The following is a 71,633-nucleotide window of genomic DNA, read 5'->3' as shown; positions in this document are numbered from 1 at the left end:
GCAACCATTAGAAGCACCATTCTTCAGGTGACTCACAGCTTTTTATACCTGAAATACCCCTTTTTCTGTGTCAAAATACTCATATTCAAGGGTCTTTTTTATCAACACACCTCTTACCAAGCAGAGGTGTGAAAAGACATGAAGTAGTGTATCATTGCTGCTAAGGTAAATCGCATGTATTTCATAATATCGAGGGGGTTTCTACTGCTCTGCTCACTGCCATCTTGCCCCAATTCACCATGGTTCCTGCACTGCAAGCACCCAAGAGCAGTACAAAATCCCATACCCAGAGAGAGTTAAGGAAAATACAAACCCAGAAGCCTCAAATTTAATAGAAGGAATGGGGAAAAGGCCCATGAATTCTGTGTTTGCTGGATTTGAGGTATCCGTTTTCTTCACGCCAGACGGCCAGTCAGTGCTGTTTTTTCTGTGCAGCTTGTCATACCTGGGACAGCTCCTGCAAACACTTCAGGTGCTCCAGGGAAGGTTTCATAAGCTCTTTCCAAACATGTTTCTCTCTATGGAATTAGACCTACTACTCATGTACTTGATCAGTCTCTGACCACAGATCAGGTGCCAATTTTGACATTCAGGAGTCAGAGGTGCCTTGGAAACGGCAGCTCTGTGTCCCTAGAGAGCTCCTAATGTCAGTGCTACCACGCAGCATTGCACTTCTGCCATTCAGAGCTGAGTACTGGGAAAGGACTGTTGCAGGAGAGGGCTCTTCTCATGGTCTGATGAGGCTCTCTTGGACTCGACTTCAAGGCAAGCCAAAACTGTCTGTGTATGAGGCTTATGACAGGAGGGAAGTTTGAGTGATGGGATGTTATTGTGGAGAACAGAAGACATTTATTTTGGCTGGCATTTATTATGCTATTTTTGTAAGTGGACATTAACTAATTTAATGTTTTTTATAAATCATATTTCTAACTGAATATGTAACTCTGTCAGCTAGAAACAGATGCCTTTCCAGTATTCCAGTAAGCTTGTTTCCTTTGGAAACAATTTATTTCTGACTATCAGTGAGTCACAGTGATACAGGGAATTAAAAGGAACAGGGATATACAAAACCCTTATCAAGAAGAGCTCAATAGTCAGGCAAAATTGATGAGAAAATGGGTAAAGATCACAGTTATCAAACAAGATCCCCATTAAAAAGCCAGTGCAGCTTTGAAAGATGGTCTGTCAGAGCATTTCTTGAACTCACTAGCTAAGTCATTAACCAGAAGTACACAGCGACCTGACAAAGTAAGCCAGGGGAGTCCACTGAGCTTCCCCTAAGACAAAAAATGTTGGGAAGGGGGAAGCAGATAGAGACTCTGACTCAAGTGTTCAAGGCCAGGTTGGACACTCTTGGGCAGCATGGTCTAGTGTGAGGTGTCCCTGCCCATGTCACAGGGGTTAGAACTTGATGATCTTAAGGTCCTTTCCAACCCAAACCATTCTATGATTCTAAAATGAATAGAGAAGGGAACAGGGACCATCAAATCTCCAGCCTCTTCAAATCCTTTGGTTTGCCACACAGGAACCCCCTGTTCAGCATCAGGACTGACCCCTACTTGTGCCTTCCAATTTTTGAGGAACTGTGTGTAACAAAAGCCAACAGGGACACTGTGCTATATACTGCAAACTGCACTTTGCTTACATGCAGGCATTTATGACCCAAGCTTCCACAAGCTTATAGACAACATCAGATGAGATCTGGCATTTTTCTGTTCCCTCTGCCCAAGGGCTTGACTTCATGTCACCTCTCCATTTTATTTCTGCAGATTTCAACTCAATGGTTTTGAATCTATGATTCTATGAATCAATGAATTATAATAAAGACAGCTGTTCTGACTGATTTCTTTTGTCGGAGAGCAGACACCTCTGCAACCATAGCAGGACACCAGCTCCACAGGACAAATAATTATATCCCCACTGTCCTTCTTGCCCACCTCGGGACCAGCTTGTTCCTCTGACCCAGAAGCAAATACTAGCTTTGCAACTGCCTAGGACAAAGTCACGTAATTCCTATTCAGTCCCATCTCAGAGCGACCTTGTCATGGCCCTGCTTCACTGGACAACATGCTTCCCTGCCCTTGAGGCCCCCACAGCAACACTGAACATTAACTGAGGCTCAGGCCAGTTGAAAGCAAGGGCAAGGTCACCGTACCACTGCACTGGGAAGCCATCCTGGGTTAATTTCACCCTGCCTGCAAGATTCCAGCAACACTTTGCACAGCTGGGAACTCTCTCCCTGAAGGTGATCAAAGGGCAGCAGTAGCTTGTGCCCTGCTTACAGCACCTTTAATGAAAAGCGGCATTTTAGAGCAGGGCTGGGGACCAGCAACATGAACAGTGAAGGAGAGCCACAACACTGCTATGCTTTTTAACTCTGCAACTCCAGGTCTGTTAGTGCTGCTTAATGGGATGGACTAGGAAATTTGTGAAAGGTGTTGGCTGTTTCCTGGCAGACCCAGTTCTGTCCCCAATGCTCCCTGAAGTGCAGAACCAGAAAAAAAAAAAGAAAAAGATTATCCACTATGACAATCCTGTTTAACAAGACAAGTTCTTTGGGGATGGATTCCAGTATCCCCAAGCTGCTAATATCTGTCCCCATGCTGAGGTCCACATAGAGCCAGTCCAGAAATTTCCCAGTCCTAAACAATATTTATCAGAGAGGGAAGCAGCTATGCAGTAATAGGGACAATCCCATCAGAAACCCCTAAACCTTGTATAATAAAGAATAAACAGGGAGGGGGGACACAAAAATGAGGCAAGACATTTTAGAGAGCATTTATATTGCAATTTGCCTTTCTATGCTAGTGCCCTAAAGCAGCCTGCCCAGGAAGAGTTAAGCCTTCTTCAGTCGTCTGCTACTTCTGACGTTTGGACATGGAGATAGATTTTTTTGGCCTTTGGAGCACTTTGCCTGAAAGAATAACAAGACATGAGCAGCAAACCAGGAATGCAGGTGTTCAGTAAGCACCTAACTTCAATGCTTCACTTACACTGCCTCTGCCCCAGAGAAAATGAGCACCTAATGTTCTAGGTTTGCTCTGGCTCCTCAGTAGATAGTGGTGTTTCAACCACCACACAAGTAAGCTGCTATCAAAACTGCCCTTTTTCTGTTCCACTATTAGTTTTTTTTAAATACAAATAAAGTTGTCCTTAATAGTGTTGCAGCAGGTTTGAGAGACTAGTGCTGTTGCTGTTATTCACAGGCCAGTAAAGCGTACCCTGCTTGTTTTCAAATGCCTAGGTAGAGAAATGATCAAGAGTCCAAAACCACTCCAAGAAGAGTCCGGGAACTAACTAGCAGCTTCTTGGAAACACAGGAGGCAGCCAAGTAACCCTGGGTTTCCCCAGAGAGCTCTGGGCAGGGATTTTTCACCATTTCAAGTGAAATCTGCTAGGAGTTTATCATCCTGACTCACCTGTGAAAGTTTTCAACATCTTCAACGGTCTCAGGCAAAACTCTTCCTTTAGTTTCAGGTAGAAGCAACACCAATCCACCAGCAATCAAACCAAGCACAGCTTCAAATCAAACAGATACACAAAGAGCTTGTTAACATATACGAATTTCCAACATATACAACACTTTCTACTGTCTGACACAAAGGACTTGTGAATAGAATTTTATTTCCTCCTTCTACAAGACATGCACCTCAAGGCTCTATATGCAAAACTGCCATTCCACCTCTGAAGGAAGAGGCTGCCACATGGAAATAGCAATAAGCCAAGTTCAGTTTCGAGTTATGCACTGAACTAGGGCATCTCAGACTGGACAGATGAGCCTTCCTTTATAGAGAAAAGGACCTTTTCTAGTGTGAGAGTGTTCCAGGAAATGGATTCAGTGTTTCTGCCATTCACAAGAGATTAGAAAATAATGGAAAATGTATTATCTCCTACACAATGTGATTAACTTTCCCACTGATAATTTTTTACCCACTTTGTACATGTTTGGCACCTATATTTTAAATCTACTAAGCACCCTCCTAGGTGTCCTGTCTGTTAAAAACTGCATATTGCCATTGAAGACATTTCTCTATAAATAGTGTGCTGATCTAAAGATTCAGAACAGTTCTGCAGACCCTGACCAGAGAGTTCAAGCCACTAGCCTGACAACACTTATCTTCCATCTATTTACCAACCTCTTTCCTAAAAGCTCAAGAATAGCCAGCTAACAGACTGTCAGAAAAGCAGGAGAATAAAAGCCACACTTGTACACCATTAAACAGGCAGTGATGTGAAATTCTAGGTTTTGGCTCCTGGACTGAAACCTCACAGAAGAGCTGTAACTCATCACATTTGAATCCATCAAATATTAATCTCATCAAAATGCTTCTCAACTCTTTGCCATCTGTCCCACCACTATTCGCTTCTAATTTCCCTTAAAATGCAAGGAAAAATAATAAGGGCAAAGGAGACATGAATGCATAAACAAGATTCAGGTTGTTATGAACTGAGACTGTGGCTTGTGCAGACAGCAAGGAGCTTCTGCTGAACTTGGAGCAACTGCCTTAAGTGGTTTCTTCCTCCCTTTGAAATTTGGGACCCACTGTGGCACCCCAGAAGTGGCCAGCAAGGAGGTAAGGTGACACTTACAAAAGACTATGAGTGGCAGATCGTGCCACACTTCCACCAGTCTGTACACAATGAATGGGACGATGACTCCACCAATATCACACAAGGAGGAGCAGACCATCACCCCAAGGTTCCTGGTTCAACAGCAAAGGGATCATGTTAGTATCAGAGTACTGCAGACGGAATGGGGTGGACGACAACTCTGACCCCTGCACAGGGTAAATCCAAACACTATGTGGGACTTCATCCACTCTTATTTTCTCTACTTTTTCAGAGCAAATGCCAATGGGGAGGAGGATGCACCTACCTGATGTATGTTGGATACAGTTCGGTGTTTACAAAGCAAACCATTTCAAAAGCCATTGTGATTCCCATTCTCCCGATGCAAGCAGCAATCACTTTTAGCCAATGTATGTCTGCAGAGAAAATGCACTCAGCACACCTAAAAGTATCCCAACATAGGGTATCAATACACCAATGTTATTTTAAGGGGACCTCTGATCCCATGTCACTTTATATTTTTAAGGGGCCTTGTTTCACCTGTGTGAATGCAGGAATGGGAACCCTCACATGGCCTCACACAGGTGACTCACCCTCTGGGATCAGGGCTGTGACAAGGCAGGCGACCCCAGCCACAATGTTGGCCACAGCCCAGGGGTAACGTCGCCCAATGCGGTCAATGGTGATGATGATGATGAAGGCAGCTGGGAACTCAACAAGCGCAGAATAGAGGAAATCCAGGTACATGTTCCCAGCAGCTACTCCCATGTGCATGATAAGCCCCTGGTAGAGGACGGAGCTTGTGAACCTGGGTGGAGAAGAACATCCTGGCTTTGTTAGTGTCCTGGTTTCAGCTACAGCAATTATTTTTTTCTTCTTAGTAGCTGGTGCAGTGTTGTGTTTTGGCTTTAGCCTGAGAATAGTGCTGACAACACATCAGTGTTTTAGTTATTGCTAAGTAATGCTTACTCCAATGAAGGACATTTCAGTCTCATGCTCTGCCAGTGAGGAGGGGCACAGGAAGCCAGGAGGAAGCAGAGACAGGACACCTAACACAAACATATTGGTCAGCGAGAGGTGAGCAATTGTATTGTGCATCACTTGTGTTTATTGTTTTTTTTTTCCCTTTTCCCAGTTAGTTTTATATTCTTTCCCCTTGTTATTTCCCTTATCAGTAGTAGTAGTAGTAGTCATAGCAGCAGTATATTGTACTTTAGTTATTAAACTGTTCTTATCTCAATCCCTGGGGTTTACATTCTTCTGATTCTCCTCCCCATCGACCTGGGGTAGGGGGAAGGGAGAGGGGTGAGCAAATGGCTGTGTGGTGTTGAGTTACCAGCAGGGCTTAAACCACAATTGAAGCTTAGTCAACTGAAGAGGTCTGTATCCTGCTGGAGCCCTCAAAACCACTGCTTCAAAAACAGTTCTCCATCATTATCACCTTACCAGTTGTACATCAAAATGAATGTGTTTTTTCTCATCTGTGGTGTCCTGATAAGATCAAAGAAGGAAGGACTCTGCTTTCCACCATCATCCTCTTCAAATTTAATATCCTGTAGAAGAGTCAGCACAAAGTACTGTAAGCGTCTACTGCAAGGAACTACAGTGATGCTTACTTACATGCACAAGCTAATCCAGAGCTCACCACAAAATGGGAAGGCATCTTTTTCTGATTTGTTTTAGCCATATCACTGACAATTTTCATGGCTTTGTCATTTTTTCCTTGAGATATCAGCCACCTGGGAGACTCTGGGAGGCACCTACAATGGAAGTGGATGATATAAACATAAAAAGCCCACAGAGTGCTCCCATGTATGGAGATTGGAGAGAGTGCTTTGGATGAAGAGAGACAGGTGGATTTTTGGTTGGTTGTTTTTTTTTGTGTTTCTGCCCCCTGCACCCCATCAGGAAAAGTTGTACATCCCACTGTTGAAGTGGGAAGAGGCGCAGTTGGGGTAGTGGGTTGAGATACGAGTTTACTAAAGATAGGGAAGAGCTTTAAGTGAGAGTAGCAGTATCGTTTTATTCAGCATGTTTACCACAGACTGGCTCCTCTTAGGGAGCCATTTTCCAGTTGTGCCAGCACAAGTTAAGAAGAAGCAAGCAAGCTAGAACTGGCTTACCAATTCACAAATACAGAGAAAGGAAAACAACAAATCTCTTTCTACTATTCCTCACCTCTCAACCCAGCCAGACAATTTCTCAAATTCAAAGCAATTAAACTGAAAAATATCAATTAGAGGAAAGAATCCAAAATAAAAGTGAACCCATGTGTCTTCTTTTGGTCAGACCACAAAAATCTTCAAGTTTTTTTCTTAAAAGAACATGTAAACATAACCTCCTACAGTTATGTCAGCATTCAATAATCTCTCAATAACCATTTTTTTAGTGTGTACATTATGCCAAGGCATTTCTTTCCCTTTATGAAATGCGTAACAAAGATAATAAATGATATTAAACCACTCTCCACAAGTTGCTTTCAAAGTGGACTTTTAAACACAAGTCAGGTGTGGTACACAGGCTAAGACGCACTGAAATCTCAGTTGAGAGAGTTCCGTTTCCCTCTCCTTTTTGCTGTGAACCTCCTCTTTGCACTAAGAGGTGCTCACAACCAAAAAGCGGTGCCAAATCTCCCTCCATGTCAAGCCTGGGGTGGCAAGAGAAGCTGTTTTTCAGGTTGTGGGCAGGGGTAAAACAAAAGCCCGTTTACCAGTAGTAGAGCAGGAAGAAGGAACTTGGCAGGGTGACAGTGAACTGCAGCCACCGCCAGTGAGAGATGGCATAAGCAATGGCATCAAAGACCAGGAGCCCAATGGAGAAGGCCATCTGGTAGAGGATGCCCACCGTCCTCCGGTACTTCGGACCAACGACTTCTGTTGCTGCAAACATGCACAGACACAGGTGAATGAATGCTCGGCACAGGAGTAACTTGCTCTGCAGGGACATTGGAAGACCAATGCTTCATTAATGCCCTGAAGAAGCTGTGTTGGTAATCCTGAGCTTCCTGGCATAAAGCCTCTGGACAAAATCCCCTGGTGCTCACAGAGGCAGGTTTGCTTTTCTGTCACCCAAACACCAACAGAGGAGAAAACACTGCTCCTGCTCTTACACCAGCATCCAGTACTGACCTCTGCCATGGAAATCTGAGTAAATTGAACATGTATCAAAGTGTACAGATAGATTTTGTCTAACACTATCCTACATAATGTCTCCAACACAATAAGACCGATTATTTTGGTTTTGAAATGCAGCCTGCATTACACTGCAAGTATATAAGATATGCCTGTACCACAGGATGGCATCTGCACTTTGCAGCTGAACATCACAGGGTAGACCCATTGGTTAATTCTGACTGATACAGGGCTCAAAGTAGGCAGGCACAAGCATACTCAAAGTTTTGCATCTGGACCAGAGTCCCAGGAGAGTGCAGTAACAAGGTTGCTCTGTCCTTGTACCCTTCCCTGGGCATTCAGTATTGGCTTATCCTTAGGGAAAGGATTCAAGTTTAAAAGGGTTCTGGGGATGATTCTGCGTGACACCTCTCATGAGAGAGTTTCAAGGAAAAATATAGAAGTAACAAGGTGTAACTCAGGGAAAACATCAGGATAAGGACAGTCATTGTCCTGAAAGGGATTTTGTACTCTAAAATGGCATAAAGTTCCCCAGAAGAGGTGATGAAGATTTCATTTGTGCCAGGAAAAAAGACTTAAGAGGCCCAGGAAGCACCTAGAATATGCACAGGAAGGAACAATCGTGTCTTGGCAGGAGACGGTCTGCATTGTGGGCTAGACGTTTCTGTTTTATTTAGACCAGACAGTTGGATAACTGCATTTGCAAGATGTCCCTGCTGGAAGACCTAATGGACTTTTACAGTGTTGACCTTTACATTCTTACCACAGTGAACAGGATCACTCAGAGCTAATCCAGAGAAGGCTCTATTAGGCAGCATTCCAAGAATTTAATTTGCTGTTTTGGTGATCGCTTGGTTTGGGCTACTTTTGACAAGAGTCTAAATTCCACACCAGAGAAGTCCCAGGCAGCTCCACCAGGAAGTGGTCCTGAGCTGCCCTCAACCCATGCTTCACCATCAACTGCTATCAGTATTAAGCCACTGGGAGAAGCATCAGTACAACCTGGCTCCTCACATTAATTTGCAATCCCCAGGGTTGGCCTCCACTCAGACAAGTGCACGGATACCCAAACAGCTTGTCTTGTTCTCAGCAAGTACATGGTGTTCTTCGGTTATTTTTAGGCTGTGAAGCCTCTGTTTACCCTTTAATGCTCTTTATGTCATAAAAATGCCTCCAATTTTCCCCATCATCTGCCTGCTTCTTTGATGGCCTCCTCTGTCATCACTCCATGGGCGACTGGGCTGGAGCAGGCTTGAAACAATTCTGAGAAGTCAAAGAGGGAGAAAACTCTTTGATAAAAGAGCATGGGAGGCATTTAAAAATGGCTTTGTTCAGGATTGTGTTGGTGTTTCTTTGGTTTGGTTTTTGAGGGAGGGAGAGGTTAGGGGTTTTCTTCTTCTGCAGTCAGCCTTGCTCCTGGGAAAAGGTCTGAACTTACCCAGGATGTAGCCGGTGATCCAGCAGCCCTTACTGACCAGCCCTTGGAAAAAACGAATGATGACTATCCACAGGTAGGTAGGCACAAAGACCAGAAGGATTCCAAAGACAGCATTTGCAAGAATTGTAGTTATGAGGCAAAATTTACGGCCAAACCTGGATCGGAAGATAATATGTGTAAAGCAAACCACTAGTTTTAAACTAGTAAAAGCTCTGTGCATCTTTAAAAATCCAATAAATAAATCCCTATACAAGGGGTAAATACATACTGGATGTTTATTCTTAACCTACTACTCACTTACCTGCTTTTCTATTCCCTGAAAGGTTGCTGTGCTAATTCCACAAAGTTCTGCAAAGGCTTTCAGGAAAGAGAAAAAATCCTTAAGTACAATAGTCCCATATTTACATGTATTTGGACTGTGACTGTTATCCCTGACTTTTAGAACAGGCAGATTAGTAATCCGTTTGTTTTTTTATATTATGGAGGTGAAAAATAAGTATGGGTTAATATTATGATTAGATGTCTGCATACCACAGATTTAACAGATTTTTATACCACACTCTTCATCTCCAAAATAATCTAGTATGTATGGGTGTTGATGCCTACAGTGGGCTGCATTCCACAGCTGGAGCAACTCGGAGCCTGCTGTACTAACAGTCTAGGCAGGAGTGGAGTAAGATGGAAAATTGGCCATCAGACACTGTCATTTGTTTCTTTTTAACACCATCTGCCTGGGCTGCGGCAGCTGTCTCTGCCGTCTCAGAAGAGGGAGCTAAAGACGCCAGGACATGGGGATTTCTGCTTTTAAACTGTACAGATTTAAACAGATGCTGCTGTACCTATCTGTGTCTGCTATTTCGAAGTCTGTCCAAAGAAAGCAAGCTGTTTTTAAGCTGCAGCCACACAGAGTGTGACACATCAACTGTGGGCTCCAAACAAGTGTTTCCTGCCTTCAGTTAACAGCCCATGGCTCTGATGTGGCATGGTAGGGAGTTTGGGGGGTGTTATCCCAAAGTAGTCCTGCAGGCTCTGCAGGATTCTCCAGCCACGAGATCCATGCAAACCACCATGTATGACCTAAGAGGCAGTGTTGTTTTTCATGCTGTGACTGAACGCCAGGCAGTTTGCCTTGTTTTGAGAGGAACAGAGAGGAGAGCAGTTGCACAAGTTTTCTCTGCCTTCACCTAAGCCTAGCTGCTGAATGCTGCTGATAAGGGAGGTCAGGGGGTTTTGCTGCCAGCCCTCACATACCTGTCTGCTATGTAGCCAACGTTCATGGAGCCAATAAAAAACCCAGCATTCACAGCAGACTGAAAGAGGTCCAGCTTCCAGGAGTCCTCACACACCAGGTTAAACTGAAGGAGCAACCACAGTTAGAAGCAAGAGAGTGAAATGAAGAGCTGGCTCACATCCATGGGTCATCTTCAGTTAAAGTTTCTGGGTCAAAGCCCATTTTATCGGCACCCAGATATGAGACTTAGATACATGTCCAACATTTAAAACAGGATCGAACCCTTCAGCAGTTATTGGTATGTTCCATTTGTGCCTCATCTCTCATTACTGGAAAGAGCATAAGTTAATTATTATTACCTGTCAGGATCAGGACCCTAACTTGTGCTAGGTAGGCCTTGTTAATCAAACCAGCATGGACCTGATGATCACCCTGGGCTTTTCAAACAGCTTTCTTTGTAGGTGACTGTGAACCTTCCTCAGAAGTTCTGGTTGCCTCAAACCCTCATAAACGACAGCAGTCCCTGCAGACCCTTCAGGACTCTACAGAAAGTACCCTAGACTCTTGCAGAAGCTTGCCTTGTCCCACTTCCCCTGGAGCACTCACTGGCTCCCAGAAGGAGGGTGGGAGGAGGGATCTGCATCTGCCCGAGGCCAGAGCATTTTCTCCCTGCTCTGGCCTGCTGCTCAACCTGCTCAGCAAGGTTTTCTACAATCTAACATGCCTGGAGACCAGGTATTTTGTATCCAGAGCCAAGCTTTATACCACATGGATACCCACATGTATTTGCCATCTAGCCTTAATTCTCATATCTCAGCTGTTGATACACATAAAAGCTACTTAAAGAGCAAGTCATAAGTCACTTCAAAAAACTGTCCTAACATGACTGAGAATCCTTTCCCACTCTGCTGGTAGCTGGGCTCATTTAAAGCTATGCATCAACATAAAACCAAATATTCCTCCTGATGCTCTGTGGGTCTTCCCATGAGGACATTCTTCCATGTGTAAAATTTTAGCTTCAGGCAAAGTAACATGTTTTACTCTGCCTGATCCTTTCTGCTGCTTACGTGTCACAGAAAGGGGCAATATAACAGAGTCTGAGAGCCTTTACAGAGGCAGTTATACCCAAAAACACACTGCCAAAATGCAGAGGCATGTGACGTTCCTGGCTATCCTGTGGAGGAAGCAGCCCACAGGAGTGACCTTGCACCCCTTCAGAAGAAAAGGGAAGACAACTGATGTGAGAACACAAATCCACATGGACTGCAAGTTTTCAGCTTCCCATAATCTCAGAAGATTTGTGGTGGGGGCATCTGGATCACACACAGCGTCTGCTCAAGCATTTTGCAGCAAGATATGCCTGGCACTTTGTGTAAGTCCTGAGTCACCTTCTGTTTGAGGTGTCCAGCCTCCTCTTTAGTATCACCCAGTCCATACTTGGCTGAAAGAAGTACACTTACAGTACAACAACAAAAATGTAGCTCCAGCCTCTTACAAAGCTGCAAATACTGAAGCTGCTATAGCACAGAATTTACCTGCTCCTGTGTCTGTGTTAGATACATGGGTGAAAGAACCCTGACTTCCACCACCCCTAAAAATTTGGTGGAACTTTCTATTACACAATCAAATTTTTCATCCCAGACACTGATTTATTTTCAGAGTACTTCAGGGGGTTGGGTGCTTTACGTAGCTGAAATACCATTTTCAGTTTATTCACACATCTTCTGAGAACACAAACCAGCCATCAGCTTTTCTACAGTTTATTCCTGTCTTAAGCTACTTCATTTTGGGAAGCTATTACTCCCCCCCCCCACCCCAGTGCCATTTCAGTGTGTTTTAAACCAACTTTGAAAGACTTTGTTCCTTAAAAAAAGGAAAGACATCGAGATCTTCCCATCTGGGTGTGGATCGCAGGAAGATCTGGAGGGAGGTCTCTGCAGTGTCCCCGCAGGATCAGCAGGTTTTGTTTGCAGTGCTGCAAGCTGCTGCTCCTTCACAGGCACTGTTTACACACCCCTACCAATTGGACCTCTCTCTCCTGTGACAGCAGTTTCATTCAGAACTGGACTTTATCTGCCTGAGGGTTTATTTGCTGAAATACGCTGTGCTCCCCAGCAGGAGATATAAGCCTCCTGAGCAGCCAAGGTTAACGCTTCACAGTGAGGATAGAGGAAAGACAGTTGCAAAGCACAAAGCGCAAGTTCACAGTGAGAGAGGATCCCTCGTCCAGGTAAGCAGGAGCCTTTTAACAAGCCAAGGCTACACCAACCCTCTCCCACATCCCTCGGCTTATCTGTAATAGAGGGGACAGGGGAAAGGTGTTTGCTTTTACCTCCGTCACAAGAGAGGTCCCTGGGGAGTCGTAGACCCAGCCATGGCGGCAGGGCCCGAGAGGGACGGTGCTCCGGTTGCCCCCAAGGCTGCCGAGGGGGTCGGTGCAGCTGACACCTGTTGAGTTCCAGTCCACCTCATACCTCCTGCAGCGGCTGCTGAAACTGGCTCCATGGCCACCCCACTCAGGCACTGTGTGATTGAGCTGCTCCTCCAGGCTCCAGCCACAGCGCTGGCTCAGCTCTGCGACACCGGGGCTGAAGCAGCGGTGCTCAGGGATGAACCCGAAGAAGACAACACCCACATAGACCGGGGTGAAGGCAGCGGAAAGCAAACACAGGACAAAGAAGGTTTGCTTCTGGAACTTGTCAAATTCTCCAACATGCTCTAAAATGTCATCAAGGTTTGGCATTTTAGCATCAAAACCACATCAAAAAGAAAACAAAACTCATCTAGGTCCTCTCTGCAGCACTGATAAATTTAGTTGGCAGCAAAGCTGTTTAAGTAACAAAGACATTTGACCAAAAGTCAAGAGTAACTCCATAAATTATTAAACTACATGTTGCAAGCTTTATTTTTTAGGTTTCATTTGAAATCAGACCTTAATTCACCCAGGAGAATTTGCATTTAACCCCTAATCAGAGTGCATATATGTTCTTTTCCTCTAGAAAAGCCCCTAACAGCCACAGCACTTCAGGTTGGGGTTTTTTATTAGGCAAAGCAGCTCCCCCAGTAAGAGGCATTTTAAGGAGCAAGCATAGATGGAAAACTCCAACATACCAGCAATATACAAGTTTAATGTAGCAGCTGCTGCACACCACATGTGAGCAAGGCTTATTAACCAGGCTCTATAAAGAACAGGTAAGTACACTGTGAAATGCAAGTGTTTGGTTTGAGCCATGTGACAGTAAAGGAAAACCTTTCTGCAAACTTCAGTATCATGTGGGTCTCAGCCCTTACTCTCCACACTCCTCAGTTTCCAAGGAAAAACTCTCCCCCCCCTATATCAGGGAACCCAGTTTTCCCTCAACCATATTTTTCCACTGATGAAAAGCATTCTGTACAGAATTAGGCACTAGGAATAGCTTTTGGGGCACCCAAAATAAATCCAGTTATATCAGGCTCCAGTGGTGCTTAGTGCTGCCTATGGATAGACACCAGCTACTCCAACATCTTTTGCTGACAGCAGCTGCTTCTATAAAAGAAAAATGTGAAGGCAACATTTTGAAGATGGGAAAAGAGCAAAAAAGGGTCTGAAAAGCAACTTGAAAGGTTTAGGCAACAATGAAATAAATAAATAAATCTTTTTAACATCTCCTTTCAATGCACTCCAAAAAAGAAACCAATTTAGACGGCCATTCTGGCCTGGGAACAGAAACCACCAGCTCTTCAACCTCATCCAAGTGCCTATCAGCCATAGAGCAACAGTGGCCTAACCAGCTGTGAAAGCTGCTTTGTAGAGCAGCAATCTGAGATCTTCACCTGCATCATGCAGATGTGCCCCCTCTTCTCCACCAGGAATAGCTACAGCAAGGCAACAAGAACTCTCCTCCTGTTGCACCTCCACAGCACCACCCCAGACCAGACTTTCACCTCTGTGGCTGCAGGGGAGAGGGGCAGGTACACACAGCTGCACAGCACCCACGACACTCACAGCCTGTCCCCACAGCCTCCCTCATCAGCAGGATGTGTGTGGTCAGCTGAGGCCAAGGAAACTGAAATCAAAGCCCGCTTGGGAAGCGGGTGACACTGAAAGCCAATAGGGTGCACCTTAAACACACCCCAAAGTCTCACATCACTTGTTTCCTACTGTTTTTGTTTAAACAGCTGGTAATGGCATGCATAAGTTCCAGATGAACTACAACAGTTAGATCCAGACTGGCCCTTTTTTCCCCAATCTCCCCTGTGTGCAGTCCAGACAGGGGTTGGGTGGCACTGTGCCATGCAGGCTGGTGTCTTAAAGGCTCACTTACAGAGAGCCATGCTGTTGACTGGCAGGGTTTCTGCTCCTATCCCAGTCATTTGTACACAGTCATCTGGTCTCCACTATTCTCACTTTCCTCTCTATGGTTAAGCAGGGTATTCTACTGGAAAAATAGTTCAGTGAAGCAAGTCACACATCCAGCTCTGAACAAGACACAATTCAGCCGGCATATCTATAAATGCCTAGATAAAATGTGGACAATAGTTCAAAGACTAGGCAAGGTCACTCACTACTGTCAACTGCATATTAGAAAATACATCACTGACACAAGAAATATGTCATTCCTTGGATAAGGAGGCAGAGTATCTCCATTCTACCTAAGCCTTGTTAGACACAGTTAACGATGAAGAGACTTTGCGGTGCTATGCCTTAATACATGGGAAGTCACACAGTGCAGCAGTTCATGGAGCAAACAACTCTAAGACGCCAGCCTTGAAGACTTGGAGAAGGGAAGCAGCATTCTTCAATATTAAGAGAAATGCTGCAGTGGTAACTGACAGCATTAAAAATATACTGTCAAGCCTCTCAGTTCCCCAAGTTAACCTAATGCTAAATATGAAAAATAACTTTGGTTTTAGGTATGAAAAGATGCAGCTATAGCCAAACTGATTTACAGCTTCACCTGTAACAATACAAGAGGAAGAAAGCCCAAGTCTGATAAAAGAAAGACTACACCACTGGGACTTACCTATAAATTCTAATCTTTGTCACCAAACATCAGGTCTTGTTTTGAGTTATGCATTTAAGATCTTAGCAATCACAGCAAAAAAGGGTATCACCAGGCTGAGCAGCAGCATTACAAACTAGTGTAAGGAAGATTACAGACCTGAGATGTGGGATTTGGAATACCCACTTCATCTCTTTTATTGAAATTGCTGAATACTTTATATTACACTATTTTGATTCAAAATGGATTTTTTATAAAAAGAAACCATTGTTGAAACTGAGAAAGCCAGCCAAAAGGAACAATGAAAAGTCTCAAAAAATTCTGACCAACGCATGTACTTGTACTATGCTTTGAAACCCTATCACCGCCCATAATTTAATTTAGGAAACACCTGGAGAAGATCAAGACTGAGCAAAGCTGACTGGCATTCACTGCCAGCAATGTTTCAAATCAATGACCATGGCCAGGGCCATAACATAGAGCTAGAACTTAAGACGGTCAGAAAACATTGGCCTAATTCTTTTTTTCTTCTAACTAATACCAGAGAGAGGTATTGTGCCCACTAGGGCTCCTCTAGTTGTTGGACTTTTCTCAGTGATCACAAACTGGCAGTGCAGATTGCGCTATAGGAATTCTGCCTCTATGTCCTTGCAAACTGGCTCTCTGTGCAGTCGGCCTAGTCCAGCCATAATCTAGGAAAAAGAAATAATAAATCTTTGGGTGCTTATCAGCTGCTTAGGCAAATACTGATGAAGTCAGTCATGTGACCAGTACCAAAAAAATATCATGCAAACAACAGCAACCATTTCAGGCTAAAGCTATACAGAGTTGTACCTTTCAGTCAATACCTTTGAACCAATGATCTGTTTAAATTAGAATGGATATTCAAACTTACAGGATAAATTAGACCAGTTCCAAAATTTACATCAAATCATCCCAACGCACAAGTTCTGTTTTTTCTTGTCTTACAATGGGTGAACCCACAGAATAATACCCTGCCGGCAGGAAGAACATGTTGCTATTAAGCAAACCTGAGTAGTGAGGATCAATAAATACAAGGAGTCAAAATGCTAGTAGTCAGATCACTTGAGACTCAGGAGCCAGGGGCTTCATTCAGCCTTAATCCCTTCCTTTCAAAGGTTTCTCTTTTTTAAGCAAGTATTTAACACCTATGCTGAGGCTTAAAAAAAAAAACCAAACAAAAAGATGTGTGTCCTGGCTAGAGAGAATCAATGTAACTCAGCCAACTGGGAGCCCAGTCATGGCTGAACAGATCATTGTAAACAACCAAGAAATCTCTCTCTTCTTCCCTTTTCAATGGTTTCTTGTTAAAGGCAAAATTCAGAAAAATCTTTCAGGCTGAAGTCCTCTTATTTGGTTGGAAATGTTGTCCTGTTATATATAATTTCTCTATACATATATATCTGATTAGGCACAAGGGGGTCATTAAATATTCAACAAGTCCTCATCACTATCATCATGAAATGATACTGTATTTGTAGAGTTCTGTGTCTGCTGCTGGCCTGGCTTGGCTTTTCCTTTCTTTTCCTTTCCCCCATTCAGCAAATAAGCTTTATCACTGCCAAGACTGGGCAGCTTCTTTTGTGGGTGCTTGTCTAGTCCTCTTCCTGTCTGAATCTTTACATCTGGAATGGTTAACACTTCATCCTCACTGTCCAGGTCATCCACATGGAGAGAGGTAAAGGCTTCAGACGTAACAGACTTGGTAGTAACATGACCATTCTCCTGCCCTCCTTTTGCTGTTCTTTGATTTGGTGCTGCGATTTCCTCCATAAGCCACTCTGTTTCATTCTCATTAGCAGCTTCTTCACTGTTTATCTGCAAGAAAACAACAAAGACCCACAATGCAGGAGAAGATCGTGTATACCACTCTAGACTCTGCTACACACTTACCTCCCCAGTCAACAGACCCCACACCACACACAGTCTTAGGTTTAACTTAGTCATAAGATAATACTGCAATGGCATGCTTTTCATTATGTCTCTCTCCGTCTTGCTCTTCCTGTACACTTTGCGTTGTTTAGCTGTTTATGCACTTGCTCTTCATTTCCTCAACTCCAATCTGCCTTTCCCATTTCACAATATAAATGTAGATATCTCAGCTATGTGGCTGTCCTGAAGCCTAACAGTATGGTTTCCATGCACTAAAGGAACTAGGAATTAAGGGGAATTAATAAAAGATTCATATTAAGGAAACTCTACAGGTAACAAAATCTTTTATTTTGCCACTGTATTATTACCTTTGTGTATTTGTAGGAAACAGCCGATGTTCTTCTGCAGCAGTTTGTTATCTTGTTTATGACAATTTCCCTAAGAAAAGGAAAGAATACTGCATTAGGAAGACTGTATCCCTCTTATTAGCCCTCACTTTTCTTCACTGGATTTTCACCATCAATATAAAACATTTCACCAAGAAAGCTGCAAGCTATTACACAGTAACACTTGACCCTGAACCACTCTAACAAAATGAAGCTCATGACGATGTACATCTTCCTCCTTACCACAGCTTCAGGGTGACTTCTGAAACACCTCTAGCCTTTACATTTAAGGTAAACAAACAAACAAACTTGTCTGGAAAGCAGAGAATCAGCAGGACTTGCACTTACTCCTTGATGCTGTTGTATGGCTCCAGCTTGACACCATGAGAGATCAAATACTAACAATATTGTCACATTGTTTTATCCTCCTTAATTAGCAGTTGTATACAACAAAGACTAGCCCAATTCAATTGTGTATTCCAGTACTCTTTACATGGGCCTTCAGACAATAATTAATGGGGAATTAAAAACAAAAAAACACAGCAACTTGACAGTTGAGGCAGCCAACTGAACACCAGAACTTAAATCTCTAAAGTTTACTACTTCTCTCTCTCTGAGGAAACCACATCCTACCAATGAAACTTTGAAAGCCTCCCAATCATTTCTTACCTTCTCTCTTTTTTGTAGAACAGCAAAATTATTAAGCATGCAGTAAGAACCACCAGGAGGACACTCAGCACTGCCCCAACAGCCTGACTTCTCCTTGAAAGGCCTTTATGTACTTGGGCCTCCTGATCAGTCTGGTGCTCATTGCTTCCTGGATCATTGGTTGATCTAACAGCGTAAATTGGGAAGAAAAGGATGAGCAAGATTTATTGACCAGATGCATCAAACTGGATTAGAAACAGCAAATTCAAAGAAATTGAATATGCCACACCATCCTGCCAGGCCTATCTAACAGCTATAAAGACATTAATTTAGAAGATTTCATTTTAATTAAAATCACTGAAAAATACAATGTATTTATGTACTGTGCCTACATCCCGGTATGCTTTCTAACAGTGTACAAAACTGATGACAGTCAAGACTGAAGTGCACGATTAGGCACTCCAGAGCTTACACAGCAGCAGATATCCACACAAAGCTGCTATTTTAGAACCTAACCTGCACTTGAGCAACCTGCAAAAGCTACAGTAATTACTTACCTTCCAGATGACTATAACAGACCAAACCCCCTCAACAGCTATTTGCCTGGGTAAATCAGAATAAACAGTTTCTCTGTGCTTTCAAATCAGTAGCCAGGAAGTGAACAGTCCTATAGAGAAGTAGTCACCCCATTCTTTGCAGCGAGGCTGCCTACAGGTCAAGACTGCTGGTAAGCACCTAGATACAGTCACTCTGCTTTTAATACTGTCACCTCATGTCTCCTTTCTGGAACTGCAGAATAAGCTGATAATTAATTCCAGAAATACCTCATTGTTCCTCTAAGACCTGTAATGATTTTTACTCCAGCTTAAAGAAGTGGGCAGATGGCTTTTCAGTTTTCCAAGCAGTAAGGCAAAGAGGACAAAAAAACCTTACCCCAAAACTGGTTACTCCTCTCAGCAACATGAAACAGCATATTCTGTCAGCTACAGTAGATTTTACTGAGTGAAAACAACAATATTAATTCCACTGTGCCTCTCCATTTCCTGTGCAAACGGGCAGATTAGGTCCAGATCAACTTGGCAAGCTTTTATTTAGCGATCATGTGCCAAGAATTACGTAGGTGAACACCAGTTCCACTTCTCCATGCATCTATTACTTTTTTAGCTTCCCCCCCCCCCCATCACTGTGATGAATATGTACAAAAAAGCCTTTAGCTAAGAAGTGCAGGCAAGAACAGAACTGCTTTCAGAAAATGGTTAACTACTCACATTAATGGACACACAGCCGATGTGTACCAGGTAAATAAATACTGGCAATCCGCTGTCTCATGAAGAAATTCAGGGATGCCTTCCTTTACTTGTAAACTGCAGTGGAAGAAAATAGTTGAAGACACAGACTTTGATTCATCTTTACCGCATCTGGAGTCTGATGAAAATATGACATCCAAGTCACCATCTACAATGAGAAGAAAATGTTATCATTTACTGCTTCCTTGAGAACAGTCTATTAAAACCAGATCTTGGAAGTTATGTATTTGTTCTCCAGTAACAGCTTATACTTCGCAGTATCTACAGGTGAGCCTACACTTTTACATAGCTGACCCTATCAGTTGCTATGGAACAGCAGACTAAGTTCTTTACGAGAAAAAAGTATCTAAATAAAGGAGATCACTGCTTATGCAGCACAAGCACAGACGAAAACAGGAGACCAAGTCTTCTATCTTGCACTGTTTCTTCCAGTTTTTTAACAAATGTCAAGCCCAAAACCTATTAAGGCCATGGTCACAACTAAGCTTACACAGTAAGAAAAAAAAGCAACCTAAATTCTGCTAGACAGACTCTGAATACCTTTACAGAAACGGATTAGCACAGATATCATGCAACAAAAACCATTTCTGATGAAGCAATTCATATGGAACATCAAGCAATTCTGGTTAATAAGCAAATACTTACCTTCAACATAATATCTAGCTTTTGTAGTAGAACCAATTCTCCGAAAGCGATGTTCATTAGTTTTAACCTGGCAGATATTTGCTCCAGAGCATTCTGGGATACTTGAGTTTCTTATACCAGAAAGTTGAATTTCATATACATATTTATCGCCATTTGTCCGAATGTCACCAGAAGCCATGTACAACCTGAGGAAACAGAGAGCAGGTCTACCCTTAAGTCTAAACTCATAAATTTAGGTTATTGTCAAGACATAAGACTGGCAACAGTGGTAGCTACTACACTGGTTGATTCCAGAGCAAGATGGAGTGACTGATTCTGCAACCAGAAAAGATGCAGGACTGAGGCTTCCTAACTGAAGATTAGAAATTAGGATTATATTTAACAAACATAATCTAATAAAGAACAAAAAAAAAGCACATTTTCTAGTTATACTGCCCTCACTGAGTACATGAACATGTACACACCTCCAAAGAATTAAGATAAACCAGAGACAAAAGCATGATTCAGCAGTTCATACACAAACTAGCCTACTGACCGTAAAACCTATACTGTGTGCTCTGTAGCTATGATAAATAGCATAGCTTAGCTGTCTTCTCTAGCAGGATAATTGGTTCTACCATAACCGTTACCAAAGTACTCTTTACAAATGTATCCTTTCACATTGCTGGTCAGAGTGAGAATGCTCCAAGACGCCCAACTATTTGTTTTAGGCATCTGCTCAAAGGCTGAGCTTGCCAAAATATGACTTGCCTTTAATCTCACATTACACCAAGTTTATAATTTTGTCCTGACTTCCTCTCCTCTTTCATTTTTGGAATTTGGTTTTTTTACTTACTTGTCATAAACATCCCCTAAAGAGAAGTTTTTTCCAGTTGCAGGATTAACAACTATTCCATTCACCACCTCCACCTCCTGCTGCTTCACAGCACAAGCCGCACGCGTGTCCCAAGCGATGTAGTAAGCACAGTTTTCTTCATCAATCCTACCAAATAACAGACACAACTGATGATTCCAGGAAATACTAACAAGTGCTTAGTATCTTGAGAAAGGGAAGACATATAGCTGCTAACTTATGTGTGGGAATATCCTGTCTAAGTATCATGCCAAGAGTAAACTAAAATAGTCAAGTAGCGCTCAAAACCCCTCCTTGAATAATTGCACTGAATTTTTCAGTAGTCCAAGACCTAGAAGACCCAGCTGCAGCTGAATATCCCACTTCAAAAGTTCCAGAAGTCAAACAGCATATCAGAGGGCTTTATCAAAATATTTTAGCCAAACACATCACAGTGCTCTTGGCATGTTTAATGTGCTGCATATTATTTAACTAGAACAAGGAGCATAAGCTAGTCAGATTTTGCTGACTGGTTCTTTTACTGATACAGAGCATTTTGCTCAGTTTCCCAATTCTACAAACAATATGCAGTTAACCAAATCAGGACTAAGCTTTCTTAGTGTTTGTGATCATGCATATTTACCTCACTTTAGATAGCTTCTAATTAAGTAATATATATTGAGGCAACAATAAGCTATATTTTATTAGCTCAATAATATATCTACAGTAAGTGTTCTTTACTAAAGAGATTCTAAGCAAAGCTAAGAATGGTTGTACTACAACTGACATTGAAAACAACAGCATTCCTTCCACTCTCAGATCTAATCTGGAAGTAGAATGCTTAAATTTTTGCCCATTTTAAGAAAATAAAAATTAAGAAATTTTAATATAAATACAGAATACAATTGTTTTTGGAACTGAACAGGTGCAGAAACTCCAGAAGACTCATGTTTTATAAGCACAGACTGAGGATTATTTTAGGAACTGTCCAACAGAACAGTCTCTGTCCTGAGACAGTTTACTAGAGAGGTACAAACGAATAAACAACGAAGATCAGCTGTATGTTCTTACTCACCTCTGCAGCATGGGCATGCCAACTGTTTTTGCACACTTCAGTTCTATAATTGTTTTTACTTTCTGGTTTTTCCTGCATTCCTGCCCACTGGAATAACTAACATATACCGTATCACCTGGAAGAGAAAAATGATGTTCTGATGTCCTGATGTTCAGAGTAACAATTAACTTATTACAGCTTTAATGACAATGCTGTTTATTTACATCAATGTTTGTTCATGGCTTAAACGCCACTTTTAAGTTTGAGTAGTAGCCTTTACTGGTTTGTTTGGTTTGGGGGTTTTCTGGTTGGTTGGTTTGTTTTTAAACAAAAATTTCTCCAGTAAAGATGTTTCAAAATAAAGGCTTCACCATAATTTAGGAACCACTACAATTAGGTTATAAGATTTAACTATCTCCAGCTCTCTATGGGAACAAAATTAACTTTACCTGTCACATCCAGTTTCTGTGTATGAACAAGTCCAAGCACTTGAACATCTCCGTTGTTGCTTTTCCTGCAAATACTGGCTCTCTCAGGGCAGCCTGTGGGTCCCTCATGTACCCTCTGACAGAGGTTCACGTAGTACCTATAGACAACATGGTAAATAAGGCTTCTTTAAAATTAATGTAAACTGAAAAAGTGAGATGCAAACTTTAGAATCCTCACAGGAAGCTAGCCAAGTCAAAAGAAATTAAATACTCAAATTAGCTGACAGAATAAAGCAGGTACTAAAGTTTAGCAGATTAATTCCACCATTTTCAAGTAAAAGACTCTGTGCAATAAAATGATAAAAATTATCATTTACCAGATTAGTTCACTAGTTAATTTTGACCTACATCAAAACTAGGAACTGAGTCAAGAAATGCTCCAAATTTTTTTCAGTTATGAAGGTTATAGTACTATCCTAAATTCAGCACTTCTTCAGAGTTATAACAGTCAAATTTTAATAAAGCAGAGGAACCAGTAACAAGGTGGTGAATGGAACAGTTTTGTTACTCCACCGTTTATCATATGTTTAGAATTAAATGCTCTTATCCTTGCCAGTTTATTTCTATTGGCTAACTGGAGCAGGTACACTGGAGAGGCTGATAAATTCCTGTCATTCCATATTTTCTTTTCAGTTGATACTTACAGGACTCGGGTTGGAGGGGGAAGCCTTACATAAAAGTTTACAACACAGTACACATTTGAGTCAAAAGACAGCAACTAAGTCATTAAGACTTGATTAAGAATCAAAAAAAAAAATTGCATTGAAACTACAAAATGACCGCATTAAGATAGCAGTTTGAACAGAAAGCCTTTAAAAAGCTTACAGTTTAGATTTATTCATCCTTGGAAAATGGTTACCAATAGAGGGAATGGGTGAGGATGAAGACTGTAATAATTCAACCACTCCAGATAATTTTTTGTCTGTATTCAGTGTTATTTTTGTCTGCATTCAGTGTTAAGCACTGACAGTTTTAAGATACTGCTAGCAAATTTAAACAGACTCTGAACAGGGACCAGACAGAAGTACTATGCCACGATACAATTTCAGTTGCACTGATTAGCAAGCTGCTCATTACTCACGAGTTCCCGTTGTGGAAAAAGATCCATGATCCTGTCAGGGAGGAGAGCATTCTCAAGTCATAAGTTCTATGTTTTTCGACAAACTTGCATTCCATCTTCTTGGGAGGACAAACAGCCTGAGTCCTCCATTCAAATGTGACAGCACAGCCAAGTGTCTCACTGAGGATGCGTGGTCTCCCAACACCAGCATTTTCATCACATGTGAAGATAATAGTAGATTCCCTTCTTGCAGTTCCTGCAAAGGGGGAAGGGTTGGAAAAAAAGATGAACAAATGTTTTGCAAGAGACTTTCAGGCATGAATTGATTTTAGTGCAGCAATTTAACAGTATCAACAACAGTTTTAAACAGGTATTGTTTCAGACAGTGAAAAGGCACAAGTGCTTTACCTAGCAATTTAATTCCCTAGGTTAGCATTTACGCTTTTTAGAAGGTAGCGTTCCTTCCAAAATGACTGATCTGTGGTAAAGCAGAGTCATGACTTGGAAACTCATTATCTAAAGGCATGAACTTTTCAAAAGTATTCTGCTCATGGACTTCAATAAAGTCAGGTTTATCCCATACATTCATTGTTCGGCCCACTCCCATCCCTTTACTTCCATTGTGTTGAAGCAGGGGTCTTTTGTCCACTCTGATAATGGCTAACCCCCTGTGTTAGCTCAGATCCTTGCACATGAAGTATAAGACATTCTTACCATTACCACAAAACCCCCACTTTCCATCTCTCTGGTAGTTTTCAGTTGTAGCACACCACGGCCTATTCTTTTCTTCTGTAATACACTTCTCATAGGTCTTCCCTTTGTACTTGAAGGGGAACACACAAAGCTCTCCCTTTTCAGTCACTGTGAAGAAAGGTATATCCTCTTAACATGCAATAGAATAGCAGGCATATTGATATTCAGAACTATATCCAAAGCCTGTACTTCTATACTAAAGACAAGTCATAGACAGACAAAAGATATACTAAAACACTGAGTCTAAACCCAGTTAGAAAATCAGAGTATCGTGTAAAATAAACTATGGTAATCCTTACAGAAAAGCTGCACTCTCCTAGTTGACACGTTATGTTAAATCACATGTACCACACTAAGCTATAACAAAACTACATGTTTCTATTAATATATGCAAAATCCATGTGGATTCCTACCTATCACAACAAACCCTCATGTTTTAATGGTAAAAAAAGTTTTTATATAAAGAATGTGCCTGCTTCAATCTCACCTGGAGGGCACCGATCACCCCCAGTATACCGCAAGACGACTGTTTCATCCTGGTGGCTATAGTCCATTTTCATTTCCTTCACGTTTCCAAAGGATGATGTACCACTTTCAGACGTCAGACACACTGCCCCATCTTTACATTTTCCTTGGGGCAAGTCTGCTGCCTTACTGCACACACCAACGTGGTAACTGTTGGATCCAGAAAATACCTGTGTGGACATCCAGAAGCATCACAAACAAGGCTGTCTTAGAGCCTACAGTCAATATTTACAAAGAAACAGCCAAATGCTTTATAAACCAAGTCTCATGCAGTACTTGCATAATGCAGAAGAAAAAGATGACAGCTAATTTTGCAAGTCTGGACTTTCTTAGTATAGCAGAACTGCAGATAAAGTGCACCCTCAGACCAAGGATATAGTCTGTTCAGCAGACTTGTTTTCATACTCAGGATTCTGCCACAGGTGAAAATTTCTCCTTCCTTTCTCCATAAGTATACCCATGATTTTCCCTCTCAAAAACATTAAAACCCTAATGTTATTCCTCAAATATTATTCCCTCTGTCAGAGGCCAAACAAATATCAGCACTGACTACAGCTATAGCACATGCTTCAGTCTCCTCTTGCACTCCAGGATGCTTAATAAAAAAAAACACTGCTCAGATTTAAAACATTGACAGCAATGGTCAATTAAGGGAGGAAGAATGGGGGGCGGGAAGAGAAGGGGGAGTAAAATCACATCACCAGAAGGGATTACCTCAAAGGAGCTTCCAGAAAGGCTGGTTAGGTTAAAAGTATAGTGTAGCTGTTCATCAGTCACAGAGCAGCCTAAAGTTTTCACTTTATCAGGACACACAACTGGAGTTTCCCACTCAAACACAAAACTGCAGTCAAGTTTCCTCATCATCTTTGGCTTGCCCTGTTATCAAAGAACACAGCAAGATATATTAGGTTTAAATTTTGGAGAGTTTGTTGTTCTTTCTGCATCCCCTTGCCCTGCAACAGTTAGCCTCAGTTATTGCCAAGGCTAGACTTCACTGACTGTAGGACAAACACCATGCCTTCGTATTACAACCTGGAGCAAAAAAGCTACAAGTGAAGTACATTCTACCTACTTCCAGAAAACAATCAAAGCAGTAACTGAAGTACACAAGCTTGCTTATTAATTAACATCAAGATTTTGATTGCTCAACTTAGTTGCAAGCAGCAACAAAGTGCAGGAGCACTGTGTTTCTCCATAGCAGAGAACATTAAGCAAGTTCACTGAGCTGAGGTTTAGAAAGAAATGCCATTTCCTTTGTCACATTTTAAATAAAAATGAGTATGGACTGTATAATAATCAGAGCTGCCTTCAGTTTTAGCTCATGCCCCGTGTTGATGGAAAGAGGTTCCACTGAGTATCTTCAATGAGCTCCAGTTTGTCAAACACCATATGTAACTGCTTCTCTACAGTCTGTTACAGCATTCAGAAAATTCAAGAAGTGTTAGATTCACACCACCATTCAACCTCAATTTAGTATTCAAGTGTCAACACAAAAAAAAAAACATAAGTATCTAAATGCAAATTTTTATAGCTGCATACGATTATATAAAGGGTTACAACACAAGGAAAATATTTCACAGTAACAGCTTTACAAACAGTTACACAGGGTCTTGTGTTAGCTTGTGGTATAAGTACAAGCTTTTGGACCTAGACAAGGTGCAATACAGCATTAGTTTAATGCCAGCAATAAGTTACTGCTACATTACTTCAGTGGAATCTGATCCTTGAAACCATCAGAATTAGCTACTGTCAAGCCTAGAGTTCACACCCTCTATGAAATTTTGCCAGGTTAACAAGACAAATACTAAGTGTTTAAGTATGAAAAATACATATACTAACTATATTCCTTGTTGAAACAAGCCTATGCGTACATGCTAGAAATAAATCCTTGATTTAAACAAAGCTAACACTGGTTACTACCCAATTCCCATTGCATTCCAGTATCAAAATTATTTTAAAAGATGTCTTACCAGACTAGTTCCTTGGCTGCAGTGAAATACAATAAGAGAAGTATAGTTCAATTTGTTGTTTATCTGACAAGGAGTAGTGCTGTTGTAAGTGATGTAAACTTCATTTACTGCCTCGTTTAACTTGGGAGGTTCAACAACACGACCAATATCCTACACAAGCAAAAATACGGATTCAGAGACATACAGGACACACATTGATTTCAGATCAGCTCAGAGATTCAGGTCAATTCAGATTCATCTGTTTGGTTTCCATGAGAGCACAACTGTTGCATTTTTGAAAACTGCATTCTATACTCAAAAAGAACAGTTGTTACAATTCAATCCTAATAAAACACAAGTTGAGCAGCTCAAAATACTCTTTGATTAAGCTTGACAAAAGCCAAGGAGGTTCTGCATCTTACAGGTAGATCCTTCTTTAAATCATTGTGCCAAAACACCACCACATGACTTAAAAACAGCATAGTTTAACAACAGAGTAAGGTCCCTAGATCAATGTAGAAGTTCCTGGAAAACAATCCCAACTTTTTATATGCACCTTCTACAGGTCACAAACAAGATTTCAAAACTTAAGAGCCTCCATCTCTCAAGGTAATAACACAGGCAAGTTAACCAATATTCTGTCACAGGCTTGCTCTTCACGCAGCTATCAAGTGTTCACATGTAAGTACTAAACACATTCTGGAGCATGCTAGGGCATATCCTGCTTCATGCTGCAACAGGCTATTAGAGGATCAAGCATGCCATTTCTGTGCCAAAAACCAACAGATTAAGATGCACTCTGCTTCCCAGTCTCTGTATACGGCACACAACACTAAATAAAAATCTCTAGTAAATTTTTCATATTTGTCACTGTATGGAATCTCCGGACACCCAAAATATCACTGCTTTTCAGGACAGGAAAATACTTCTTCCTAGGGAAAAGTGATGAAAGGGAATCTTGCAGGATAGATTTTAATTTTGCATTCTATTTCTTTAACCTGTTGCCAGGCTTCTGGTTCAAATCAGGTCTCCAGGCAAGGATCACAGAACCATAGAACAGTTAGGGTTGGAAAGGATACTGTTTTAAACTAGCAGGAAAATGCACCTTTCAGTGATTCTGGACACCATACTTACTATTGGTGATTCATTAACAGGAACCATGCAAACAGCTGCTCCAGGTGGACAACTGACATCTTTGATAGGATTAAGAGGCTCACAAATGTTGATGTAGAAGTCTGGAGAAGCATCAGTTGTATCATCTTCATCCACAAATGCCTCATAATACCCAGTGCGATGGATCAGAGGAGACAGGTCAATAATGGAACTACCATTCAATACTGAGCACTTCACCTACAAGAAAGTGTATTTTTTTCCCTTACTCTTTTATTACTTGCTTTGATTTATTGACAAACATCCTGTGTTTCACAGGGCCAGAAGTTTGGCTGCATTTAAAAGCTTCAAATTTGATTTAAGTAAAACAGCATTTGTTACAATTGTTTGTCTACAGATACTAAGCACCTACAAGTTGCATATGAAAATCCTCAAACATTCTTATAGGCTTGAATCCATATCGGAAGAATATTAAGACGTAAAGTTCTGGCATGCATACTCCAGCATACATAGTCACTACATTCTCATCAGACTAGTACATCCTCCAGTTCTTTCCTTTCTCTCCCCATCTCCCACACGTTATTGGACCACCTCCAATAAACAGGCTTGATTATAACAATGTAAAGTTATTGTATTGCAAGCTGGCTTGAGCACTGCATTTCCTCAGAACCCATTTCATGCATTCTTGAAGTACATGAGTTTACTGACAGCCTACCTGGAATTCAGGAAGTCTATTCTTGTTTAGGTATTAGGTAAGAAGCAGCTAACAAAACTAGTGTTTAATTTCAAGACATAATCACCATTGCTACCTAGCTACCACCATGCTGAAGTAGCAAAAGTCACTGTGGACACACCATGAAAAGTGATCACCAAACACAGTTAATAGGCTAGAAAACAATGTTTTTAGGCAGTGTGATTTGTATTGCAGCATGGTACATACTACTTAAGAGGAAACCAGAGCTATGTATAGCAGAACTTGTACAAAAGAGGGGACACAGAACAGTTCCTGTCAGGGAAAATAAAATGGAAAATGTTCCTCCTAAATGGAAGCAAGAGCTATGGTAGTATTGAGACTGCAATGAGGAGGAAAAACAACCCCATCCTCAACTTGACTTAAGCTCTGTTGGCCTGTTGTATTGAAGGATCTTAACCATCGATTCCCAAGAAGATGCCCTATGGCTTCCATTTGAGCTGTACAGAGAAGCAGATGAGTAGGTTCCACGGAGGAGTTATTCTGCAATGTTAAAGTTTCAACTTGGCTCACCATGTGGACCAGAATTTTCCAAGTATTGTTCATCCCTGGTGAACAAGACAGTAAGAAAAGTATTTGAGAACTTCTACATGAACTTAATTTCTGTACTACAGGAGAGACCTGTCCCTCAAGGAATTTCAAAGACATACTGCTATTAGTCCCACAGGTGCTTTCCATAGAAGTAATTTTTACCTCTTCCTCACAAGCCAAGGAGGTATGCCAAGAGAAGTAACTAGTGCATGTCTGCTCATCAAAAGACAGAAAAACAGGCCGGCTGTCATCTCCAACATCAGACTTGCATACAAAGCTTAAATAGCTTTTATGCTTCAGTTCAGGGTCTGCAGGGCAAGGATCTCCATTTTCATACACAAGCTTTACCACTTGATCTTCATAAGTTAAAGTTTTATTTAGTTTTCCAGCATTAATTGGTTTTGTTCCCCCAGTAATACAGACAGCTAAAGAATAAAAAAGAAAAATGAACAAACAAATCAAGTCTGATGTAACTGCTTTTCAAAAATGCGCCTTACAACATGAATAGCAGGAAACTCAGCATTTTAGCTTCACTTTAATTTCCTATGAGAAATGTTTTCAAACCATCTGGAGTTGCAATTAAACTGAGCTGAACTTCACTAAAACAAAGACCAAATATTGCCTTTAATGCTTCATTAAGCAGCAGAATGTACTGCATCTATACACATTTAAGTAACCACAGAGCAGAATGTTTGGTTACCACTTTTCGGAAAACAAAGAGATTAACACAAAATGTCAGCCAGATGATACACATTATTAAGATGCCACTTAAAAAAACAAATCAATCTAGTATTCCCTTTTAGCTACACAAAAATATTTTTGATTCACAAGCAATACCACTATTTTAGCATTTAAGATGCTTTAATATTATTTCATCAGTTTGCCAGAGGAGCTAACAATTCAGCCTGCTAGGAAGCAGCTTAAAATACAAGTTAACTTCTAATATTTTAGAAGCATCCAAAACAGAACAAAATGCTAGAAAAAAGCTTGGCAAGGGTTTGAAGTGCAGACCCAAAACAACAATAGGATCACCACAGAGCAATTTTTGTGTTCAGTTTACTCTAGCTGGAAGCTTGTAACTTTTTCCTTTCCACAACAGTCAAGAGGTGCAGTAGAAGCATCTACACTTCTGCACTCGTGTCCAGAAAAATACCCACCCATGCAGACTTAAAGGGATTGGACTGGAAGTGAGCCCATATGAGTTTAGGAATTTGCCAGGAATACATCATTTCTTAAAACAGCTTTAGGATCTTTTCCTAGCCAATTCAGCTTCACACTTCACACCTTCCCCACATGTAAAGTAAAACCTGCTTCTCATATTTTACTGTAACTTGAGCATACGTATTTCCTTTGGATATCCTATAATCAGCAACTACAGCATTAGAGGGGTTAGATGCTTACCAGCTCCATTAGCACATGAACTTTTAGCTGCAGCGCAAACATTCAACTCGATTTTTCTGTTGTATGAATCAGTGATGGTATAGCCAGACTCTCGCTTTAGAGATGTCAAATCAAAGAGGTGGCCTGTAGACAGATGAGGGAATAAATTTAATCTTATTTTTCTTTTTCCAGATACAAAAGAAAGCCATATCTTTGTATTAAAAGCTTTCAGTAACTTAATTTAGTAGGAAGGTCAACCAGCCTCTACATGCCTGCTAGCTTAAACAGGCAAACAGTTACTAATTCATATTCATAGAAGTAAAACTAGTTTCAGAACTATAGATTATTTATGTTCCAAGGGACACTGCGGTACCTTATACAAGATTTCTACCCACTAATAGGCTTGTCAGACACTATCCAGAGCATGTGCCGCACTGCCCTTTTCTAATGAAGTCCCTCAAGAATACAAGCGCAGTAGTGCTGCCTCCAGCAGTCTTCCACATACAAAATTCTGAGGCCTCCTCCTTACCTGTTGCAGGATTGGTTACCCTGCAGTCATTCTGCACATTGCTTTTAAGAGGACACGCAGCAGCAGTGAACCATAAGAAGGTATATTCACAATCTTCAATGGCCGTTATAAGTTCTGGCTTTGACTCCTGAACATGAAACAGTGGAGAGAGTGACATCTCTACAGATTGATAGTGTAAGATTTCATGGCACAGTGTTAATCCCCAATTCCTGCAGGTGAGCTCAAATCAAATGCCAGTCTTAGGACTTAACACACCATCATGGGCCAGTGAATTAATCCAAGGACAGTGTTTAACTATGACTATTCCAAACACACAACGGTACAGAATCATTATGAGGAATAATAAAATTGGCGAGATGAATAAAAGCAACCCAGCTGGGCAACAGAAAACCTAAAAAGTGATGGTAAGACATTCACTAAATAAAATATACTTAATAGCAAGGCATACAGGTGTGAAAGAATTAAGAACTACAGTCAGTAGCATTATTTACTACCTGAAACACTTCATAACCTACAATATATTCATCTTCAAGATGCAGAAACTGTGAAGCTATTGCAGATAATAAAAATCTGCGCTAGCAGATTGTACAAAAGATCTCTTAAAAACTGCTTAGCATCTAAAGTTTAAGTACTTATAAGCCAGTCTGCTTACAAGACTGGCTCTCACCACCTACAGACTATTACGGATATTACTATGGATAAGAACTGCCCACCATTCTCCATACACATACAGTGGTACGAGAAATTCATGAAAACATAAAACCCTGCCAGAGGCAGCCCACTTACAATTTTGCTTTCATCACACTTGAGGCGTAATATTGTTGTTTTCCTACGAATTTTATCTGGACATTGCTCCCCATTAATATACTTCAGAATAGAAATGCCATTTTCCCATCGTGGACCATCAGCCACTTCCCCAAGACTTGTACATTTTGCACCTTCCATGAGGGAGGCAGCAGCATCAGAAGGACAGGAACCTATACAGATGAACAAAACCTGTATTATTACTCCAAATGTTATTAAGGCTTACATGCCTGGAATAAAATTCCGCTCTCTCAGAGTATGTCGTGGCTGACGTCTCCCCAAGCCACTGTCCAAAACATTCTTCCCTGAAAATCACAAGTAGCAGCAACCGCTTCACTTCACTCAAGATCATGCAGAAAGTAGTGGCAGCCATTACTGGGGAACCTAACTACTACACATGGTAAAGGCTACGGTCTGTTACCTCCTGGTTTTCCACTGCACAAAATGCAGAGTCAGTGAGACGATGCTACAGAGAAAATGCTGAAGTTAACGTCTTGCATCAAAAGATTAAAATAATCTTTAAAAGCTATAGCAGACTTTGGGTAAGAATGGAAGAGCTAAAGCGCTGATGTTATCAAGAGAAGGTAAGACCTGATAGTGAATCTCATTTGCCAAGGAGATGGAAATCAGGCCCATAGTGTAACCTTCCCTCTGGTGCTGAAATTACATCACATAATCCTCTCTGAATTTTTCACTCTTCACAACAATACTGTCCTACTATTTGCCTCCCCTATCTACAGCAAGAATACATTTTTGTTTTGCTCTTACGTGCAGCACCATATGGTACTAAGGGCTTGCAGACATTAATATAGTACTTCTGCACAGTAGCCGATAGAGCAATTGCCTCCCAATTCTCTCTATGCCGTGTCAGAGATGAAAAGTCATAGAAGTTTCCTTCATCATCCCTGTAAGAAAGACAAAGGATTCAAATTAAGAGACACCTAAAAAGAAATCAAGTAATTGTAGGCTACAATTCTTAAGTTACTACAATACCCTTTAACCCAATAACTCTAAGCAGAGTACTATGCTGGAAAAGAAAGATGCACTAGACTCATTTCTCCCTGCAAACGTCAAACTCAATACAGACATATATCACTGCACCAGCCATCCGCACAGTAACTGCCCATAAGCATGCAGCCTTCAGCCAATGCAAGAGTAATTCTGACTTTTCATGGAAGCATGCAGGCTTTCAGTGCATGGCAAGCACAGATGCACAACCAGAGAGGACTGTTTCACCTTCAGTTAGAAGCCTATCATGGTACCAGATGTTAAAACTCCAGGCCAATTATTAGCCACATTTGATCCCACTTATGAAATCTTAATGAGCTAATACTTGGTTGTGACAGAAATAAATTACATTTTTACTGGAGCTGGGTTAGGTGGAAGTTCCCAACAGACAGCAACTGTATTCTTGTTTAAATTAGCTATAGTTAAATAGTAACTAGACACTTAAAACAACCTAACATACTCAGAGTTCAACAATCAATAACTGCATACCAAACAGTTTGCTTTGATACCAAGTTTATTCCCCAAAAGAAGCTCAAAGAAAGTATTTTTCTTTAGTGAAATTAGTTTTACAAAGTATAAATTGTGAAAGCTACTAAAAATACATTGCATTGGCATCAAATGCCACATTAGCTGTTTACTGACGAAGTCAAAACATAATAGCTAAAGTGGCAATATTGCACTGCAGAGTTGCAATAAGGCTGCATTTGTTTCTGACATCGTACAGCTCCATTTTAAGTTCATGAAATAACTTACTTGTAAGAGCACTCAGTAGATATAACAGGTGGGCAAGCATACCGAGTATGCCATTCAAACATGTAGGTGCAATCTGGAGTTTCCTTCAAAAACACAGGCTGAAAAATACAGAACATAAAAAGGAATTTACTTTCTCACTTAGACACACTCAAGCTAGCAGAATGTCTGTCTTGCTTCAGAAGATCCAGGAACTTGTGTTTACATATTATTTTAGGAGACACACAACACACCTCTGATCAGCTGAAAGCATGGCTTCTCCCAAACTTAATTTTATCCACATGCACACTTCTGATAGGAAGGGTGCATGTACAAGTGTGCCATCAGGTGCTTCTACTTCCTCCACGAAATAAGAGGAAGATCAAAAGTAACTCTAGGCACCATTGTTTAAGAACAGTAAGAAGTACAAGAGAGATACTAAAAGCAAGTAACCAGCTTAATTTGGTCAGGCCATGCAATACCTGCTTTCCTGCGGGTTCATCCTCCTACCTTTCATTTCTGACAAGCTGTTATTTCTGGGAGAATATCCCTTTCCAATATCTTCAACAGCTTTGCTCATAGGAAGCATCCCTTAAAGAATAACATGACCTGACTCCTGAGGCATGACAAAGGTACCTTCCACAAATAGAAAATTCAAAGTATTCCTCATTTTTTATTACTTCCCAGGACTTTTCAATCTCCTGGCTAATCTGTAAATGATTAGCAGCCCTTGAGGGAAGCTAGCTCCATGTTCACCTTACCCTTCCACACATTAAGTAAAAGGCAACTCTGGAAGCCATTACATACAGGAAGCATATATTTCAAAACTAACCTCAGATGTAGTCTTGTCACAATAGAATAATATGGCAGTTGATCGTTCATAGATTTTATGACACTTTTCTCCACTGGTGTAATTAATCATTATTAAGCCATTTCTGAAAGTCAGTTTTTCTGTATACAAGCCTAGAAGCAAAGAGTTGAGAAATGTAACCAGCTAATCCAGTAGATCCATGACTGCAGTAATGCCTCTGGCAACAGGGTTATACAGACAGCAACAATATGCACAAGAAAGTAGTGTTAGAAAGACCTCAACCTTCCTAGATGACCTCATGACCTACTTATTGTATGAATACTACTCCACTACAGCAAGGTTGAGCACATTCCCAGTTGCATGTCAAGATAACTATATACCTGACATTTTATTTGCAAAAGAAGCAAAAGTGATAAGGTGCTTTATCTTGTAAGATGTACAAGATGAGCAAGAACCCTTCTCATGTCATAGTGGGCTTCAGTTACACCCCGATTCATCTTCCCATTCTCCAAGTTCCTTCCAATCAAGTGCTATACCTGCTACTTTTCTGAAAGTATTGTCCGTCTTCTTTACTTGACACGATGACACAGTGTTAGCCTCTGGTTTGCAAGTTTCTGTTATTTCTCCACAAACTCTGAAGTAGTAGTCGTACTCATCTGTACTCACTTTTATGTCTTTATTGGAAAGTGGCTTCAGGTTATAAACATGACCATACCTTGGATCTTTCACCTGGCAATTCTCTCCTTTAAGGAAAATTTAAAAATTTAATGAAGATTATGATTATTATTTAATAAAGATCATATATAAGCCATGCCTTAGGACAATTTAAGGCTTACTGGCAGAAATAAAGCCACAAAAATGAGTAACTGGCACTTTAGGGCAGTGACAGTGAAAAACCCTTTTAGTCCAGCTAAGCAGCTCATTTCAGGAAGTCACCAGTATCTAGAACTATGAGCTATAAATGGAACATTTCTTTTATAACCACCACTAAAACAACATGCAAGTCAGACTAGCTCAGAAACCTCAAAGTGGCCTCACAGGTTCTTCCTTCAGCCATGCTGAAGGTTAAGTACAGAACCAGAGACACTAAGTCCAGCACTTGCTTAATTATCTGGAAAGAACAGCAAGGTCACAAGGCCAAAGCAAAAGTTGTCCTAGATGTCAGTCTTGCACCTTCTTTTAACAGCCATGAAGTTTGCTGAGTAAGCAAATAATCAATCATAGGAAATTATAACTACAGCTGTGGGTCTACCAAGATGTATACAGAAGAAGTTTGGGAAAATTCTAGTTTCACGAGTCCAATCAGCTGATATACAACAGTAACTTTGCTCCTGATTAAGTCCTCAGCTTTAAAGTGACCTTTTGCTCAATATCTGAATCTTTAAAAAAAAAAAAAAAAATCAGATTGTTTCCCACGATTTTTACACTCCCCTCAATCATTCAACAAATTGGTACCAAGTTAAAGACCTCAGTTTCCCTCCCTTCAAAACCACAACTCCTGTCACCAGCATCCTGCACAGTAATTGCATGCTACAGAGCAGCAGCTTGTAAATATTACTCATGCCACACGAGATCACTGGCAGTTTCAATAACATCTAGTACTGTTGCAACAGACTCTTTGCAGAATGTGTGGATGATTTACAAGGCACTGCATCATTACAAGTTGCAAAATAAAGCCTGCAATGGGAGAGCAGATACCTGCACACTCAACTTCCTATCTAAAAGCCAACTAAATACCAGAACTAGAACCTGTGAGTCCTTCTTACAGTCCTAGAGCCAGCTGTAGACTCTGATAACTCTTCTCACCCATGTTTCCCGCATTGTGTAACATGGGTCAAGTTCACAGAATAGCTTCCAGTCCTCAACAGGGAACATGGAATGACTTGCCAGGCACAGAATCAACTGCATTGTCATGAAACCTGATGCTTTAAGATTTACAAGACACCAGCAAGTCTGCTTGTGATTTAACTAAGTAGTACTACGATTTGTCAGAGACAACATTACTACTTTATCTTCTTTCCTTAGACAGTGAAGTACATTTGCCTCAATTGTACTTTTAATGCTAGATGTGGCTCTTAGTTGCTTAAAGCTTAGAAGAAACATCCTTCCACAAGCCAGCACCTTTTACAGAAAGATTAACAGGGCAAGGCACAAACAGTTTCACTAAGTATTTACTTCTTGTGCAGACTTGTTTGACATTTTAAAGCTCAAATAACTACACTTACCTTCTGCTTTGTGAACAGGACATGCTGCCAAGGTCCTCCAAACAAATACAAACTCGCAGTCATCCTCTTGCTCCAACACTGGTGATCCCTACAAAAAAAAGCCATGTGAAGTAGACTTAATAACACTGCACATCTCAAAACATACATGCAGAATCCTTTTCTATTGCAGTTGCAGAGTCTAAGACCTCCATTATCAAATTTCAGTACCCATTTTCAGCAAAGAGCTGCTTTTGGGGGCTCACAGGATACCAAAATAGAGTTCGTTATTGTCCTACAGGCTCAGAAAAGCAGTTGTAAGGAGAGACAAGAGAAAAGCCTGTATACAAGATATTACTTTCTGGAACCAGCCTCTCCATGTCAAGAGAAATAAATACTGTCCATTTCGTTACAGTAAGTCCAAGCTCTAAATTCATAAATAGCAATGGGCAGAGAAAATTACCATTGTTTGATCACACTGGAAGATTATACGTGTAGAATAACGCTGCTTATCTTTGCATGTGTCGCCATTCAAGTAGATAATGCTTAATGACCCATCAGTAGCAGCCTGTGGGTTTATCTGAATGACGCCAAGGTTCTTGCTTTTATCAGTGTATTTCACACAAGATCCTATGGCACCACCTACAGGAAAAAGAAAAAGCCTGTGTTTGAGTTCAAAGCTTTGACAACTAAAAGGTAACTTCATTGTAAAATAACATTAATAGAGTAGCCCTAAGAGCACTCTGAGCATTAAAGCAGTCTATCTTAAATTCCTGAAGCAGAAAATGACAGAAGTGTTTTCATAAATACAGTTAGAGACATTGTGTGTCTGAAGCCTCTGAGGAACAGAATAAGTTACTCAATGAAATCTTTAAAACTGCACTAACTTATCTGCTCCCACAGACTGATAACAGAAGTTAAATAAATCAAAATAAAAACAGGTTAAATAAATCAAATTGGCTAAAAGTGCAATAAGACATGGCATAAGTTTCCCATTATGGCCTCATTCAGTTAGAAGTCTTTAACAACATTCAACTTTCCTTTTTTCAGAATAATTAAAGATACCGGCAATTACTGCTCTCAATGCATTTTTCCTAAATACATTCCCACACATCAGAATGCATTCCCACACACCTCAATGCAAGAGTCCTGATGAGCAGTAAGACTGACCTCAGTTCAAGAAAGTCTGTTTATTATACCCTTGACATACCCCACCTAGGTCTGTGCAAGTTCAGTGACTGAACAAGCAGAATTCAAGAAATCCTACTAAAATAACCATGGATGTCATTCTGCATATAAGGTCTTGTATCAGAAGTCACAAGTTAAGAAATGCTTGACACTTGGCTTACCAGGGCATCCAGGCACATAGGGTAAAGGCTTGCAGACATTCAAGAAAAACGTTCGCTTCTTTGCTTCCTTTGAAGTGTCTATTGCAACCCATGGTTCACCCTCTTTGCTTAAGTCACTTAAGTCATATTCATTGCCAGCAGCATCTGAAATAGACGTGGTACATCTAGTAAGCTGAAAGACAATCTATTAGATACTTGCAGCAGTATTGGGCTTGAACTGATACAAGTTTCACTGATGAATACACATAATTCAAAATAATTTTCAGAATCACATTAAATATCCCTTAAGAGAAGGTATTGTTGCCACAAAAAAATGTCACTACACCAAACTCGGAACAGAGTTCCCTTGACAGTTAATTCCCCCACGTAACTATTCCACAATTCACAGGTGATTTTTCCAGAGACCAGTACTAAATTAACTAATTTTCTTCAGAGTTGGGCTGAAGCAGCACCCGGTTACAACAGGGATTAAAGATTTTCAAAGCAATTGCCAGCTTTCTTGTGTATACTACTACATTCCACATTAGCTTCTTGACTGTCTTCATAAATTAAGCCTTCTTCGAAGAACTTACCTTCTCTTCCTCTCTACAACTTTTATGAACACTTCAAGTCTTCTGAATGTCTCTACAAGAAGTATTCACAAAGCCTTTCTCCACAGAAGGTTGCTGTTGAATTAATCCTTCCAATTTGTTGGACAGAGCCCACCCAAATCGCAAGTACTTACCTGTAACCTGACAGTCTACAGGAGCAGGAGCACAGGCCAGAGCTGTGTGAAACTCGAAGAAAGTATCGTGGATGTTCAGCTCGCTGTTTATCTCTTCACGCACAAACTTAAGCTCTCCAGGATATGAATCATTACAAATGAAAGTCACCATAAATATGTCTGATTTCCCTGAAAAACAAACACTTTGCTGCTGCTTCACTTGTGGAATATTTGAATTTAAATTCAAGCTAACACTTGACTTAGAAAAATTTACTAACAGTTTCTTATTACCAACTGCTTTAAGGAAAACATTACTTCATTGTTTATGGGGTTTTAAACTGTAAATACACAAGCCTTCTTTAGAGACCTGTGCTAAATTGCCTAGCAGCCACAACTGTCTCTCCAACTGAAAGCCTAGACACGTTTCAAGAGCACATCTTCACTAAATTGTGCTTCCTAGGTCTTTGACATATTTGAAGGAACAGCAAATCTGTAAAACATCAAGTGAGCTGTACCATCAACCTCTAAATTATATCACACACAGCAAAGCTTTGGGTTTGGGACTTGGTTTGTTTGTAAGAAGTTCAGTTTAATGAGTACAGGACAAATAATACTGATACTACTTAAGCAGCATGATTTAAGTTGCTTTTCATCCTCTTTTCCACAGCCCACAAGAAACGGTAGAATTACGGGGGGGAGTAGTATTTGCCATCAAAATTTTAAAAGCTCTTAAAGCAAAGTACACAAGAGCTCAATCACTTGTTTCCTATTGTGCATTAGACACCAAAACATCACAACTGGAAAATAAAAGATATTCTATGATTACCATAGAATGCCAAGAGTATTTCTATGATTACCATAGAAAATATCATATACTGTATTTGGTCTCTTTGCAGGAGTTTTCAAATGCACATTTATTACTGAAAACTGAGCCATTACCATTCTGCATGATTTGATTTCTTCCTAAAATTTCCATATGAACCAGCTTGTTTAAGTGACTAACACCAAGCCCAGTAGGTTTTAGTACACGAACAAAGGAAGGAATGAAGACCATTCACAGAATTTGCACAGCATCAGCATCCATTTCCGCTGCATGTTTCCTGAACTCACCTGATTCCTTATGAAAAAGACCGCTGTAGGTAAGAGTTAGAAACCCTTCACCAGACAGATACAGGGTTTTGTCCAATTCCACCAGCCTCACTGATGTCAGATTTTCTGCTTCACATCCAGCAGCTATTTTGCCATTGATTTCACCACAATCTGGCATGGGTCCACAAATGTTTAGCTAGAAATTTTGAAACGTGGGTGTACACAGTATTAACTGCATTAGAAAGATCAGCCATTTCTACATCACTTGTCAAGAACTATTTCAAACAGCATGAAATGACTGTCATTTCTAGACTGCAAGACAACCAACTATAACACAGGGACAATATCCTTAATCTTCAATTTACTGGGTCCACAAATTCTCCCCTCTAGAAGTACAGCATGTTTATTCTTAGACTGAAAATTAGGGTAGTATCCGTGAATAATCCAGGAATACTGATATATGCAGATTGCATTAAGAACACCAATGTGGACAGATTAAGTAATTTTCTAGGCTTCCACTGCCCATTTCTTCAGCACCAGCAGATAAAATGGTATTATGCCACAGAGTCCATAACTGGAAAACCATGCATAGCCTCAAAAATTTGGCTTCCTTATGCTCGCTAAGAACAAGAAGTTTGATACTTTTAGACCATCTGAGACCAATCAAGTTATCTTCCGTTCCCCCCCTCCTCAAGCACAGTAATCAAATTCCATAAGGACCTAGTCAAAGCTCCACTTGCTCAATAACCAAGACTGGGAAAACACAACAGCACCCATAAGCAATAGATTGCACAATCCAAATCCTTACCATGAAAGTCTTCCCAATGCCAGTAGCCATATAGCCTTTTTTAGAAGCTAATGGCTGCAGATTGAACAGAAAGCCAGTGTCTGGATCTCGCACAGAGCAGGACTGAAAAACAGTTGCAACAGCATTATTTTCTCCTTCTGTATTTATTCTGTTTAAGTTTTACCTCTAACTTGTTTAAAGAGACAAAGTACTGATTTACACATATTCCTAACCTGCACACCATCAGCAACTTAATTTGGACAACCAGAATACAGCTCTGGTAGTAGCAAAACTTCATTCAACACTTCATTGGACTGTTGTCTATTGACATCAGTCACATACCAACATAAAAGTGCAATTTAGCAAGTGACACCTATCAGGTTAGCTAAGAGCAAGGATATTTTAACTGAGTGTTGTTGTCACACTAATGGATTTATGTTGAGACCTGTGAAGTAGAAGCAACTGAGTCTCCTCATTTGCTGATCATTTGTACATGCTAAGGACAACATAGGTCTTTAAATACAAACTCAGGTTTACTAGTAACCCAGTGAGGAAATGAGATATTCAGTGCCACAGCAAGTAAGCTGTTCTAAGAGAGAGCACTTGAATACTTTGGTCAGAAGTTACACTTCTCAGGAACACTTCAAGAAGGCAGTAAGATATCACATACATCTCCAAGATAACTTCAGGCTTCACTGTAGTTAGCTTTCTCCAAGAGTAATTTAAACACTGCAACCAGCAGTGCTAGAGAAAAAAAAATAATATGTTGAGACTACGAATACAATCACGCTCCCCTTTCTCACCTGAGAATCATCTTTTGTTTCTTTGATTGGACAAGCAGCCTCAGTTTCCCATAAGAACGTGGCCACACATTCCTGAATGGCTATAAACCTTGGGCTGCTACTCTGGAAACAGATTGCAGACAGAAAACCAGGATAAGTATAATAGCCAACACTTTCTCATGCCTGAGACTGTACTTTATGAGAAAGTGTCAGGTCCTTCTAAAATGATGCTAAATGAACACAATTCCTATGCTGCTTCTCTCTCCTCTATTTATTTTTAGGGTCAAGGCTTAAAACTGTCTAGGTAAACACATCAAGCTTTAGCAGAGAACTAAATCTGGCATCCAAACATTCAGACCAAATTCGATACTGAATCTCAACATGCATAGCCAGACCTTGCTTCAGTCTAAACTTTGAAGACATCTGGGGTGTAATGCATAATCCACTATATAAAACAATAAAAATCAAGCAACACAGAACTCTGTTAGCTGAGGTAACAAGGTAACAGGCCTATGAATTATACACACTTCACTCTTTTCAAGCAAAAGGGTTCATAACTGCTCCAAATCACAGTTAATCTGAGTGACAGGAGTAAGACCTGAAGATTCACAAACCAGCAAGAACAAGTCTAGACATTCAATGGGGTGGGGGTGGGGTGTCTAACAATCCTCTCAATCTAAACTTCAGTATGTGCAGTTGTACTAGCAAAAGCTTTACAAATTTAAGAACCCCTCTAGAATCAACAAGCTTCAGAGGATGCTGAACCTAAGCCTGAAGACACACGTTGCAACATTCTTCCTCTTATGAAGGTCTGCAACATTTGCATGTATAACTCCTCAGCCTTAAGTCCCTGTGTATTTTTCATCCTGATTAGACCAGTCTGAAATACCACTGCCTACTGGGGCTATTTTAACTAGTTGTTGCTTATGATAAAATTACAGGCTGAGACACATGCTCCTGCAGCATTTAAATCGGCTCTAGTTTTACATCTCTATTTCAAGTCCTCAAGAAGTCTCCCTTGTCATGAATGCACTACATATCTTCATGTAGTTTCAAATTACATGATGGAAAACCTACTACGATGAAAGCAACAACTAAAAAAATAATTTGTCCTTACAAGAGTCCCCGTGGAACAGATAAAGTGGATGGTGGTGGTATAAGTAGTTTTCTTTCCATCAGCATCGATGCACACAGAACCATTTGCATAGGTTAGAAAAATGTGTCCAGGTCTTTCAACTACTAGTTCTTTGCTGGCAACACCAAGATTACTGATAGAGGTGACTTCAGAATAAGAACCCTAGAAATAAAGAAAAATATGTTACCAATTCTAAACTCAAGTGAAGTTAGATACAGCCAAAAAGAAGAAAATACCTACCCCAGTAACCTCGTATACAGAAGGTTATCTTGAGTGTTTTGGAGATAATAAAGGTATAGACATCCCCCTCCATTTCTGCCCCATTCTGTATTTAAGTTTCACATTTAGCAGATAAGTCTCGCAAGCAGATATAGTTTGGGGCTTTGTTTTTATTTTTAATACTATAAGGTGCCTGTAGTGTCCCACAACAGCTATCCTCATCTCACCTGCTACCCAGCTTAGTAATTTAGGGAGTCTTATACCTCATGCACAGTAACTGGGATTTAATTTGTAGAGGTCTTTAAAAAAATCAAATGTGGAAGCCTCCAGAGGCATTCTTAAAATTGACTTTAGGGATTTGCGCCATGCTTAGCAAAGCCTAAAAAGCACTAGCAGAAACTGAGTGCCAGAACAACAGTAAGCGTGTGCTACGACCAAGGTCCAAATTAATTTCACTTCTGCAAGATAACTGGTGTTCCTATTTTTAAGAAACTACTGTACGTTAGCAACAGAGGAATACACCTCCAAACCAGCTCTGCCCACAAAGCCTTCTACTTTTTTTGTTTTAAAAAAAAAAAACACTCTGTATTTAGGTTAATGCAGCACAGTTACTTTTTACTCCAACATCTTCAGCAATGAACTAATGAAGCCCTAATATGCCTCCATATGTAAAGTAAGTAACCTTACACAACAAAGAATAATGCAAGCACAAGCAACTAGTAGTATTTAGCTCAAGTGCCATGAAGGTGAAGGTATGGAGGGAAGGTGTTCTCTCTGTTCTACAGAAGGAATTAGGACAGGTTGGTGAGCCTCTAGTTCAACATTCCTCTTCATCTTTAAGGAGCACTGAAACCAGTCCTTGGGCAAAATGTCCAGTTAGCCTGCCAGCATAAACAGTCCCATAATAAACTGTTACACTTCAGAGAAATCTAGAAGTCTGTAAACACCACTTTTTTTGTTTTTTCCACTTGGTAACATCTGCCTAGTCTACTACTCAAAGCCAAAGAGCTCAGGCAGGGGCTGACAAAGAATCTTTAAACATATTTCTTCCACAGTACAATCTAAAGGGAAAAAGAAAAACAAAAAAAAAGAAAACAGAAGCAAGAAAAAATGTCCAGGAGAGCAACCTGTTCCTAAGGCAATGCTATCAGCCTCCCAGACTGTAGCAGTTTACACAGAAGAGATGCAGTTGGTCTGCCTCTGAAACATAGGACAGAGAATCATGCATGTTGAACACAACACTGGTACACTTGTAAAACTTAAAGCTTTGGTCTTTGAAGAGGTGAACAGGAGGTCTAACATTCTACAGTGATTATGCCAATGTTACACATACACAGAATACCATTTTACAAAGAATGTAGAATATATGTGCCCATCTTGTATATCCCTTAATCTCACTCACTTGCAAACCAGTTCTGAGCTGGAATGGAAAAGCTACTCACATGATCATGCCGATATTCCATTTGGCAGACAGATGCTCGCCGGTCGCATCCTGGGACAGCAATAAGTGGTCGACAGACATTTATGTAGTACTTCTTGCGCTCATTTGGGCTTGAATTATCCATGGCATACCAGTTTTCACTTCTCTTCTCAGATTTTGCTAAGCTAAGCAGGAAGAGAAAGTTCTACACTAAGAACACACATTCTTCATAGATTCTTTCTAGCTTTCTCTCTCAGTCTCAAGACACAGAGCAACTGTAAGGCATTTCAGAATACTTTTTACACTCATTTTTAAGCGTTACAATTAAAAAGCATAATCCTAGAAAGCAAAGGACAGTTGACAAAATATTAAGCAAAACCATCCCAAAAAGTCAACTTACATTTTATGAAGCATGTCAATATACTAGGGGAAAATACTGTCTTTATTTCAACATACTTGCAGTTAGGATGATCTAAACAGATGAAGTTTCTAGTGCTCTCTACACTGCAACCCAACTTCATTCAGCGAACAGAACTAGAATAGCTAAGTTATACTGCATGTTACTTTCCTACCTTGACAAGTCATACTGGTCCAAGGTGTTGGGATCAGTGACTATACATTCCAGTGGCATTTCAGGACAAGCGTATTCAGTGTACCACCTGAAGTTGTAGGTATAGTTATCTTCTCTCTAAAAAAACAGCAGAAAAGGTCAGTGAGGCTTTCCACACAGAATACTTTGACTCACAGCTACTCCTTTATGCATTACACTTTTTAATTCCCCTTATTTTGTAACATACCTTCTCAGACCAATTTGTGTCTTGTCATAGATCTTGTCCTTTGCTGTGTCACCAAAAATGCTCATTTAAAAAAATAACAGAACCAGATCAACTAGAGCAATATAACTGGCATCTGTTCTGTTACAGGACACACAGTCCTACCACTTGCTACTTCTCAGACAGTTTGGTTTATTTCAGTTAGAAATACAAGATGAACAAGAGCACTAGTAATTACATGGCCCAGACACTAGAGAAGAGCAAAGTAAGAACCTGGATCCAGATGAACAGCTTAATGTTCAGTAATCAAGACAAGCTTTGTGACTGCAACAAGAGGCAGATATACCAAGAGAAATAACTATTTATCTTAGTCTGCTTTATAGACATTGGATATTTCTATCCATGAATCTCTGCTTGTACTAGCCCAGCAGCAATTACTGTCAGGATTTTGGGATGGAGATCCTTCCCTTCTTCATACAGAACTTCTTACCTGATATTCAGGCTGACCTATTCCAGCCTGATGGTCACACAGGAAAGTTATAAGGGTAGATCGCTGTGTTTTCTTCTCATTATTGTATGCTGTACCGTTTCTGTAGGTCAACTGAATCAGACCATCATAATATGAAAGCTTGGAACTTGGCAGTCCAAGACTCCAAAACTGACCATCACTAGAAAAGAGAAAGCGGGCTTTGAGACTGCAGAGAATGCAAAATTAATTCTGTCTTTAAGAGAAGTCTTACTTGTAAGACACAGGTAAATTTATAGAAGTCACCACAGTAAGACAAAAGAATTAAATAAGGTTGACTAGACATAAGTGACCTAGGATGAATAGAATGCTGACAAAAGGAAATTTAAAACATGAACATAATCCTTTTGGAAAGGAAATGAAGTACCTTGCTTAGATACCTAGAAAACTTTAACACTCCCTTCTCTAGAAAAGGGACAGAAATATCGAAACCCCATTCTCCAGAGTAGAATGCAAACTGTTGACACCTTAACGCTGGGCTTAAACTGGTTCCACACAAATACACGTGGACAGCAAATACCTAGCACTGGACAACAGCAAGTCTTCTCACTCAAGGAAGAAAATTGCTTTCACATGCCCTTAGCCCAGGACCAGCTTTGGTTCAAAAGGTTTCTTTACTCTGACTTAACACTGACTCTATCAGACCCAAAAATGATCACCTTCCCCTGAAGAACATTTTTTGTGTCTGCAGTGAATTCTTCTTCACTGGAGAGTAACTCAGCTAGAGTCAACTCAAATACAGCTGTATGTGTTTGCACTGTTCATCTCTAGCTACAGGCTGACCTGGAATCTGAAGTGTAGAGATACTATCTCAGACATGGAATCACAGAATGGTTAAGGTTAAAAAGGACCTTAAGGTCATGTAGTTCCAACCCTCCTGCTATGGGCAAGGACACCTTCCCCTAAACCAGGCTGCTCAAAGCCCTGTCCAACCGGGCTGTGAACACTGTCAGGGATGGAGCATTTAACTACTTCTTTGGTCACCCTGTTCCAGTACCTCAACACCCCCACAGTAAAGAATTTCTTCCTTACATCTAACCTAAACCTCCCCTGTTTAGTTCGAACCCATTTCCCCTTGTCCTATCACTAGTCCCTGATGAAGAGGTTCTATAGCCTATAGAAGTCTGATGCTGTCAGAGTAGCAGTATGCACTGGGAGTGTGCCTGCACAGCGCTTTTAGTAATGGAAATACAGTGCAACACCCAAGCTCTGGGCTTCATCTCTGCATAAGGCAGTCACTACTCATCCCAAGCACAGCAGTGATTCTTTAAGTCAGCTCTTGGATTCCAGCTGACCCTGAATCCAAATTGTAAGTTGGCTTAATACAGCTGCTTACAGCTTACGGTCCCTATGGGAAAACAAGGGGGAGCAACAAACACATTCAATATCAAAAGCTAGCTGTAAGCAAGATTACAGGTATGTACACTTCGTTTGAAACAGCTGGCAGCAAAATTACTGCACTACCAAATAATACCTTGCATGCAAATTACCTGAATCTATTAGAGGCAGCACAGTAATTACTTTACATGCAAATTTTTCACTGTCGCACACAGACAACATATCATGCAACAAGAGACCTTCTATTACAGACAACAGAACTAGTGTTACTTACCCATGTGTTACTTGGCATGCTGCTGATTTGGTGTGGCACAACTCATTCGGCACACTGCCACAGATGTTTATGTAAAATGAGTATTCTGTAGTATTAATTATATAGTACCCATTTTTCTGAGCCAGAGGTGACAAATCAAAAGAGAAGCCTAATCGGGAAGGAATAAGCTTCATCAGTTCAATTTTTTCCTGCCATCTCTCACAGGTTCACCTCCCTCTTCCCAAGTAAGCTTCCTTCCATGTAATTATTGTTCCAGAAACAATATGGACATAATAAAAACATGTTTTCTTATACAGAGAGATTTATTACAGTAAAAAACACATTACACCTATTTTCCTCCATACTCACTAGGGGAATATTAAGCTTGTGCTGTTCTGATCTTCTGCTTAAAACTGCTGTGCTCTGATGCTGTGGGTGCTTAAAACTAGGCTGAACATGCTTTGTTATGTACATTAAAAGGACTAAGTGTTGCAACACAAATTCTAACCCCTGTGACCTTTCAACTTGCTGAATATAAATACATACCTGCCTGAGGATCAGAGACTTGACAATTATCTCCTTCTGTTTTAGACAGGACACATGCAGCAGCAGTATACCAATCAAATGCATATGAACATTCACCCTCAGACATCAAGATTGGAGCACTTTCCAGATCACCTAGTACCACAAGAACAATGTGTTACACATACAGTCAGGCTGCCAAAAGAAACTACGAATTTAAGTCTAAAACCACTAACTGCCCAACAGCAAACCAAGGCTGACTACAGAAGTACCTTTCCTCTGAAAATAAGGACTAAATGGAACCAAAAATTCCTTGCACAAATTCTTTGCATCCTCCTCCTCAGAATAAAAGTTTAGCCCCGAAGTGAAGATGCACTGCTCAGTCAGTTCCCAAATACTAACACGCTCTTAAAAAAAAAAAAAAGCAAACGAAAAAACACCACACCAAACCTTTTGCTTTGATACACTAATCTGGTGTATTGATACAAAGCAACAGATTTATTAGCTTTATAACAGCTGTATAACCTGATCCTAACAGCCAGTGCAATTGGAGGATTCAGCTTCCTCAGGTTCAAGTAGAGGAATTCAAGTTTTCTGTTTCCCTGAGAGATGGTTAAACTAGTCAGCTATTATATTAACATCAACTTCTGCAAATGCTTCTGCTTTTCGTAAGCTGCAAGCAGTTTAGACACAAAACATACTTTAACCTTCTATTTCAGTAAGTATCTGATCTTGGTTGAGAACTAGTCTTTCCCATTAAGACAATCTAGGAAAGAAAGTGCTTCGTACAGTTTACAGGTTTTTGCGGAGCTTTAAACATACTATTATCATGTTTGCAAGACTCTTATTTCAAGAGACTTACACTCAAGAATCTTTAAGAAGTACTTGTATAAAAGGTGAAGAGAGCTAAACACCTACAATTACACTGTTCTCATCCTAGTTAAAAAACTAGGATGTTTCAGCTTTTGCACAGAAGGAAATAAAAGACAGACACACGCCAATATTTAACAGTCATGCCTGAGCATATTAAATGACATCCAGATTTAAACTGGATCGGAGAACAGGGTGTGGATAGTCTCACCTGGTCGACACACTAGAGTGATGACAGTTTTAATTTTTTTGTTACCACCACAGCTGTCTCCATTTGAATAGATAAGTTGAATATTTTCTCCAACCTTTTTAGGAGAAGATAAAAATGTTCCAAGATTCTTACTCTTGTTTTGTTTATCTGTAAAGACAATAAATACATCACTTTTGTTTCTCTGGAAAGGAGTGAAGTTTACACTATTAAAATAATATTAACTAACCAAATGGGACGTCTTAAGAAAACATATCATTAGGGGTTTGGCTCTATGTCACCAAAACCACACTACAAAGCCTGGAGTTCTTTAGTTAGAAAAGGCTACTTGCATCACTACTTTTAAGGTCCTTGGGAACACAAGAGAAATGTGCTCCTAACTTCGGTTTCCTCAAATACTTGAAGGCACTTGGGACAGCCTTCCATTTGCAGATAAGTGCCAAGCCTTCAGAGCCTTAAAAACACACCCCCCAAAAAGAAAACAAACCCCACAACCCAAAAAAAACCAAACACACCACGAAACACTAAAAGACTCACCTACAGAACAAATAGCAGCAGTATCTTGACAGCTGGAAGCTCCTCCTCTCTTCAACACTTTATGGCAGACATTGATATAATAATGCTTTCTCTGTGTCTCCGAAAAGCTACTGTCCACAGCTTCCCAGTTCTGGGCTAACTCTGAAACACATGAGATCATTAAGAACAAGTCATAGAATAGTTAGGGTTTGAAAGGACCTTAGGATCATCTAGTTCCAACCCCCCTGCCATATGGCTTAATTGTTGTAACCTCCTCCTCCCCAGGCCAAAATGCCTTTTGGAGAAGGAAAAAACAAACAAACAAAAAAAAAGAAGACCCTTAAAAAAAAAACAAACACCCTTAAAAAAAAATACACCCTTTAAAAAAAAAAAACACAAAACCCACCCCCACAAACAGAAAACACATGCCACATGTAAAACCACTCCACTTAAGATGACAGTAACCAAGGCAGTCAGGGATACAACTACTTTCATAAGGCACTCTCTCCTTTTCGGACAAAGGAAGTGAACACCAGTACCCCAAATATTTACTAAGAAGAGCAAAAACTGATTAATGTTCAGTAAAAGGATTTCACTAGAGATGGCATGTAAGCTCAGGACAAAAAGAAATGAAAACTAGTTTTCACTGCTATACCTGAACTGCGGATCAGAGGTGACAAGTCATAGTGCTTTCTCTTATCAGTAACTCTGCAAAGGAGATCTTCTTTCTCTTTAACACATGCGTATTTCGTATCCCAAGTGAAAAAATAGGTGCAGTCCACTTCACCAGTAAACACTGGAGTTCCTTTACCATCATTACCTTAACATTGAAGATGGATAAGCAGACATTAGGCTTCCAGAGGAGGAAGGGAAGACAAACAAGGAGACTTGTGAACTAGCAATAAGCAAGGAAGATAAAAATCCTCTTGCTGCACAGGACTTGCAGTTGTGGTTTGTTTGGTTTGGCTTTTTGGAGGTTTTTACTGTTGTCTAAGGAATGAGGCTCTTTTATATTTTCATATTTTTGACCAGTGTAAATTTAGAATAGCAGTGCTACTACCCAGCACAAACAATCCTGCCAGCCGCAGAAACTAGTGCTTACTCCAACAATATTTATTCCTTGTGCTGGCTGTGGCTCAAAGCATGAATTTCCTTTGAACAGAAGGTGTACTAGCAAACACAGAATCAAACCCTGAGCAGAGTCATCACAGCTTCTTAAACTCACCTGCTGTTTCATTGCACTCAAAGTTTATGACAGTCATTCTCTGAAAGCCGGAACTACATGGATCCCCATTGGGATAAATTAGAGTGAGATCCCCATCAGAGTATCTGAGTAAAAAGTCAGTTTTAGATAGAAACACAGGATCAGACACAATCATAGTGTTCTTTACATTACAGAAGCCACACTCTTGTTTGTTTATTAATTGTCTTAAAGGGAAAACAAATGCTTGTTCAACATTTCTACTGCAACAAAGGCTTGGAGCCACTGATTTTTCTAGTCACCGTCATGAATTTCTATAGCCTTTAAAGCATGCCTTAAACCTGCTCTGTGGTGGAATATCTGTTTGCATTAGTTTATTGCATGACTATTTTTGAAGGTGGACAAAGTCATACTTCCTGAAAGATTACAGACAGGATGTAGATCGTATCTAAGTGAATAATCTCTTCTTTGCAATCTCACACAGACTACTGTCCCCACATGCCACTTAAGAATCCTGAATTTCTTAATAAAAAAAATTTTTAAAAACTACCACAAAATCCTGGACCACACTAGTCTTGGATATGACTAATGTAGAGATGCTCTCTTGTTGAGGACTGCTTCTAAAACATTTGATCCTGATGCTATTTTACATGCAAAACTCAAGGTGGGCAAGAGGAAGCACAGCACAGTTTGCAGTTCTGACACCAAAGTCACTGAAGCTTTCTTCCCTGTTCAGGCAATAGCATCTACCAATCTCATCTGCTCCTTCATTTACTAATGCCATCCTGGTGTACTGTTAAAGTTTACCCATAAATAACTGAGCAAAAATACTTGCATTTTGTGTCAAATATTGCTTACATAACAAATAAGGGTAACAAAAAAAGAAATAAAGATCAACCGATCAGAACAGTTAGCAGGGCTAACGAGCCTTTACACACCTTAGGGTTTGGTTCTGAAATCTTCCTGCCACTTTTTGCTGGTTATTCAAAGATTTTACTTGGCAAGATGAAGTGTATCCCATGCTGTCCTTGCAGCTACCTGCAGTGGTTCTCCCACATACATTCAAGTAATAGTAATACTCCTCTTTGTCATCTTTGGCTAAATACGGCGTGACATAATCTGAATGAATAGCAAAAGGAGAAGTGTTCTAATGCATAGCAGAACAGATGTAAAAACACAAATATCTACAGAGAACACTTTTCCAACCTCCAAACACAGAACCAGAAAGCTGGCTAGCCACTCCACAAACACAAAAATAGTGAGCTCACCTGGAAGTTGAATAAGTGGTGTTAAATCTATGGAGACATCATGTTGCTCATTAGTCAGAAGACAGTTCTTACTCTCCAGGTAATCCCTGTGACAGGCATACTCAGTAACCCACTCAATTTCATACCGGCAATTTGTTTTTGCTGTGAGTTTGGGACCTGCACTCTGATACAGAAATGAATAGCATTCAAATTACAAGTAGAAACTTATTTGCAATATAATCATTAAAGCAACAGTATCATATTCCTTTAGAGTCAGTAATGACTAATTTCATCTGTAATTTCCTTAAGAGGTGCAAACATTGTCTGTGGCTTCTAGAAATAGGTGTTGAGAAGAAGTAAATCAGCTCTTACTAATGATGTGGCAAACAGAAGTCTGAACAGAGGTAAAGTATCAGGCATTAGCAGGAGGACAGCAGAAGTAACAGTACTTTAAAAAGCACTTTTTTTAACATGTTGACAAAAGCAGATACGTGAGGTCAAATTGCTAAGCACAGCTTGGATTGTGTTTGCCTCAGAGGAGTCCTCAAAGAGGAGAGCAGAGATCAAGTGTTCTCTGAAGGAAAAGCAGCCTCTTAAACACTGGTGTTTTAGCAGCTTCAATTCCCTCAGTCCAAATCAAGACTGAAAGACATTTGGGAATCCTTTAGCCAACACTTCTGGCAGATTTGTTTTCTGTAGTGAATATTTTTGCACCTTTGGTAGAAGGGGTAGTCTTAATTTTCCTCACTTTTAAGTAAAACGTTTAGAAATCAACTTTGTTACATAATTCTGTTTTTTCTGCCACCCATCTAAAACAACAGCCAGATACACCTAAAAGTATCAGATAAGTTCCAGGCACAACAAACATTATTAAAACTACTCTTACTACAAGTGTAAATAATTGCAGTGAGGAATTACAAACTGACAGCAGAAAAAGACCTGCTTGCTTCTGTAGCTATAACAGCGAGGTACGGTACCTATCTAGGTCAGATTATAGACAACACAGTACAAGTAAGAATTAGCCAGACTAAAGTTCCTCCTTCACTAACCTGCAACCAGAAGCATTACAATATGAAATGGCAGAGCATTAGCAATAACCTCTCTGGTCCAGTTAGAGAAGTGTGGGCTGCTGAGATTATCCAGCATCACACAGCGACCATCATAGGAACCTGCTTAGTAAATGACAGGCTTTTGTCATGTAACACCTATTAGCTATTTTTTTCCTGAGGAAGGCCAGATTAATGAAGAAACCAGCTACAGGCAACAGCTATAAGCATGCCCAGCCTGATTATGGAAGAGAGCTCATTAGCGGGCAAAGCTCTGTCCCAAGGATTAACATTATACAAACTCCGTCCTATTCTCAGAGGACAGCTTTGAACCCAGAAAAGGGGAGCCAAATTCACCAAAACAAGAAAGAACACATCCCTGGAGAAATTTTATCCAAGTTATTATTCCTTAAGTTCTAGAAGTGTTTTTGAAGATTATACTTAGCATCTATGCTCTTCATGGGCTGAATTTCTATTCTCTTCAGCCCTGAATAAAAATGAAAGAAAATACACACAAAAGTTAAAGACCATTTAACAGAAACTAAAACAGCAAAGTTACCTCTTCTCCCCTCTTCGATGGGCAAACAAAAGTGATCGTCACTGCTGGGTTATGGCCCAAGCAGAAGTCTGGTTTTTCTTCCTCAGTATATGTTCTCTCATAACTCAATACCAGCCTAGAAATAGAAAATGGCAAACCAAAAATACAAATCAGATGCTGAGCACTGTACAGAAAAAGAATGTTCCTGAAAGAACATCCACTCTTTGCTGGATACCCAGGCAGAACATAACAAAGTAGTCCTGCTCCCGAAATCAATTTTTATGGAGGTCTTTATTCCTTTAATCTTACAGTTAACCAAAATAAAGACTGAAACAGCCGCAGCAAAATTACTTACTACAGCACCCTCTTGCACTCCAGTTAAGACTACACTGAATGCCTTGTAACCCGTATTATGGCAAGAACTTGGCTGATAACCACAAGAATACTCCCAGCTTTGCTCCCAAACTGCTGGAGATCAGATGCGATAAACACTCTTGTAACTTTTGGAAGCAATAACCACTCATGTTTACCACATTTCTATACCATCTCTGCCCCCGGAATTAAGAGCAAGACAAACTCATTAGCAAATTGACAGGAGCAAGACAACTGGGACACATCAGAGGAGGCAGGAGCTGGAGAATGAAACATGGTAACTACCTAACAAGGAAAGACAAATGGCATGATGGCTTGGGATAAGTCAACTAGGAGATCAACACAACTAAGTATTACTGTTCTATGTAGTCTCAGGCACAAGACAACAGCTCACAGAAGGACAACAGGCTAGCTATACCTCTAACTGTCCTCTCCATACCTTTAGGACACAGATATACAACCATCTTGCCCCCCTTTCTCAGGCCACCCTAGCCTGAGCATATACAATGAATTTTCCTCAAGCAATTAAGAGCTCTTCAATCCTAACAGGGATAAGATAAAGTGCTTGCCAAGCACCTCCATAGAGTACTTGTTCCACTTAAATATGAGAACAAGCTTGTGCTTCCTCAGATAAAAGCTTCTGCCTTGGTACATGGGAGAGCTGGGGAGCCTTCCCCCCTGGGAGCGGGGAAGGGTTGGGGGGGAAGGAAAGAAAGAGGGAGGAAAAAAAAAAGGGGGGGGGGAGTGAATGAACGCGCTGGCTGGCTGGGTTTAAACCACAACACCTCAGCCATTTGTTTCATGCTTGGGGGAAAGGCCCTGCAACTACAGACTAACAACTTCATTGGCAAACTAAAAGAAAACCCTCAACCTTACCACTCACAGGCCAGAACCTCTGTCTACCCTGTTATTAAGCTGGTTTATTCTGCTTGTTTTCTTTAGCTTGTATCCAAAGTACAGCAGAAGTCAACAGGGTACTACTGACCCTACTGACAAGGTAAGTAGGCTCAGATTACCTGAAGCTCAGAAAGATCAGCATGTTCAGTAAGCCCCCTGAGCCACACTGGCTGTCGGAGGAACAGGGTGAAGGAGGGAACTTGGTGGTTTTTTGGTTGGTTGGGTTTTTTTTTTTTTCAAGCTACACTTTCAGCACAAAAGGCAACAAGCAGAACAGAGGAAACAAGCGTCAAGGAAACAGTTTTTCCCAGTCCCAGCCCTGCCACCACCAGGAACAATAAGCCTTGCATTGCTTATTTATTTCTTCTGATAAGAACTCATTAGCACAAAGCTACAGAGGGACCACAGCCATCCTTTTTCTCAACTTCTGAAGTACTTCTGGGCAGTAGAGTGAGCCAAATGCAGCACATAAATCCAGAGAGACAAACTCATTTACATGGCGGGCCCTCAGACAGCAGGCAGATGGGGTCAAACCTCAGCCTTCTGCTTCTGCAGCAATCATCCCTCAACTTCTAAGAGTTCTGCAGTTCTGTAATTTTCTCAATGAAGAAGAAAATTTGATCTGTTATGGCAGTACAACAGGATCCCCGAAAAAGACTTTGCCCTGCCAATACTTGAAGAATTCTTTTTCTGCCAATGCTTCAAAAGGGAAGTAGCATTCATGTTAAGTTTTAGAGGACTCACCTGTCACAGAGACTGCTTTTGCCAGCTCAGATGACTACAACTGTTCACAGAAGTATCACCACAAAAATTACATACCTGTCTTTGTCATGAAGTTTCAGCTGTTCCTTTGGATGGCCGACATCATATGCCCGACCTTCATGTAACAAGCAAGCAGCACTGCCAGCAGGGCAGTTTCTGGTCTCTCCACCTGATCTTCCTGTAACAGAATACAGCAAATAGAATATAGGACTAATTTTACAAACTCTACCAGAAGTAACTTCCCATTTTATCTGTGGCTCACCATTCATTGCTTTACCTTTTTCTAAAAATACCTTTAAAACAGGTTATATTAAAATATGAAACAAGACAAAAAACCTGAAGTGCTTGTGATTGCTGCCCCATTTTTGGAAAGCAAATTCATTCTTCCTGCCAATGTAACTACAGCTAGTTAACAGTTGCTAGTACAGCTGCTGGATGCATAGGGCTTTGAGAACTTCTGAAGCATGCCAAGTATTTTGTTTCTTCCCCAACACCAAAATGATGCCCAATAATGAGTAACCCTTCTCACAAGGAAGTGTTTTTTCCCCCCTCCTTTGTTTCTTGGAAACCATCTTATTCAAAGCTGTCAGCAAAAGTTTCACGCTATTGGGATTTTTAAAAGAATAGACCTGACACTAAAACTGGAAGTATTAAACCCATAATAGGGACACAAAATACATATTTAACTGCAGAGTGAAAACCACAGTGGGAGTATACCGCTAAACTAGTCTTTTAAGTAAGTTTCAAATGAGTGATTTTGCTGGTTTAATTCCTTACATATATATATATCTCCCAGCTGACATGACAGTGCTAACTATGCGCCATTATTCATCCAAGCACCTAAACACTATTTTAGACACATCTCAAGATACCTAAAACCAAGCAGCAATCCGAATTGGAACTCAAAGCACTAAACTTCAAGCACATGAAGTGCTATAAACCATCTTGGTCCTATTCAGCAGCAAACAGACACAGCTACAAGACAAGCTGAGCTCTCCCACTCAGCCCAGCTTATGCCAACTTTTCTAACAGTACTTGCCTATCTCTGAACACCTCGGTAATCAGAGAATAAAACTTGGCTTCACAGAAAGCAGCCTTCAAATCATCAAAAGTAGCTTGAAACAATAGTGCAATGCCTAAAATACTGATCACTGATCACAGGACAAACACAACTGAGGCACTGGAAAAGAACCACACTACTTAAAATTTATACACCAACAGGCAACACAATCAAGCATTCATACCTAAGTCCCTGCAGATGTTTATGAATAAGGAATCATCATCAGAATCATCCACCAAGTAGTGTCCTGGAACTTTGATGAGAGGATTCAAGTCATGTTTCTTCAGATCTTCATCAAACACATAGCACGGGACCTAGAACAACAAAACTACTAGTTGTGATCCATGCTACATAAATAGGGAGAAGTTATGAACAGGTATATACAAGGCCAAGTTAATATGTGGAAAAGGTTTTTACTTTTAGAAGCTCAAATACTTAAATCTAGATATGCTGACTAAAATGAGGCATCCAAAGTTAGACTGTTCTGCTCTAGTTTTTCCGAGTTTCACTATAGACAACCATCCAGACCACAAAAGAGGTTGAAGAGTTACTTAAAATTCTCAGCTTCACCAACTTCGACAGATGCTTTATATGCCTACAGAACTGTTAGGTTTACAGAGGTTGCTGGAATTCATTTGGGGTGGGGGCAGGTGGTTGGGAATAAAACTGCCAGATTAAATCCTGTGTGGATAGTACATAGATTACCTCTTTCACAGGTTTAAACAAATCTTTCTTGCAAGCCACTGAGGTCCTCCATTCAAAATAGTGCACACATTCTGTTGCTGTTACAAATTCAGGGGTGCCCTATTTAAAGGAGGAAAAAAAAATTCTTTTGAAAGCAGAATTCAGCTTTAATTTACAACTGTAGACAGCAAGAAGTTCATTCAAGTGATTAAGAAAAACAGAATACAGCATGTCAAAAGAGCAAGGGCATACAGTTTCTTAGCAGCACTTGTTAAGTTAACAGCTTGTTGGTAAACTCAGGAAGATGCAGTGTGTCAAATCCTTCTCAGTCTGCATGTGCTCCAATTCTCAAATTAACATGTGTCACCCCTAATATGCAGTAATTGTACAGCATCTTTTAGGAAAACGCTGACTATGCTAAAGCATATTGGCAGAAGCACCTGTCACATCTAGTTCCTAGAAAGGAAAACACTGATACAAACATGTATAAATAGGTGAAGAGCAAGGCAATGCACGGTTTACCTCTCACTGCCTGCAGAGGAGACTGATTAGCAGTCTCTTCTACTACATAGAAAGAGTATCTCTTATGTCAACTACTTATTTTTACAGGCTCGTGTTACACACACCTCTGTTCCAAGATGGAGGTTCTACCATGGTTCAGGGCTGGAAGTGCAGCTGAATGTCTCTACTTACAGGAGACAACAGATACTTCCACTCTCCCTCTATCAGCTCAGCTAGAAGCACTACAGCATATTTAAACCGATTCCCTCCCTGTTTAACCTGCCATAAAAGTATTGAAAACAAGCTGTTCTAGACAGTGTTACAAAATCCTTCTACTGTCACATGAAGAATAGGTGTTAAACCACACTAGCTAGAAGAATTTGGAAGATAATTATGATCTGTTTTTACAGAGTTAAGCAATGATTTTTAATTTAGTTTAAAGAGTCTTCTGCTGAAACACAACAGGAAGCACTGAAATCTCCGCTGCACTGGCACTGTGTTTGAATTGGCTACATTTCAAAGAGAGGGTTTGCAACAGCATTATCAGCGCCAAACGTGGCACTAATAACTACCTATCTCTGATACAGAAATAGGTAAACAGATCATGGTCTGTACAGAATATCAAACTGTGGTATCACTTAAGTGTGTGGAAGGTGTAACTTCAAAAGCACATGGAGATGAACTGCATACACACACGCCCTTAGGAACTTTTGGGGGATCTCCATTCATACTTCCAGCAGATTCTCATGAACAACTACTCCCTCAGAAGCCCAGCTGGACACGTAAGCACTGTTAGATCAGTGGTGTGCAGATAAAACCCAATGCTTACGGTTGTCAGCTATGTTGACATATAGCAGAGGTCAGTCATTTTCTTCAATGCTGTTCTATTAAACCGCCATACTAGGTTCACAGCTCGGGCACAGCCAACAATAAAACAGCTCTCATTGTTACAGCACCCTATACACTGTTGACTTTTTCCCCCATATTATGCTATTAAAATACTAGAGCGCAATCCCTGTAAAAACACTAAAGACCCAGAAGAAAGCATAATGAGAGCCAAGATGCAGATTCACAGTTGGTTTCTACCAAGACTGAATTTTGAAAGCCACAGTAGATCATAACCTTAACTTGATACTAAGCACTTCCTTAAGCTAAGAAGCTCATTAATTAGTATGTCCATGAGTACAGCAGTCTCCTTAAAAAGCAAGTTAGAAGTACGTGACATTTCCATTGAAGATTAGAACACATGATTTAGACTTACCAGTGTCTTCCCACATAGGAAGTTAATGTTGCTTTGAATCTGATGCTGACTGCCTTGCTGAAAGCAGCTATGTGTAGTGTTGAATTCCAGAAGAGTTTTAGAAACTCTATGCAAGCCTAAGTCACCTATTTAAAAAAAAAAAAAAATAAAAAAAAAGGAGGTCATCATAATACAGTGCCTTCACAGAAGCTCAACAGACACGCTCCAATTTCCAGCATTAAGCAGCACAAGACATACAATCCACTCGAAGACAGTCTGTGAATAAAGTACAACTGAAGACCTCCTTGCAGTGCTTGAGATTTGGAAGACTAGATACAAATTAAGATAGTATTTGACATCTCTAATCACACAAACTTTCTCAAAGTCTTTCAGCAAACACTTTGCATCTTAAGCAAGCCCAGCAACAGATGCCACTACAAACAAGTCACTGACTTAGTAACAACGGCAAAGGGACTCTATCAGAAAACTGTAACCTGCTTGTTAAAGCTGAAGAGCTTTTTATAAGAGAAGCCTTTGGGGTCTCAACACCAACCCTGATATGCCACACTGACACCCAGTTAAGGTTAGCCACAAGGCTTTTCTTGGATACAGACTGACTACTGTCACAGCATGTGGCTTTAGCCCCTATCAAAGCTAGGAGCAACAAACAAAACCAATCCTACACGAGCCTCTAGGTCTCACACTTCCCTAGGGAGAACAAGCTTCCTCAAGCTCACTCAACCTGCCACATTCCAGTCTCTGTCAAAAAAGCGTGTTAAAACAGATGTCCAGATGCTGCTTTCTTTTCTAATCCACAGACAACTGAAGCCTCAAAAACACGAGTCGAGACCCACATCAATGGGAAACAAAATTCTTGCTGCACATTTTAGGAATTAAACACACTAACCGCATCACGTGGTCCGAGATGTCAGGCTCCTGAGAGAAGAGGATGCTCCTATACGTAACTGCAGTTTGAACTCAAATAATCTAACCAGTTACCCCAGAAAACTCTGGAGCTTGAATATACTGCATTATACAAAAACAACATGAAGCCACAAACCAAAATATATTTTTATTTGTATAGCCACTGATTTTATAAGCCTGAATTGCAATTCTAGCAGTTTGTTTGAAAAGCACTGATTGACCACAGCCTCAAATCAAAGTATCTCTACAGTTAATGAAGAGGAGTGGGAAGAATGGAGGCTGTCTAGTTGCTCTGCATCTGCATACAGGCAAGAATCATCTTCCTCTTCACCACCTTCTAGCAGTTCAAGCCCAAGCATTTTTACTGAAGACTCATAGCTTCTCGTAAGAGCTGTGTGCCAATGGAAGGCAAGATTGGCAAGCATGTTAAATTCAGGTCTGCAGGTACTAAGAGGCAGTCTGAAGAGATACTGCTCTTTAGAAAGCTACTGCTTTATTATATTAGAAATTAACAGTTAGTGATCAGAAAACTTCTCCATCAGTATTCATATATCGTTTCATTAGCTGAAGCACAGAAGCAATCTTGAAAGTGACAAATATCCATGAAAATAAGCACACAAATACCGTTCAGAACACAAGATGCTTCTGACTGATAAAATCATGTGCAAGCACGTGTACAGAGATATGCCAGTTTCATATTTAGATCAGCATACAGAAATCCACCACTCCTCAGAATACCAAGGACATCTGTGAACTACTGAAGCAGCCACCAGATTTGACAGGCGTAACTGAAACAGAGTACTGCATGTAATCGACTTCCTTTCTGTAACAACTTAAAGGTGACATCCCACAAACTTAGCAATACTCCAAAACTGCATTACAGAAAGTCACCCGACTCTAAATAAAGAGCTGATGTTACATTAGGCTAGGCTGTGGTACAGTTTAGAACTGTAACTCAAGCTTTAGCCCGTGTTTAGCATCAGTCTTCGAACAAGGCTGTGCACAGTGCATATCCTGCCACAGGTAGACGCACTTATTTCTACTTGCATAGTTTCACACTAGATTACAGTTAACTAGATAGTAAGATAAGTTTCACTGTCCTATGAAGTGATTATCTACAATCACATTGTGTTTTCCCATATCTCCCCAGAAAAACTGTAACAGAAAAAAGTTTTACACTGTCCTGAGGACAAAAAAAAAAAAAAATCTTTGCTAACATGTCAAAGTCTGCAGTAGTTACAATACCATCCATTAACATGGCTGAACTACTTATGAAGAAACACATTTGTGTACTTACCTACAGACAGAGAGGCTTTCTTACTGTTGTTAAATGCACAGACTGCACTTGATCTTCCACACTCTTTAACACCAGAACATAGATTTATTTTATAAAGCACATTTCTGTCTGCATCAATTGCTTCCCATGTGTAACTGAAAAGAAAAACAAGCCTGTCAGTATTCATATTGTCTGCACTGCCACCCTCTAGACACCAGCTGCTGAAATAAACAACTTATAAAGTTAAAAGCACCACTAACTTGAGTTTCATGTGTTCTATATCCATAAATACCAGAAATAATTGTTATTGTGTCAAGGCCCAGAACAAAACAGATTTAACCACTTGAGGGGCATACATAGGGTCCATTTTACAGAACATCTGCTATGGTTTAACCCTAGCTGGTAGCCATGCAGTCGCTTGCTCGCTTCCCTCTTCACCCCCCCCGATGGGATAGGGAGAAGAATCAGGAAAAGGTAAAACCTTTGGGTTAAGAACAGTTTAATATCTGAAATAAAGTAAAATATAATAATAAGAGATATAACAAAAAAAAAAACTCAATAAACACAAGTGATGCACAATACCCTCACCAACACCCAGGGTATCCCCCAGCAGCGATTAGCCTCTCCTGGTCAGCTCCCCCCAATTTATATACATGCATGACATGCTGTGGTATGGAACTAGTTTGAGTCAGGTGTCCTGTTTCTGCTCCTGCCAGCTTCTTGTGCCCCTTCTCACCAGCAGAGGATGAGAGACTGAAAAGTCCTTGATCGGAGTAAGAGCTACTGAGCAACAGCTAAAACATCCACATGGTAGCAACATTATTCTCAGACTAAAACCAAAACAGAGCACTGTACCACCTACTAGGAAGAAAATTAATTCTATTCCAGTTGAAATCAGGCCAATACCCAACCACCCATTCTTCCCCATCAAATCTGTGTGAAGAACGCTGACAAGATGAACCTTTCTCTTTGAGAACCTGAAATTCCTCAGATGTCTTTGGCAGGCTACATGCTACTGCACTTTAGCAATACACAGTAACAGTGGCAGGAGTGCTAAGTCTAAGTGAAACAGAACAGCCAGTCTCATCCTGCCTGCCAGCAGCAGGGCCACCTAGCTTCAGGGTGAAAGTTGGGGTTGAGATTCTCACAACATTCAGACTGAAAGATGCTATTAATGCCTACTAGGGCCTATCCACACCTTTATGCATTATATATATCTCAATATTGAAAGGACAGTATTCGAAGGGTGATGTCAGAAGCTATTCACAAAAGAGTGAAAGATCACATGAGCTAGCTACAGCCATATCAAAGTCAGCTGCCTAAAAACTGCTAAATGAACATGAAGCTTTGGTTAAATACAGTGGGGAATAAATCAGAGTAATGGAAGAAAAAAAATACATGTAATGTAGTTCAGAGGTAGAGCAACGATTCATTTCCCTCCTAACAGGCACTATGACTGCAGTGAGATGTGGTCAGCTGCATGACACAGCAACACTCAGTTTCGAGGCAGGACCAGGTCAGCTAGTTTGGAGTCAGGAGTTTAGACAGCACAGTGCTCCAGCCAAGCTCTGTTAAAAAGGCACAGCTCAATAAGCATTTACTGTCAGCTACATCCCTTCTCAGCATGCAGCTGAGCTGCAGCCTGCATCCTCCAGACACTACTGATTTTTGCAACATAAGAGATTCCCCAGCTTCCCCTATATTCCAAGGGAAAACTTCAGTAGGATTTAACAGAGTCATCACAATCAAAAACTGAGGACAGCACAGTGACTTACCGTGTATTCCAATTATTTACAACTCACACTGGGTTTAATGCATGTATCTGACCCCCAGAAGTATCTGTCTTAATCTGCAGATTAGTACTGAATCCAGCAAGGGAGCTCAACTTCCCCCTCTCAGATACCAAGAAATTAGAAGCTGACCAGAAGCTTCACCCGTAAGGTTTGTTTGCCTTAAAGTCTAGCTCACAGGTGTTGCACCTCTTAACATTATCATATCCCACATCCCCCCAGGAGAAGAACCCATTCTTGTTCCACTTTGAAACCCAGTCCTTGAGTGAGGAAGGGGCAAGAGCAATCCAGCTACTTTACTCTAGATTTTTAATTCCCCAAGAACTTGTCTCAAATCCAATGCACCCCACCCCTAATCAAAGAGCCAGCAGTAAGATACCACATACTTTTCCACTTAATTACTGAGTACAGGGTTCTTGGCTTCCCTTTACTACAGCAGGTATTAACTGCAGTCTGCTACTGGCTGGAACAAGTTAAGGACAACTACAAAAGAGTTCTCTCTGCAAACTGAAAAAAGTAAAATCTTTATATCCTAATTATATTGGGATATAAAGGCTAAAGTATAATAATATAAGGCTCAAATACAATAACATAAGGCTCAGAAAAGTAATTTACAAGGTACTGAATCACACCCAAAACACCAATAAAATTACACTTAATCAGATTTAAGGACTGTATCTCAATCCTAGACACATACTTGCCATTATTCTTTCCTCCTAAAGTAGGTAAAGTTGACATTTTACAATCGTAAAATTTTCCAAGTAGTACAATTCTCCAAGCTAGTTTCTTGCATTTCTGAAGTGGACAAAGATAATCCTGATGCAGGACGATAATTAAGTTACGGTACAGAATAACTGAAGGTCAGCCATGGAAGAAATCTTGACAACACACAGAAGTAGTTAGAATCACCCGACTACCTTCAAGGGCTCTGAAAACTGCAAGGAATTAAGACTAAAGCCAGTTTTTTACCTCCAGGAGAAAATGCATTTCAATCAAAATACAGTTTCTTCACAATGAAGCCCCAGAAATTCAGCACTGCACTGAAAAAATCCCAAAGGCTCCAGCATTTTTTTGACTGGTTTTGGAAGACAACAAAAAGGTAACATATACCAGTATTAAGGCACAAAATTTTTGATCAAGCTAGAGTGTTCTTCAGTATGGTTTTGTAATTTTTAATTTTTTTTTAGTGAACTTGCAAGTTAAATTCTGCTCATGAACTGAAAGAGAATGTAAACCCTTCACACAACAGAATTATCACTCTGTAAGAGATTAAGTGGTTTGTTTTCCCAGTTATGAAACAGAGGAATCAACATCTTGGAAGTCAATTCACTCACATGTCAAAAGCAAAAGACAAACAAGACTAGCAGCTTAGAGAACAGAAGCAAAGCAGCCACTGAAGTCATCCCTTCCCGTTAACCTTTCACAAGCTCCTGGACAGGGAAGGCTGAGAAGTCCTTCAAAACAAAGTAAGAAATCCTAGATTTAATCATTTTCCAAACCATAAATTCAGTGGCACAGAAAAATGAAGATTTAAATGCAGTTTCAGGGTAGTATTACTTTCAAGGAAGTTCAAGGGACTTTTTGTTTTGTTTTCTAAACAGGTGGGAGGAGCAGGGCAGGATTTATTCATTGGGAGTAACAGTAGGCTGGATGTAGCCTAGGCAGCTGACCATCCTCATCAGAGAGATGCAAAATACATTTTCACAGTAAAGCAAGAATTATTTCTCTTCCAATTAAGACTCCTGGCATTAAATCAGTGCTTCTGAATAGTTTTAAGTCACATGTGCTCTACTTTCCAGTAAGATGCAAACTGACCTCTCCACTGCATCCCGCAATGGAAACAATCTGTTGGCAATCACATCTTCCATCCTGACCATGGCTTAGCCACATGGACTGGCTTCCTCCAGCTTCTCTGCACTAATATCCACCAGTGGTGATGCCTCATGTAATGACCCCCTCACCGCAGCCAGCTGAAGTTACCTTCTTTGAAGGGCTTAAGGTACCCTGGATTCAATGCAGCTGAGCTAATTTAGGGAGCTGTTATACCAACAGTTTTAAAAAGCAACAGCCTTGGTCATAGGGTAGGGGGTGATGCACCCTCTATCCAGGGGGCTCAATACAGCTGCTGTCTTGCAGCTAACACCATTCAAGCAACCATTTCTGCTGCAGTTCACTCGGGCTCAAACACAGCATCTGCCTTGATTAAAACTGGCAAGAAGTTGCTTTTGCTGAAACCACATGATGCCAGTTTCCAGATAAGCCCAACTGCGGACTGTGCCACAGCCAGGAGGCCTGAAACACACCCCGTCTTCATCCCTCCAAGGGCATGCTCTCCTCCCCTGCATGTTGTTGGCCCCAGCACCCAAAACAAGCTGGATGCAGGAACTTCCATCTCTCAAAATTAACTCAGCAAAAACAGGTGCCTGTGCTCGGGTGTGGAGAGAGGACTGAGCCTGCCCAGGGCCTGCTCTGGTTCACAGGGGTTTCTGGCCATGCGCCAAGCAGCAAGGGAGGATCCCGACCTGGAGGCAGTGCCAACCCAGGCCACTGTCCAAAGCAGTTGTGCAATTAAGGTCCAAACAAGTTACTGGGAATAACCTTGCCTGCATGTCAGCCTTTCCAGACACCTAGCTTTGTTTTTAAGACACTAAGGCATGAAAAAGAAGATTAAATTAATTTTCAGTTGCAAGTTGTAAGATCAAGAGGTACTTGCCTTTTTTTTTTTTTTTTTGAAACAGCAAAGCAGCAACTCATGGACAAAGCAACATCAGAAAGGGAAAGGTAAGGCTAATTTGCTTTGCAAATCAGTAGTTCAGACACAGAACCCAGACAAGATGCAGATGTCTAACGGATGTCTCAGTACATGCGCCCCCACGCAAGAGCCACTTTGAGGTCTGAGCACTAGCAAACCTCTTCAAATGTAACAGAGCACCAGAAAGACTACTGCTATTATTCTCATGTTCAAGTTCTTGATTCTCAAACTCTTACCCAAGGGATGACTGCTAGGAAGAAGAGCACACCCTGCTCCAAACAGCTGTGAAGTGTGTTTACAGAGAAACACGCGTTTGCTTTCTGGGGAAATGCACTGAAGCCACTGGCTTGCTGAAGGGGTTTTACACAGTCAAAGTGACAGAGACAAGGCAACCTAAATCCAGAGCTGGAAAGCGCATCCATATGCAATGTTGTACCCACACAATTTGTGCCCAGCAGCTCCTCAGCTATCAGAACACTACAGAGATTAAACTAGATTCTAAAGCTCTTTATGAGCAGGTTCAACCAGCATGATCTCAGGTAGACAAGCTCAGAAACACTTTCCAGGATGACCGCTTCAAATTTAAAGCTACCAGCTCAGATCCACTACTTGCCACAGAAATCACTATTAGATGTGGCTAACATTTTATCACAAATAGGTACAGAAAATAAACTTCTATGTCAAAGCAAGTTCTCCTTATAGAAAATAAGAGCTTGAATGGCAGAAGGTACACAGCTGTTGCTGTGCTTCAGGAACTTTTTAACACATCCCTACTCATGCTTAGCTCTGTTCTATCTCACCTGTCACCTTCTCCAACCATCACACAAACTGCTTGTCTTCAGGCAAGTTTTCTTTCATATGCATAACGTGTAACAGCCTTACAGTTACACCACAAGCTGTTCTTCTCTAACAGAAATACATTTGGTCTTTCATGCTACACTCTAAACCACATCTACTACATCATTTTACAGAATGCTTAAGAAAGTGATAGCAGTTTGAAGTTCAAGCACACAAAAGCTACAGGAAGCTCATGTGCTGAGAAATCATATTCAAACCATTATAATGGCAGCTTCCCAGGCATGTGAAGCAATCGTGCACATATGCAAATAGGTCCAGTAATGACTTATTTATGACATCTCCCACTTAAATATGTGAAAGCGCTTAATAGAGCTGAGCAAGTTCACCTAAGGGTCACCTCTCTGTATTCAGCACACGTTTCTTCACTGAGACTAAGCTGAACGCTAAACTCAGGGTTCCCTTTCAGCACACATGAGCACACTTGTGGTTTCATGACAAAGGCTGAAAAGTTAGTCAACTTTATATACAGTCAATTGTAGGAGTTGAGTTATGAAAAACTACAGCATTAAGTGGTAAGTAGATTTGACTTACAGCCCAAAATTAGGAATTCTGCATAACAGCAATCCTGTGATGTACACCACTTTAAGGAATTTCCCTTCCACTCAGAAGTCTAAAAGTTATACAAGTTATGCACCAACTCCTGTCCTTGCAAGGGGGCAAAAACATTACCTGTCATCAAATGGTCTTACATCCAGGATAGATCAGATTAGGCAAAACAGCAGCCAGAGGAGACAGTTTGCATTTGCTGCTCTACCATCACACTGGAAACATTTCCTGAAATTATTACATGGAAGGTGAACCCAAACTGTCACGCTTTATTTTGCATTTAAAGTAACAAATTTAAAGAACAGATCACAAAGTTAACTTTAACTTCAGAATTCCTTTCTCCTGTGTTGTCACATGAAAGATGTAAGGGGAAGAAGGAAAAACAGGGAGAGACCAAACCGGCTAGTGCCTTCCTATATCCAACCAGTTCCCTGTATTCTTTCCCAGGTGATCATACTGCAGCAACCCCAGAGACACCTTTACACAGAAGACACAAAGTGAATTCCAATTGCAAGTCACACGACAGCAGTCAGCTGTCAGAGCACACAAGAGCAAAGGAGAAAGCATGTTGAAACCAGTCACTGCAAACCATGACATTTGACAAAGTTTCAGAAAATTAGAGCTTTTCTTCTTTCTCCAGAGTGTCCAAGCATACCAGCAGTAAGACTACACAAACAAGCAATCAAACTACTAACTCAAGTTTAAGTAGCCCTATGCCTCAGCTCTTGCACAGTTTTTTGACACCTTTCTTCCTGCAAAACAATTTTCTAACCTGAGTATCACTCTATTCTTACTTAAAGGAGAGTCAGTGTTTCTTCTAGTCCTCCACATTTCCCTTCCTTTCCCACCTTTTGACATTCACACACCAGACAGAAGCTGCTGCAGCTTCACCAGCCCTACTATGCCACACTAAAGTCAGGATGCTGTTTTCTTAACCCTTGTAAAATCAATCAAAACCTTAAGGCAGTAGAAATAGGTTGGTCAGGGACTTGTCCTGAACACCCACATTGTACCTTTTGGCTCAGACATCAGCCAATAGTATAAGCATTTGCATGACCTGACTGCATCATCCTTCACTCAGTAACTTTCCTTCTCAGTAACTGTGCCTGAGATGACACTTCACCACCAATTTCCATGGGGTCCTCCCACCTGTCAGTCTGCAAGTTCTTATTTTTCCTCTACCCATTCCAGATTACTAGGCATAAGCCTTTCAAAGTAGTTTTTCTCACCATGGCATGACAGCAAGTGCATGCTTTTGAAACACTGCATCTTAAAAGAAAAGCTGCCAATTATGCTACTGTTTCAAAATTTTTCTCTTGCCTGTAGCAAAAAGAAACTAGCTTAATTAATTAGCATTCAAAAAAGAGACTACATGTCTCTCAGTGGCACTACCAAATATTCCTCCAGTTGCAGACATGCAACAAAACCAAGACAGACATTGACAGAACACAATGCTATTCTCAAAATAGGAACCACTTGATAATCAAGACATTTAGGGTAGGGTGTTTTGGTTTTATATAATCATTAGAGTCAGAGGAGTTAAAATTCCCTCCAGAAGCCACACAACAGCTCCTTACTTCTGTCTAGATCCTACAATTAGGTGGTCATCTGACAAAACCACTTTCTGCCACCCCCTTGGATTAATCTTGCAAGCAAATCTACTTTGTCCTTTTAATAATTTAACAGTATCACACCTGATTGCAGAAGGAGAGCCCATTGCCTCCAGTGACCCAGCCTTAGTGCTAGCTGTTGACTGAGATAATGTGCTTCTGGAAGTCCCACTGCATAGTCTAGCTAAATAATGAAGAAACAAAGACTAGTAAGATACTGTTGGCCAGACTAGATTCATGGCTGCATTCAGAGCAGGAACATGCCAAAACATAAAGAACAGTGCCACTTCAATATAGCAGTCCTCATTTCTCAAAGTTTTCTTAACACACCCATAAATAATGACATTTGGCCATACCCTTAGTAAGAAGATGACTGTCAAGTGACACCCCAGCCAAGCCACTTTGGGTTATTTCACATTAGAATGAATACAGTGGCATAACCCAGCCCTCCTGCCCACAGGTGACTTGAACACAGCAATTCTTATAAAATGGTTTGGGTTGGAAGAGGCCTTAAAGATTACCGAGTTCCAACCCCCGGCAGTGGGCAGGGACACCTCACACTAGACCAGACTGCTGACCTTCTCACCCTCAGACCTCCTGTACCTGTGGATGCTCCCACAGTGAGGTCCCCCCACAGGGACATCCTCAGCCCACCCGCCCACCCTGATGAGGCTCATGCACCTTCGCTAACCTTGGTCTCCAGCCTGGGCACATGCACTGCGGAGCTTCCCTCAACGCCTCCCGGCCTGACCCTCACAGGAACGGGCGACCAAAAGCCCTGCTCAGGCGGCCCCGGGGACCGGGCCCGCCCCGGGCTGATCTCCCGCACACCCCGCTCGCTCACACGCCGTCCCAGGGAGAGAGGGAGCGAGCACGGGCACCGGAAGAGCCCCCTCGCCTCTCACCCCGCCGGTTCTAACCCTCCCCCGCGGGAAGGCCCCTTCGGCTGCCGCCTGTCCCTTCCCGCCCCACCGGCCGCTTCTAGCTGCCCACCTGCACAGCTCCCGGTATGTTTCGTTCAGGGCCGCGGCGGCCCCGCCGCCTCCCCCCGGCCGCAGGGACAGCATCAGAAGGCCGAGGAGGAGCGGGGCGGCGCGGGACCGCGGCAGCGCCGTGCGGGGGGCAGCGAGTGCCATGGGCGCAGACCGGGCCGGGCCGAGCCGACGCGGCTGCCCCGGGACGTCAGGCGGTGCCGCCGACCAGAGGGACGTCATGTGACACCCCGCCGCCCGCCTACTCTACGGTCACGTGACCGCCGTCATGTGCGGGCGCGGCATTCACATGATATACCTCCTCTGTTGGCGGCGGAGTGGGCGCAGCCTTCTGTCGTAATACCCCCTCAGGCACACAGGCACCCCGGCCTGCACGTGCTGGGCGCGACGGTGGCGCGGCCTCAGGCGCTGTGGTGCGGCCCCTCAGTGTCAGTCAGGGCCGGGGTATAATGGCCACCAGCCACCTCTACGGCCTCCCTGTGCTCCCTGCTCACAGGAAACGGGAGGGAGGCCTTTCCTCCGCGCCCCCTGGTGTGGTCTCATCTGGTGTGGTGTGGTCTGGGGGGCTGACCCGCTGCCACGTGGGCAGCCTTGCAAAACACTACCTGAAAGAAGTATGAAGTGAGGAAGTGGCTGGTTTCTTCTAAGTTACAAGTGATAGGACAAGAGGTAATGGCTTCCAGCTGCGCCAGGGGAGGTTTAAATTGGATATTAGGAACAATTTCACCACACGGGTGGTCAGGCCTTGGAACAGGCTGCCCAGGGAGGAGGTGGAATTACTGTCCCTGAGAGTGTTCAAAAACTCTGTAGATGAGAACCTAAATGACATGCTTTAGTGGTGGAGTTGGCAGTCCTGGGGCAATAGTTGGACTTGATCTTCAAAGTCTCATCCAGCCCAGTTGGTTCTATGATTCTATGGTACTTACTCTGGAGCATCGGCCTGGAAAGGGGCAGACTACTTGCTGGGCAGTGTGGCATCAGGTGGGAGACTCACAGCCCGGTGCTGTGCTGGCTGCTGGCTGGCTTTTGTGTGGGGTATTAAGTGTGCAGAGGCTCACCTTGTGAAATGTGCTGTGAGTGCTCACATAGGAGACAAAGTGCTCGGAAAAGGTTAAATGGGGTTTTAAATAAGTTACTCAAAATGTGCTGTCAACGATAGAATCACAGAATGGTTAGGGCTGGAAGGGAGCTTTAAATCAGCCACCCTGAGACCAGAAAACTAAACCCATTAGAGATGGTAACTGAGGAGGCAGTGACAGCGATGTTGTCGGTTACATGGCTGCAAGAGTTACTACTACAGTGGGGAAGCTGCCATGGTGTGGAAATTATCCCCCATTTCAAACAGTGGGCAGAAGGGAGGGCTTGCACAAGACAGCAACCTCATCAGAGGGAAGTGGAACAGATACTAACCTATCACCTCTGCCTTATAAACTGCCAAGAAGAGCCAGATGTCCCAGAGCTTGTATAATAGATTATTTCCAGGGTTTATCAAATTTTTACTGGAGTGTTTAATATTCAAAAGAGAGACTTAGCATTTATTTTTTATGAAACAGCATTTAAGAAGAAAAGGACCTTTGGGAGTGGGAAGAGGCATAAAGGTGGGGAGAGTGAAAGAAAATAAAAATTGCACCCATTAAACAGACAGCTGTCTTATTTGTGTGAAGAAATTCTTCACTAGTTACAAATGCTTTCCGAAAGTCAATCACACAAAGAAACACAAAGGCCCACAGCTGAAGTAGTTTATTTTTCTTGCCCCATTCCTGGTCATCCAAAGCAGTACGACAGCACTGAAGATTGGCCTCTGTGGCAGTTTAGCCTGGTTCCAGGCTGCTATAATCATGTCCTTTTCTCTCCATTACATATTCAGCATCCCCTCTTTTCAGTAGCACCAGTCCTTCTGCAGCAGGGCAGTTTGCTGGTTAAAGGTGCTGATCTGGCTGAAAGCTAACATACTATGTTGATTGTTCTGTGTAGGTTTTGAGCTCTACCAGTTGCCTGATGTACTTGGCTCACTGCATAGCTGCATAAACACCTACACCAGCTCAGGGAGGGAAAGAGGAAGGCATCAATGGTGCTGCAGGGGAGGAGTTCCCGGGTAAGAT

General features: G+C 41.2%; 2 protein-coding genes and 1 long non-coding RNA gene across 4 annotated transcripts in view; 1 reads left to right on the top strand and 2 right to left on the bottom strand.

The window, feature by feature from the left end:
* Positions 1-2,766: 2,766 nt before the first annotated feature.
* On the bottom strand, positions 2,767-13,660 carry LOC130597930 (solute carrier family 22 member 2-like). 2 transcript variants are annotated; one of them, XM_057406904.1, is made up of 11 exons: positions 12,702-13,658; positions 10,390-10,493; positions 9,139-9,293; positions 7,280-7,448; positions 6,215-6,329; positions 6,016-6,122; positions 5,163-5,377; positions 4,877-4,985; positions 4,591-4,703; positions 3,420-3,519; positions 2,767-2,914 (listed from the first exon to the last, which is right to left on the bottom strand). In XM_057406904.1, the coding sequence occupies exons 1-11, from the start codon at positions 13,110-13,112 to the stop codon at positions 2,848-2,850; spliced, it is 1,665 nt and encodes a 554-aa protein (XP_057262887.1). In that variant the 5' UTR covers positions 13,113-13,658; the 3' UTR covers positions 2,767-2,847. The 2 variants fall into 2 exon arrangements, with proteins under 2 accessions (XP_057262887.1, XP_057262888.1); XM_057406905.1 differs by lacking the exons at positions 4,591-4,703; positions 4,877-4,985 and having other exon boundaries at positions 12,702-13,660.
* A 1,851-nt stretch (positions 13,661-15,511) lies between these two features.
* IGF2R (insulin like growth factor 2 receptor) lies at positions 15,512-69,753 on the bottom strand. Its single transcript, XM_057407076.1, has 48 exons — positions 69,533-69,753; positions 61,005-61,138; positions 58,805-58,929; positions 57,064-57,162; positions 56,543-56,672; positions 55,356-55,476; positions 53,289-53,403; positions 51,705-51,867; positions 51,375-51,555; positions 50,461-50,564; positions 49,891-50,055; positions 49,257-49,397; positions 48,723-48,869; positions 47,666-47,797; positions 47,141-47,288; positions 45,493-45,670; positions 44,802-44,917; positions 44,252-44,414; positions 42,573-42,752; positions 41,477-41,578; positions 40,695-40,796; positions 39,908-40,082; positions 38,819-38,986; positions 38,095-38,238; positions 37,209-37,387; positions 36,770-36,857; positions 35,081-35,287; positions 34,566-34,696; positions 33,758-33,855; positions 32,765-32,901; positions 31,979-32,169; positions 31,193-31,319; positions 30,685-30,807; positions 29,446-29,708; positions 28,026-28,241; positions 26,913-27,062; positions 25,657-25,818; positions 24,905-25,112; positions 24,379-24,525; positions 23,686-23,920; positions 22,566-22,702; positions 22,138-22,252; positions 21,066-21,212; positions 20,231-20,415; positions 19,547-19,733; positions 18,300-18,464; positions 17,613-17,682; positions 15,512-17,190 (listed from the first exon to the last, which is right to left on the bottom strand). The coding sequence occupies exons 1-48, from the start codon at positions 69,751-69,753 to the stop codon at positions 16,798-16,800; spliced, it is 7,515 nt and encodes a 2,504-aa protein (XP_057263059.1). The 3' UTR covers positions 15,512-16,797.
* A 1,625-nt stretch (positions 69,754-71,378) lies between these two features.
* LOC130597926 (uncharacterized) overlaps positions 71,379-71,633 on the top strand; it is a 2,434-nt gene continuing 2,179 nt past the window's right edge. Inside the window, exon 1 of the long non-coding RNA XR_008971884.1 lies at positions 71,379-71,633. This exon is cut by the window's right edge and continues 297 nt beyond it. This is a non-coding gene — a long non-coding RNA (uncharacterized LOC130597926).

Source organism: Pezoporus wallicus, unplaced genomic scaffold, assembly GCF_028554395.1.
Source record: "Pezoporus wallicus isolate ANWC-B61680 ecotype Strahan unplaced genomic scaffold, APGP_CSIRO_Pwel_v1 scaffold_6362, whole genome shotgun sequence".
In the NCBI taxonomy this organism is placed as follows: domain Eukaryota; kingdom Metazoa; phylum Chordata; class Aves; order Psittaciformes; family Psittacidae; genus Pezoporus; species Pezoporus wallicus.
Note: the sequence above shows the minus strand (reverse complement) of the source record. Positions and strands in the feature narration are given on the sequence as shown.

Excerpts from the sequence above, each read along its gene's own strand:
- LOC130597930 (XM_057406904.1), bottom strand. The coding sequence starts at position 13,112 with ATGCCAAACCTTGATGACATTTTAGAGCATGTTGGAGAATTTGACAAG. Across the intron at positions 10,494-12,701 it reads GGACCTCTCTTGTGACGGAG|TTTAACCTGGTGTGTGAGGA; the intron begins GTAAAAGCAAAC and ends TTGCTCCTTCAG. Across the intron at positions 9,294-10,389 it reads GTTGGCTACATAGCAGACAG|GTTTGGCCGTAAATTTTGCC; the intron begins GTATGTGAGGGC and ends CTTCCGATCCAG.
- IGF2R (XM_057407076.1), bottom strand. The coding sequence starts at position 69,753 with ATGACGTCCCTCTGGTCGGCGGCACCGCCTGACGTCCCGGGGCAGCCG. Across the intron at positions 42,753-44,251 it reads TGGAATATCGGCATGATCAT|GGTTCTTATTCTGAAGTCAC; the intron begins GTGAGTAGCTTT and ends CTTTATTTCTAG. Across the intron at positions 33,856-34,565 it reads GTGACAAGACTACATCTGAG|CCTGTGTTTTTGAAGGAAAC; the intron begins GTTAGTTTTGAA and ends TGTATTTTTCAG.